Source organism: Nicotiana tabacum, chromosome 2 (genome assembly GCF_000715075.1).
Source record: "Nicotiana tabacum cultivar K326 chromosome 2, ASM71507v2, whole genome shotgun sequence".
Taxonomy (NCBI): Eukaryota; Viridiplantae; Streptophyta; class Magnoliopsida; order Solanales; family Solanaceae; genus Nicotiana; species Nicotiana tabacum.
This window is the reverse complement of record NC_134081.1, coordinates 110,730,429-110,802,517: the sequence shown is the minus strand read 5'-3', so window position 1 is coordinate 110,802,517 and position 72,089 is coordinate 110,730,429. Positions and strand designations below refer to the sequence as shown.

Genomic DNA, 72,089 nt, shown 5'->3' with positions numbered 1-72,089 from the left:
AATGATCATTAGCTTCTTCGTCAATACTTAATATTGACAGTTGACTGGGCATTTTACAAATTAAAAAAAAAAATTGACTTCTTATTTCTTTACCACACCACTCTCGAACAATTTGGAACTAACGCAAAAAAAAAAAAAAAAAAAAAAAAAAATCTTCTCCTAATGACCCCGTTCGGTGCTCTATTTGGTAATCTAGCTCAACCATTTCCTTTTAAAACTAATCCCCTTAATCATTGGGCCCTTTCATTAGTAATAATTTGACGAAATATATAAGATGGCTGATATAAGTTAAATTATTTTCAGTACAAAACATGGATAGCCGTGAAAAAGTTTACAAATTAAATGCCAAAAAGCTTATTTTGACAAAGAAAGCATCTGACCAGTGACCATAGTGAGCTCTTGTTTTCTTGTAGAGTCTTTCATTTTCTAGTATAATTTGTATACGGGTGAAATCGGACCCATGGTCCGGCCCGACTCCCGATAAAATAGGTCGAGTAAGGATCGCGATGAAAGGGAACCAGAATCGAGGTAAAGTACTCATCGAGTCAGGCACCGGGGGCACGACGCTCGCCCTCGAGTATATCGAGGCCTTGACCTCGGGATCGGTCCAAATCCCAAAAGACTTCGGAGAGTGTTATTGGGCAATCGAACATGATTAACGCTAGGTCGTAATATCCGTGACTAACCGGGTATCACGGTACGGATCTCGGCACGTACCGACGAGAATCCAGTAATTAGTTAAACAAGAGATTTTTACCTTTTATGGAATTGTACCTAGAGTGGATTCCCCTACTATATAAAGTGGATTTAGTGGAGTTTGATTATTCATTTAACACATTGTAACATGAATTCCAAAGAAATATACTGTTATTTTAACTATTATTCATAGTTCTTATTCTCGCTCATCAGTGTTGGCCATTGTGAGTCCGGATCGAGGGTGGATATTTCATCAAGGTTGGAATTATCCTCCTCACGTGGTTTGAATTTACTATATCTTTATTTGTTTAATCTAACGCAATTTGTCGTTCGTATCGAATTAATCCATGTATCCTTAAAACCACTTACAAATTTAATTGTTATCCGATTTTTAGGGTAAACATAATTAATAAAGGAGTAAGAAAAATCAAATAAGATCTATATCATTGGATTTAAACTCGTAAAATTGTCATTTAAATTGTTCATTTGTACTAAGTTCTTCCTAGTCCTCTACAGTGAAATTAAACCAAAAGATTTGTGAAGGGTAAAAAGGGTTGCCTAATGCACAAAGTATTTTGCATTTGTTTACCCTAAAATCGGATAACAATTGAATTTATATGCGGTTTTAAGGATACGTGATATAACTTGATACTGGTTGAGAAAATAGATCAATACTGAAATTATTAACAAGAAAATAAATGTAAATCGCAGAAATTTAACAGTCTTAGCCTTGAAGGTTGGTCACCCTCAAGTTTGGAAATGCCTCAATCGACAACATAACAAGTTAACAAGATAACAAGAACTAGAAATGATCAATATATTGCTTCTTTGATGCGTGTTACAATATCTTTTACAAATGATCAGACCTCTATTTATATATTAGGGGAGCCCTACTCTTGATACAATTCTCTAAAAGGTAAAAATCTCGTGATTTGCTAATCAATCGGTCTCTCTTTGATACGTGCTGAGATTTTCGTTGTGATCTCCAACTGATCGCGGATATTTCGGCTTTTTGTTATTTGGCTCAACAAAGTCCCCTCGATCTTGTTTGGTCCCGTATTCACGAGATCAACGATTTAACTTAGCGCCTGAGTTCGATATAATCCGGGGTCGAGCCCCGACCCGTCACGTCGGTCTTGGTTGGTCATACAATATACGAACCTGGTTTCGACCGTATACAGATAGTCTCCTCGTTTTTCAGAGAGAAGGCGACGGGAAACGGTGTGAACTTCTGAGCCCTGCTTCGATAAATCATGACGTAAATGACAAAAGGTCACTGAAACGTCTTGTCGGTCCAGTCTTCAAGGCATTAAATGTGTGTCAGTTGTTGGTCGGCCACTACAAGTTTTGAACCGCCGTTTTGCAAACTATAAATACTTCACCCTTCCATCCATTAGAACTTTTACATTCAAACGCTTGTTCTTTCGTGCTTAAGAAATATTTCATCACCTTCATCTTCTGATTTTCCAGCTTAAGTTCAAAACTTCTTCCTTTATAGTTTTCTGCAAATTTTTATAAACTATCATCCAAATACACCCTCTCTTTCATCAGTTCCATCTTTTCACCCTTACTCAGAAGCAATGGCAAAGACTTCTAAATTTGTTCCTCAAAAGGAAGCTCCCTCTTCCTTGAGACCGTATGAAAAAGAAAAGGCTATGTCTACTGTTGTCGAGGAAAAGACACTGTAACCCCCCCCCCCCCAACTATGTTTGTTCCTACAGGGTGCCCAACTGGGGCTGACTTCAAGATCGAGAAAACGTTTTTCGTACCAGGTCGATGAGAGCCGGTCTCGAGGTACAAATGCTCTATCACTGGCGATCTCCTCCCCAAAGTCAAGGAAGATTATAATTGGTCCGGTAAACATATGGTAGTGCCTACGCCCGAGGAATCAATCACTATCCACGTTGAGGGTTTTCTAAGTGTTTACACGTATCCCTTCACGTTGGGCCCTCTAGATCGAGTTATCATTGTCTTCTGCAAAAGGTATGAAGTGACGATCAAGCAGACTCATCCTTCATTTTTGGAGGATTTTTATCGTGCTTCATTTCTTCGTGAGCAAGCTCGACAAGTGCCTCTTCACTATCGACCATCTCTTGCATATGTACAGTCCCCGATTCTACTGAGGGGGGCTGATAAAGCTTGTTTGTCGAGCTACTAAGGCCTCATTCTCGAACATAGATGGGGATCGAGACTGAGGCTATTTGGGCTGGTTAGTCCGAGTGAAGACCTCGTATCTAATCCTGGCCGAGGAAATGCCATTTCCCAAGAAATGAAACATGAAACATAAGTATAACTTCACTTTTAAGATTTTGCTTACGGTTTTCCCATTTTCTCTCACCTAATCGGTGTTTCGTGGTGCAGTTGTTGCTTGGATGCCGGATGCAATTCCTCGACTCAAGGAATGGGTCGGGGGCATCATATCATAGAAGCCATATCCCGAGCGTGCATGGTGCAAACTTTCAAAGGGCCGGTGGGAGGCCCGTTCTCACGGTAAAATTCTTTCCTATAACTAACATCATTTGAGTTTCTTTCCAAGCTCACTCATCTCTTTTTTCTTTGTAGGCCTCGGGAAGGATATTGCGATGAGCCCCCCATCCGCAGATGAAATCTTCATCCCTCAATCTCGTACTCCGAAGTAGGAGAAAGAGAAGAAAAGAAAAGGGGTTCCGAGTTCCCCTAACTCGGAGAAGCAGAAACCGAAAAAGAGACAGGCGCGCAATCCCAAAGAAAACATAGGCGTCCTCCCATCGCACTTAGTCCGCCGATTGAGGGATGAATCGGAAGAAGAAGATTCCGAGCCGGTGGCTCGGGTGTGAGCCCACATCGTATTGCCCCAAGCCAGGGTGGCTGCTGAGAGGGCAATGACTGAGGTCCCTGAATTGGAGAAGGGCGAGGCCGCTATGCCCCGAGTTAGGGAGGTCGAAGAGGAAGCCGAGCCGATATTCCTCAAGCAGGAGAGAGTGCACCGAAAGATGCACTTGGGGCGATTGATCTCAGTGGGTCTCCTCTATTTTCCGACTCCATGATTAACTAGGTTGGTATACTAAAGGACCGTTCGCACGAGGGTCCTCAGGGGGCGGCAAATCTCAATAACTTCTTTGACGGCTTAAAGTCTACCGCTTCGGAGGATGTGACCGGTTTTGGTGATTTAGCAGTGCCAAACAAAGCATTGTCTTCGGGAGCTAGTGGGCCTTCTTCGAGCCCGAAGTTAGTGGATCGATTCCCGGCTCCGAGTGTTGATCCCAACCGAAAACGGTCAGTAGTTATCTCTATCCCGGAGGATGCCCGGGTTCTTTCCGCCCCCGTGGGGGTTGCTAGCTATCTTAGGTGCTTGGTGACCGAGGAGGACCATGCCAAGATAGATGAGGTGGAAGCGTCCTGCCTGTTCAATGAGGCCCAACAGGCGTTGAATCAGGTAACTTCGAGTGCCTCTTCACTTAGTACTTTAGATTTTAAGTTATAATTAATCGTAACGTTCTTCCTTTTGCTCGCATGCCTCGGTACTCCACCATGAAACTTTTCTCTGATATCGGGAGGAGTTATCCCAACACGAGGTCGAGGTTCGGGAGCTAACTGAGAAGAGGGACACCTATAAAATTCTCGGTGACAAACTTCAGGCCGAACTAGAAGCATCTCGGAAGGAATATGTCGATCCGGTCGAGCAGGTAAGACGAGTTTTCGAACTTAGTGATGACGATTCAAACACAATGGCTAACGACCCGAACCCATAGGTCCAGAAGAGACTTGATCAGATTGAGCAACACCAGGTGGAGGTGGACACGGTGAAGGCTCAGGCCGAGGAATGAAAGAAGAATATGGAACGCCTGGCCTCCGAAAAGGAGACCGCTCAAGAACAACTGGCTTCGGCTGAGGTTCGGCTCCGGGATGCAAAAGAGAAAACCTTGGTGCAAGCCAAGAAGATCGAGGAGCTCCAATCTCAGCTGAACACGGATGTTTCTGGTCAAGAGAATCTAGCCAAGGAGATCAAGACGCCAAGTCGGAGGTGGTTGTGGCCAAGACCGAGGCTGATGATAAAGTGGCCCAGTTCAAGGTTGATGTCGAGGTGATTCAGGCGCAGGCTAAAAACATGGTGAAGCATGCAAGGTAGAAAGCTCTAAGGGAAGCTCTCGAGGGAGTCCATGCTCAGAACTTCGACATACTGGCTGAAATCGATAATGCCAAGATATATGAAACCAGGGCCCGGAAGCAGGCTTATCCCGAAGAAGATTCTGATGGCTTAAGCGAGTCCGAAGGAGGGGAAGATCCCGAAGGTGAAGATGTTGCCTCCAATGGGGACCAGGCCACTTAGGCCCTTAAATGTTTTTGTTTTTTGCATTTTTGTTGAGGCAATTCGGCCTTTATAATATTTTTATCGGGCTATTTGGCCCTTGTAAAAAGAATTTTGTTATGAATATATATAAGGCTTTCTTTCCCTTTCTCGGCTTTCGATTTTTCCCTTTGTTTCTTATTTGCATTCACAAAGATCAAAATGCCTTAGCACGAAAATAATCGGGTTATGTTCGGGGGTTCAAACAAAACTTTGCCTTTACATTAGTCTGTCTTAAGGCATTCTTTGGGGGTTTGGTGTTACCGGAAACTTCCTCCCAAAGTAAGTAGTTGAGATTATAGTTCGTCAAGGGTAGCCTTTAGAACCGATTTTGAAAAATTTTCTTTTTTGAAGGCCTAGTTTTTGTTATGGGTCTCGGGCATCTCCGAGCCATGTTAATATAGTCGTAGCCTTTTAGTTCGGGAGCTGCCCATTGGACTTGCTTTCCCGAGTTATCCGAGCTTGCCCAAGATAACAGTCCCTGAGCGGGGGTGGCCGTGGCCTTTAAAATTTGGGGGTTGCCTATAGGTCATATGCCCCCGAGGCCTAGTGGCTTCGGTCGTCCGAGTTTATTTTCGGACGGCAGCCCCCGTGTGAGAGAGTGATTATTCGAACTCTGGTTATAAGTGTCCCTTGGGCTCGTTACCTTTAAAGGGTCGGAAGTAGGAAATTCTTTAAGGAGTGTAGAGAAGAAATTTTAAGACATATTAAAATATAAGATGGTTGCAGAGAAGAGACTTCTCTTTATTCTTGTGCGTAATAAGGATTTATGTGTACATATTTTTCGTCAGGGTTCGAGAAGTCTACGTGGGCACGGTTCATTCGACCTTTTGGCCCTTACATTGAATCCTATAAATCGAGACCCTTCAATCCTGAAATCGCTTTTCGTGCTAAAGTTGACATCGGAGGGTAATGCCCCCAGTGTTCGAGGTTAATTGAAGTGATGCATCGAATACTGTTTTGATTGTCGTTACCGATTCGTTTCCAGTCTTTGATTCTAAGTTAGCACGATTTACTTGTTGCCACGTTAAAAACCTTGCCGAAAAACCCATTTGGGATAAAACCGGTATAAGAGAAAAAAGAGTGCAACGCGTGCTTTCAGACCTAAAGACTTCGTACTGCTTCTTGCCGACCACATGCAAGTGTTAGTCCTAAATACAGATATAAGAGAATGAATGAGGTCGTACCTTAGCAGTAATATCATTTTAGATAAGCTACATTCCAATTTCTCGGTAGTTGTTCTCCGTTCATCGTTTCGAGCTTATAGGATCCTTTCCCGATGACCTCGAGAATTTGGTACAGTCCTTCCCAATTCTGACCCAACTTTCCTTCGTTCGGATTTTGGGTATTTAGTGTGACTTTCTTTAGTACTAAGTCCCCGATATTGAAGTATCGAAGGTTGGCCCTTCGATTGCAATATCTTTCGATTTTGTTGCTTTTGGGCAGCCATTCGAACAAGGGCAGTCTCACACCTTTCATCCAATAGCTTCAGGCTCGTATTCATGGCCTCGTCATTTGATTCTTCTGTTACATATCAGAATCTAATACTTGGTTCCCCGACTTCGACCGATATTAGAGCTTCAACACCATAAACTAATGAGAATAGAGTGGCCCCGGTGCTAGACTTCGAGGTCGTACGATATGCCCAAAGGGCTTTAGGCAGGATCTCCTTCCATTTTCCTTTGGCATCAGTTAGCCTTTTCTTAAGGTTTTGGAGTATAGTCTTGTTGGTCGATTCGGCTTGTTCGTTCCCACTAGGGTGATAAGGTGTCAATAAGATTCTTTTGATCTTGTGGTCTTCGAGAAACTTAGTCGCTTTGTTACCGATAAATTATTTCCTGTTGTTGCATACAATTTCAGATGGCATTCTGAACCGACATATGATGTTGTCCTAAATAAAGTGGATGACTTCCTTCTCCCCGGCATTCTCGTATGCTTGTGCTTTAACCCACTTAGAGAAATAGTCAGTCATAAACAAGATAAATTGAGCCTTACCCGGTACCCATGGAAGAGGGTCGACGATGTCCATTCCCCACTTCATGAATTGCTATGGCGATAAAACTGAATGTAGCAGTTCCCCGGGTTGGTGTATCATCGGAGCATGTCGTTGGCATTTGTCACATTTTCGTACGAACTCCTTCGCATCTTTTTCCACGTCGATCCAGTAATAGCCACCTCCGATTACCTTTCGAACCAATGATTCAGCGCCTGGATGATTTACGCAGGTTCCCTCGTGGACTTCCCTCAGAATGTACTCGGTATCTCCCGGTCCCAGATATTTTGCTAGCGGGCTATCGAACATTTTTCTGAACATAGTTTTGTCCTTGGATAAGCTAAATCCGGCTGCTTTCGTGCGCAGGGATCTCGATCCTTTTGGATCTGAGGGCATTTTTCTGGTCTTCAAATACTCTACATATTTATTTCTCCAATCGCAAGTTAGGCTTGTTGAGTTTATTTCAACGTGACTTTCTTCTGCTACCGATATCATGAATTGTATGACTGCCTCTGAGTTGAGCTCGTCGTCTTCGACTGATGACCCTAAGTTTGCAAGGGCATCGACCTCGCTATTTTTGATCTCGAGGTACGTGCTGCAAAAGTCCACTCTTTGAACCGATGTAATGTTACTTGCAGCTTATCTAGGTACCTTTGCATTCGTTCTTCTCTAACTTCGAACGTTCCATTGACTTGGTTCACCACTAGGAAAGAGTCACATTTAGCTTCGATCACCTCCACCCCCAAGATTTTGGCCAGTTCGAGACCTGCAAATTATGGCCACATATTCGGCCTCGTTGTTAGTCAATTCCACAGTTCTAATAGATTGTCAAACAATATTGCATGTGGGTGGCTTTAATATGACGCCCTTTGCGTTCGATGCACCGTCCGTAAAAAAGGTCCAGATTCTCGAAGACGTCCCCGAGTTTACCAACAACTCTCTTTCAACCTCAGGTATCAGGGCTAGCGTGAAGTTGGCCATGAAATCTGCCAAAATTTGAGACTTAATGGATGTCCGGGGTCGATACTCAATATCGTACCCGCTGATTTCTACGGTCCATTTGGCCAATCGTTCTGAGAGTTTGGGTTTATGCATTATATTTTGTAATGGGTAAGTTGTCACAACACATATAGGATGACACTGAAAATATGGTTTCAGTTTCCTAGAGGCGCTTAGCAGAGCGAGCGCCAATTTTTCTAGGTGAGGATATCTAGTTTCAGCCTAACCTAAGGTCCTGCTAACATAATAAATTAGAAATTGCGTACCTTGTTCCTCCCGAACCAGGACTCCACTTATCGCTATTTCTTATACTGCCAAAATACAAGTACTGTTGTTCGTCTGCCCTCAGTGTGTGAAGCAGTGGTAGGCTCGATAGGTATCACTTATGTTCTTCCAAGGCCCGTTGGCATTTCGGGGTCCATGTGAAGTTGTTTTTCTTCTTTAGTAGCGAGATAAATCGGTGGCTCTTATCGGAGGACCTGGAGATGAATCATCCCAGGGCGGCAATAAGCCTGGTTAGCCTTTGCACGGCCTTCACGTTGTCCACTATCGTGATATCTTTGATAGCTTTGATCTTGTCGGGGTTTCTCGATTCCTCGGTTGGATACCATGAACCCGAGTAATTTACCTGATCTGACTCCGAACGCACATTTTTCCTGATTCAGCTTCATGTTGTACTTCTTCAATATGCTAAAGGTTTCCTGCAAATGCTTTAAATGGTTCTTTGCTCGCAGGGACTTAACTAACATATCGTAAATGTAAACTTCCATGGATTTCCTTATTTGTTCTTCGAACATCCGGTTTACTAGGCGTTGGTAAGTCGCACCGGCATTTTTTAACCCAAACAGAATCACGTTATAGCAGTATGTGCCATACTTAGTGATGAAAGAGTATTTTCTTGATCATCCGGGTTTATTCGTATTTGGTTGTACCCGGAGTAGATATCAAGAAAATTGAGGATCTCGTAACCGGCTGTTGCATCGATCATGTGATCGATGTTAGGCAAAGCGAAAGAGTCTTTGAGGCATACTTTATTTAAATCTTTATAATCCACATACATTCTTAGTTTGTTCCCTTTTTTAGGTACTACTACTACTATGTTCGCTAACCATTCTGGGTATTTGACTTCCCGGATGGACCCTATTTTAAGGAATTTAGTTACCTCATCCTTGATGAAAGCATGTTTGACCTCGGACTGGGGTCTCCTTTTCTGCTTGATCGGATGGAATTTCGGGTCCAGGCTCAATTTGTGAGTGGTGATATCCGGTGGGATCCCTGTCATATCTAGATAGGACCAAGAAAAACAATCCATGTTAGCTATAAGAAATTGAATGAGTTTTTTTTTTAGCTCGGTAGTTAACCTCATGCCCAGGTATACCTTCCGATCGGGCAGATGTTCGATCAGTATGACGTGCTCCAGCTCTTCAACCATTGATTTGGAAGTGTCAGAATCATCGGGGACTATAAAGGATCGAGGAACCCCATAATTATCGTCTTCGTCAGTCTCTTTCTCATGCTTGTCTTGTTGGGTCGAGGCTGGCACCGGTGATTGCTATTTGGTCCCTTATTTTGCTTCCGACCTTGGCTCATTTAATGCTGCAAGTGTTGATATCGGAATTACTTCATCGACTGCAAACATCTCCTTTGCGGCCTGTTGTTCCCAGTATATCGTCTTAATCCCTTCTGGCGTCGGGAATTTTAACACCTGATGAAGGGTCGAAGGCACTGCCCTCATGTTGTCAATCCATGGCCTCCCGAACAGGGCGTTGTATCTCATGTCACCCTCGATCACATAAAACTTGGCTTCCTGGATGGTACCGGCGGCATTGACTAGTAATGTTATTTCCCCTTTTGTGGTTTTGCATACCATGTTGAATCCATTCAGGACTCGGACCGCAGGTACGACTTGGTCTTGTAGACCGAGCTGCTCCACGACTCTTGATCGAATGATGTTGGCCGAGCTACCTGGATCAATTAACACATGTTTAACCCAAATTTTATTCACGAGTACACATATTACTAGTGCATCATTATGGGGATGTACGATCCCTTCTACATCCTCGTCGTTGAAAGATAGAGTTACTTCTAGCACATAGTCCTGAGTTTATTTTTCCCTAGTGATGGATACCTTGGTGCGTGTCAACATCGGCCCATGTGGGGTATTAACCCCGTCGATGATCATGTTGATGACGTGCTAAGTTTCTTTTTGCTCTGCCTGTTTGTTTGAATCCCTGTTCCTGAAGTGATTCTTGGCTCGGTCGCTCAAGAATTCTCGGAGATACCCATTGTTGAATAAACGAACTACTTCCTCTCCCAGTTGTTGACAATCTTCGGTTTTGTGACAGTGGGTGCCATGATACTTGCATATCTGGTTAGGATCCCTTTGGGTTGGATAGGTTTGTAGAGGTCGAGGCCATTTGGTATCTTTGATTCACCTAATAGCTGATACAATGGCGGCAACATCAATATTAAAGTTGTATTCCGATAGCCTCGGTGCGTCTTTGGGCCCGATGGATCAGTCGAAGCCATTTTTGGTCATAAGTCCCTGATCATTTCTCCTTCGTTTCTTATGGAATTGCTCCCGGACCCGTTGCCTCTCCGATCCCCATTATATGGCTAATACCGATCTCTATTCGCCCTTGGTTCCCGGTCAATATCTCTCTTTATTCTATCGACGTGTCTGATGGGCTAAACGAATCCGGAATGAGCCCTAAGTTGATCATCTTCAACCCTGATTTTTGATTGGTTCCAATTATGCATGTCGGCCCAAGTAACAGTTGGGTACTCTATCAGATTCTGTTTCAACTACTGTAAAGCCATCAAGCTTCGAACGTTGAGCCCTTGGGTAAAGGCTTGAACGGCCCAATCATTAGCGACTGTGGTAGGTCCATCTGTTCCATATGGAATCGAGATACGAATTCTCTGAGCATTTCATTGTCCTTCTACCTTACCTTGAAAAGGTCAGACTTCCTGATTTCGACCTTGATGGCTCCGGCGTGTGCCTTTTACGAACAAATCTGCAAGCATAGCAAAAAAGTCAATAGAATTAGGTGGTAAATTGTGATACCATATCATGGTTCCCTTTGACAGGGTCTTTCCGGATTTCTTTTATAAGACGGATTCGATTTCATCATCCTCTAGATCATTCCCTTTGATGGCACACGTGTAAGAGGTGACATGTTCATTCTGATCGGTCGTTCCATTGTACTTAGGAATCTCGGGCATGTGAAACTTCTTGGGGATCGGTTTTGGAACCGCGCTCGGGGGAAGGGGTTTTTGTACGATCTTCTTGGAATACAAGCCTTTCAATATCGGTGGTGCTCCTGGTATTTGATCCACCCTGAAATTGTAAGTCTCCACCTTTTTATCGTTGGCCTCGATCTTCTTCTCCCCTGATTCTATCCGCTTCGTCAATTTCTCGAGCTTCTTTATAATCTCGAGGTTAGCCCCGGATTTATTTTTGTTCGACCTTTCTGTGACCGGTTGATCCCTACGGGTGACTTCCCCAGGAGGATCGGGCTCAACCCTGCTTGGCGCACAATTTTGGTTTTATAACTGGGTTATTGCCACATGTTGCGCCTGCAACATTTCGAAGATCACTCGTAGACTGATCATGTCCCCTTCAACATTTTGTGTGTTTCGAGTTGCCGATCGGGCTCCACCGCGAATGCTATTTTCGGGGTCAGTAGGCAAGTTGCATCGATAGCCACATGTAAATTAGCATCAATCGGATCTACGATCGGAATTCCAGAGGGATCAGCAACTGGTATCTCGTTACCGGTTGCTATGTTATTATTTTCATCTTGGTGACCGGACTCATTGTCAACATGTAGAGGCACTGATTGGGAATTTGACACTTTTGTATTTTAGCCTGGAATAAAAGACGCTTCAAAGAGCAAGTGTAAAGCAGTGTGTGTTACAGAGATTTGTATCAAATAATCACTATTATTCTCAGCTCCACGGTGGGCGCCAAACTGTTTACCCTAAAATCGGATAACAATTGAATTTATACGCGATTTTAAAGATACATGATATAACTTGATACTGGTTGAGAAAATAGATCAATACTGAAATTAATAACAAGAAAATAAATACAAACCGCAGAAATTGAACAGTCTTAGCCTTGAAAGTTGGTCACCCTCAAGTTTGGAAATGCCTCAATCAACAACAAAACAAGTTAACAAGAAATAGAAATGATCAATATATTGCTTCTTTGATGCGTGTTACAATGTCTTTTACAAACGATCAGACCTCTCATTATATAGTAGGAGAGCCCTACTCTTGATACAATTCTCTAAAAGGTAAAAATATCTTGATTTGCTAATCAATCGGCCTCTCCTTGATACGTGCCGAGATTTTCGCCGTGATCTCCAACTGATCGCAGATATTTCGACTTTTCATTATTTGGCTCGACGAAGTCCCCTCGATCTTGTTTGGTCGAGCCCCAACCCGTCACGTTTCAGTCTCGACTGGTCATACAATATACGAACCCGGTTTCGACCGTATACAACATTCACACAAAGTTTGGAAAGGGTTGCATCCCAAGGGGTATGATTTAGATAACCTATCATAATGTAAGTATTAGTGGTTGTTTCTACGACTCAAATTCGTAATCTATAAATCACACATGGATAATTTTACCGTTATTTCAATGTTCCCGTGAAGGGTAAATAGACAAAAAAAATTATTAATTAGAAAGGATATTAGTAGGGCCTTCTTCTTAATGTGTTAAAAGATCATTGCTAAATTGAGGTGGACGAAAATCATAAGGCACGTGACAATGATCTAGAAAGTGAGACACGTGGCCCGCAAACACTAGTGTTTCACTTTGCCAGAAGACCTAACCTTGTTAATTAATCAGGTAACAGCCTCCATTTTGTACCCACATGGAAGCTGGAAAAGTCTGCTAACTCGAGGGTCCCACTCACGAGCTTCCTGACACGTGTCATTAAGTCGTGATCTCTACCTCAGTGGCCTTTGCCTTTAAAAGATTGTGGGTACAACAACTGAAAGCCGACATCCCTTCCTGTGCTCTCAAGGCTAATATCGTCTTTTGACATCAGTTTAATGGCACCGTTACTATTTTGAGAAAATGAAAAGGTTCGTATTTAACGACTTCTAAAAATATTTTATAACTACTATAAAAACTTATGATTACGTTACCCCAAAATGTCCTATTTATGAGAGGCAGTGGAAAAAAGACTAAAGTTTTTTCTATATTTGAAAACTATGTGGTCTTAACCTCTCCATCTATTCATGCAGATATATGATTTTATTGCGATTACATTTTAATAAAAATACAGGGATTACTAGGACAGAGAAAGCTGGACGAGACAAGTAAAAACAGTATACAACATATCATTTTACTTTAACTCATGTTAACAGTAAGAACTGGTTTAATATTTTGCATATATTTAACTTATATATCAAAAGTATATATGTCTTTGTTCTTTAAATTCGCAAAGTTATATATATCCTCACTTAGAATGAAATGGATAAAATACATTTTATGATTTTTTAATATAAAAGTATTGTCATTAAACAAGCAAAACTATTAACTTCTGAATTCACACAAAATTAAATATGTTGATATTAATATTTCCAATTCTATTGCTCTACCCTTACTATCGATAACTACTTCTAAAACCACTGAAACAAGACAATTGTATTTTTTTCCGTTCGATGTTTGGTATCTACTTTAGAATTTGATTAATCCAAAATAATATTGGAAGATCCCGCTTTGAGATAAAGCTCTTCCTACTTGAGGCGATTCTATTTTTAAAATTTAAATTTAAGACCTCTTATTAAGTATAAAGGATACTTTATCATCGGTCACATACAATTTTTGGTGATAGAGAACCCTTAAACGTATCTTCTTGGGATAAAAAGACCTCGGGAACGTGCATCTAAGACTCATCACCTAAATATTACTCCATTCGATCTACAATAAGTGACTTTTTGACTTTTTATTTTGGTCCAAAATTAGTTTTATTTTACCTAATCAAGAAGGAATTAATTTTATTTTTCTAAAATTTGCCCTTATTTACATATATCCTAATGTGTCAAGATAATAATTAATTAAGGGTAATTTAGTGAAAGTATCTTTATACTTTTAGAAGTTCGTATTTTTCTTAAGGGGTGTGTCAAAGACTAAAAAATCACTTAGTATGGACCGGAGAAACAAAATACTCATTAATTTAGTTAATTCTCAGTCGTACACCAATGGAGCAGTGAGTTCCACTCTATAAATATTTGAACAATTATAAAAAACTTAATTGGATAAAATTGACCAGCAAAGAGCACGCAGTTGGTAGGGTTAGAACAAAACAGATTCCTCAGGTGTCGGCTAAAAGAATTCAATTATTACAATTATTCATGGCTTAAATTAATAATCCTGCTGTACTTGTAATGCATTTTTGGATTTTTCTCTAATTTCAAAAAATACTCTCATATTTTCAAATTTCCATTGGAGTATGTTATAGTTTATGCTTATTTATAAAAAATAAGCAACCTTATTTATTATTATTTCTACTCAGATCTCTAATCTCAAGGACAGTTTCACGTACATTTAGTTGGAAGGCAAATTTTAAAATGCTATTCTTTGGGAAAAAAACAAATACAATGCATGTGAATTGTATGAAGTAGTGTGAAGAATTATTTGAGAGGAGGAAGTTGCAAGTGAGCATTTGTACTTATTATTAATGATAATGGTGCATTGGAATATGATGTGACATCATAAGCAAAGAGTTTTATAGGGAAAAAAGCACATGAAATCTGAAGGTCTCATATGGACAAGAGGAGGGAACTAATAATCAATGATAAAAGTAGAGGAAGGGAAATAATCAGTACTCCTTTTAGATTTAACATTCCTATTGTACAATTTTGGAGCTTCTTGTTTATCGGGGGGGCAATTTTATCAATTTTTGAAGTTATATGAGACAAGCTTAATTAGAAGAAAATAACAATATATATACTGCATTTCCCTCATCTCAAAATAATGAAATAATCTTCTTTAAAATATTTGTCAAAGTACATTTAGCTTGATTCTCGAAAAATTAGGAAGTGGCGAATATTTTGGAACAAATGGACAGCACGGTGCACACCGGGGCGGCCTAATCAATTTCGTGGCCTAAAGCCAAATTTTATAAGGTGTCTTAACTTTTTTATTAATAAAAAATATTTTATTTTTATTTGAAATTTATTTTTCTAACCTTTTTAGATGCAAAGTTATTATTCATTTTTATAATCAATTTCTCCCAATAAGTCTTTTTCAATTAATAATATGGCTGATTCATTTAATATATTTGAGACATTATTGATCTTAGGTAAGGTTTTATCAATTTTAATTTTGAAATACTTTATTCTGTTGAAACAATAATAATAGGAGTTATTAAAATTATTCTATAAGTAATATAGGCATTTGAAAAATAGTCAAATCTTTTTGTTTGATTGAGTATATCAATTAAACTGTTATCTTCTAATTGTACTATTTTTTTAAATATTTTTAATGCAGAAAATAAATCTAAACTATCAATATCGGGCTGATTATTATGATTTAAGGAGCATTCAAGATGAAGGCAATATTTTTTCAAATTTCCATCATCTAGTAATCTCAGTTTTTACCGCTAAATAAAAAATCAAAAATATTTTCATATGTGTTATGAAATAAAGTGAATGTATATGGATGTTCATTTAATCCATCCATACATATTATTCAATGTACTACTTAGATAGATGTACCTATTAATTCTTAAGATGTATCTGTGAACTTTCGGTGTCGTTTGTAGAATTTGGAAATTTCAAAATCTATTAGGCTTGAATCCGTGTGTAGTTCGTATTTTTGAGGTTGTTTGATGTGATTTGAGGCCTCAAGTAGGTCTGTGGTGTGTTTTAGTACTTGTTGGTGTATTTGGTTGAGGTCCCGGAGGTCTCGAGTAAGTTTAGGATAGTTAACGGATCAAATTCGGACTTAAGAAAATGCTGGAACTGCTGCCTACTGGTGTGATCGTACCTGCGAAGCTTTTGATCGCAGGTGCGAAGCCGCACGTGCGCGAGATCAGTCGCAGAATAGACCAAGAGTGGAACTGGGCAGTGCTCGCAGGTGCGAGAATTTGCCCGCATCTACGAGGCCGCATCTGCGAAGGTTAATGCACATCTGCGCGCCCGCATATGCGAGAAGGGCACCACAGATGCAAGATTTTTGAAGGCAGGTTGTTTCCACAGGCGCATATTTTTTGTCCGCAAAAGCGGATGCGCAGGTGCGGAAATGCCTAGGCAGTGTTAAAAACGAGGGTTCCGAGATTTTTTTCTCATTTTGGACATTTTGGAGCTCGGTTTGGGCGACTTTGGAGAGGATTTTTTCCACACAACTTGGGGTAAGTGTTCTTGACTCCCTTGTGATAATATTCTATGAATCTATCTTCATTTTTAGCAATTGGTTGATGAATTTAAAGAGAAAATTGGGGGTGTTGGCCTAAAAGTTCATAATACGATATTTTGAGTTTTGAACATCGATTTGGAGTCGAAATTGAGTTAAATTAGTATAGTTGAATTTGTACTGGGATGAGTTATTGTATTTTGTGAGTTTCGTCGTATTTCGAGACGTGGGGCCCACGGGTGATTGGGGAGTAATTTCAGATTTTTATGAAAAATATTAGTATTTGATATGGAATTAATTCCTATAAATTGTGTGGACTGAATCAAATTAATTGTGACTAGATTCGAGCCGTTCGGAAGTTGATACGCGCATAATGGGATTTCTGAAGCATTGTTTAGCTTGCTCAACATTGGATTTGGCTTGTTCGAGGTAAGTAACTCTTCTAATCTTAGAGCTGAGGGTATGAACCCTGAATATACGTATTATGTGAATTGTTTGGAGGTGGCGCACATGCTAGGTGACGGGCGTGTGGGCGTGCACCATAGAAATTGTGACGTAATTATTTCGTGAAATTTTGTAGTCAAATAATCTTGGCATTTTCCATGCAGTTTTATGTGTTAAAGAAATTGAGCTGAGAATCATATTAAAAATCATGTTGAGGCTATGTGCCAGTATTTTTGGGACCCACAGAGGTCATATTGCTGTAAATTATTTGTTTTAAATTTAAAATTCATACTCAGTCATATTCATTTCATTACATATCATATCTCAATCTCTGTTGTTATTTATTGATACATCATATCATCATTTTTGGGCTATTTTCATGACATTGTGAGCCCATGAGAGAGAGAGACTGGAGAGATTGATGACTGAGGGAGGCCGAGGGCCTGATTGTGAGGATATTTTTGGGATCGGGCTGCACGTCGCAGCAGGCCATGTTGGCTTTATATATATTATACTATTGCAATATAGATCGGGGCTGCCCGCCTGCAGCAGGCCTTATTTGCTTATTACGGCACGTGAGTTGTCCGTGCGAATTCTGATATGATATTATAGCACGTGAGTTGTCCGTGCAGCACGTGAGTTGTCCGTGCAGATTATAGCGCTTGGGCTGTAGGAGCCCCTCCGGAGTTTGTACACACCCCGAGGGAGCGCAGGTACCTATCGAGTGCGAGTGCCGAGTGCTGAGTGACTGGGAGGCATGAGAGATGGTGAGTTATGCCCGAGGGGTTGTTTACGAGTGATTGTGAAGTATGCCCGAGGGGCTGTTTACGAGTGATTGTAAGGTATGCCCGAGGGGCTGTTTACGAGTAATTGTGAGGTAAGCCCGAGGGGCCGTATACGAGTGATTGTGAGGTCTGCCCGATGGGCTGTTTATGATTTTATCATTTAGTTTCATCGCATTGGCATGCACACATAGCATACAAGCATAGAGATATATTTTCCTCATGGTGTATTGCATCACATCATTCATGATTTTCACACATTTTTGACAGATGGGCATAGTGATGCATTTTTTTTTTACACGGGTTATCTAGAAGGAAAATGAAACATCTCATTTATTATTGAAAGGATTTTTGAAAAAAATTATTATTTTCAAACTTATTCATATTTTCGGCAATTTTGGTAAACGATTTGGGTTTTCACTGATGTACTTGAAAGGAAGAACTATTATTTTGAAATCATGATTTTGCTGAGCCTTTTATCTCTGTGTTACTTCTGGTATTATTTGCTTTATGTTGTTATGGACTGTTGTGGACTATTGGTTTTGGACTCGACCTTGGTGGAGGCTCGTCACTACTTTCAACTTCAGGCTAGGTTTGTTACTTACTTAGTACATGGGGTCGGTTGTACCGATACTACACTTCTGCACATTGCTTGCACATATTGGCTATTGTTGTTGATGTGCTCGATTGTTGCCGGATTTGAAGATGTACCTGCGTTCCTGTTGTAGCTGCCCCTTGTTCATGGTAGCCTTAGATTTTATAAAAGCTCTGTTTATGTACTATTCAAACAGACTATGTATTTATTTCATTTTCGTTTTGTAAACTCTATTCTTAGAAACTCATGATTTGTTCTACCAGTTCTTGGGGATTGTATAAGATTAAGACCTTTATTCACTTAAATTGCTTTAATAATTATTTTTGGAATTGGATAGTTGGTAATTGACTTACCTAACGGGTTGGGTTAGGTGCCATCACGACTAGTTGGATTTTGGGTCGTGACAGAAACACACTATAAGATAATTTCTACATTCTCCTCCTATATATCTTGTCTCCATTACTATATTATTCTATTTTGCTCTCATTTTTTAACACGTTATCAGCATGAGGTTCTAACCAACTAAGGTTATCTGCTTCATCCAAATTTTATCTTTTTCCTAAAAGAGGTAGTCAGTTTCTTTTCCGATTCAGGTATACATTCTTATGTTTATAACGTTTCTATTAGGATCTTCTTTAACCTGCAATTTAATTACCACATGCATAACTTGTTTTGAATATGATTATAATAATTGCATTGGTATGAAAATAATAAGTTTCGGTTAAATTATTATTTCAATATATAAACTACGAAGAAGTTTAATCCTACACATAAATAAATAAGTATTAAAATTAAATTATAATAATTAGACTAATTAAGCCCACATCCAAATATTCTAACAGAATATACATTTAAAAGGAATTCTTGCAAAATTTTCAAAAGGTTTAAATGTGTCTTCAATAAATTTATTACCTAAGTGTACAAACTAATTTATCATCGCACTGCACATAATTGTTTGTTTGATAATTTTACATATAGAATATTAATACACGATTATGTACTGTACTGAATTGATAATAATTCTTGTCATTCTAATTTACTTATTTCTATGATAGTTTTCACTATGTCGAATTTGTCAAAGTTTGAATTTATGGCACTTAACATCTCTGGGAATAACTATTTGCCATGGGTACTTGATGTTGAAATTCACCTTGATGCTAAAGGTCTTGGTGACACTATTAAAGAAGGAAATGAAGCATCAAGTCAGGATAAGGCGAAAGCCATGATTTTCCTTCGCCATCATTTCGATAAAGGGTTAAAAAATAAATATTTAACCTTGAAAGATCCATTTCAATTATGGACTAGTTTGAAGGAACGATATGACCACCTAAAGGCCACGGTACTGCCAAGAGCTCGTCGTGAGTGGATGCACTTACGACTACAAGATTATAAGATCATAAGTGAATATAATTCTGTTGTATATAGAATAATTTCCCAACTAAAATTATGCGGGGAAACTATGGATGATGAGGACATGCTAGAAAAGACTCTTTCCACTTTTCATACCCCAAATATGATGTTACAGTAGCAATACCGTAAAAAAGGCTTTAAGAAATATTCTGAGTTAATTTCATGCCTTTTGGTGGCTGAACAATATAATGCCCTTTAATGAAAAATCATGAAACCCGCCCCATTGGATCAGCTCCATTTCCAGAAGCGAATCTGGGAACGATAGATCCAAAGTCTAAAAAAAGATAAAATAATTATTGTGGCCGTAAAAATATACGTGGGCGTGGCAAGGGGAGAAATAATAATCGTCATGGTGGTGGTCGTTATAAACAAGAGAACAATAAGGGTTCTCAGAATAATCCTTCAAAAGGCAAAGGTAATGTTTGCCACCGATGTGGTATGAAAAATTATTGGGCACGCATTTGTCGTACACCTGAACATTTTGTCAAACTTTATCAAGCATCTATAAAAGGGAAACAAAATAAAGTTGAGACTCACTTGACTTTTTAAAATGATGTTGAGGTGGGCCCTATGAATAATCATGATAAAGTTGAAGCAAACCTTGCCTATAAAGATGATATTTTTGAAAGTCTTGCAGATATTACTCATTTAGAAGCTGGAGACTTCTTTGAGCATCAGAACTGAATACTTATTATTGGGAAAAATTATAAGAATAAATGTATTTCTTTTTATGAAGTTCATATTTTGAATAAAACTTTTTATGTTGTCAGTATTTAATTTCATAAATATAGTTTCTTTTGTTCTTAAATTTTTTAATATTACTTATGATGTATTTCTTTTTCTTCTTGAAGAATATGAAAACTTCCCAGTCTTCAGTTGTCTGTATGAATAATAAAGAAGAAATATATCTTCTGGATAGTGCTACGACGCACACCATATTAAAAGATAAGAGATATTTCTTTTATTTAATTATGAAAGCAGCCAATATCATAACAATATCTGGTAGTACAAAATTAATTGAGGGCTCTGGAAGAGCGACTGTATTACTACCAGGAGGAACTATATTGGCTGTTAATGATGCATTATATTGTAGTAGGTCTCAAAGAAACTTCTTGAATTTTAAAGATATTCGCCAAAATAGCTATCATATTGAGACCACCAATGAAGGAAAGGTTGAATACCTTTATATTATTAAAATAAAAGCGAAAAAGAAGTATGTGCTTGAAAAGCTTTCCGTATTTTTCTCCGGATTATACTACACTAATATTAGTACAGTTGAATCACACGCCATAGTAAACAAGGAGTTTACTAATGATTTTATTATTTGGCATGACCGGTTGGGCCATCCCGGTTATAATATGATGCGCAAAATAATTGAGAATTCATATGGTCATTCATTGAAAAACCAGAAGATCCTTCAAATTAAAGAATTCTCTTGTGCTGCATGTTCTCAAGGAAAATCGATTATTAGATCATCGGTAATTAAAGTTGTAGTTGAATCTCCTGCATTTTTGGAACGTATACAGGGTGATATATGTGGGCCCATACACCCTCCATGTGTACCATTCAGATATTATATGGTTTTGATAGATGCATCTACAAGATGGTCATATGTGTGCTTGTTATCAACCCGCAATTTGGCCTTTGCGAGGTTACTAGCTCAATTTATAAGATTAAGAGCACAGTTTCCAGATTATGCAATTAAGACACTTCGTCTTGATAATGCTGGTGAATTTACGTCACAGGCCTTTAATGATTATTGTATATCAACTAAGATAACAATTGAGCATCCAGTTGCTCATGTTCATACTCAAAATAGTCTAGCAGAATCATTGATCGAACTCCTCCAATTAATTGCTAGACCAATGCCTATGAAAATAAAACTTCCCATTTCGGGTTTTTGTGCGAGAAAGAAATGATAAAAATGAAGTCGTTAGATATAAAGCACCACTTGTGGCACAAGGATTTTTGCAAAGACCCGGCATTGATTATATGGAGATATATTCTCCTGTGGTGGATGCAATCACTTTCATGTATCTTATAAATTTGGCATTCCATGAAAAACTTGATATGCGTCTAATGGATGTTGTCACAGCCTATTTGTATGGCATATTAGATAACGAAATTTATATGAAAATCCCTGAAGGGCTCAAAGTTCCTCAAACTAATAAAAGTTTTCGGTAAACTTGTTCAATAAAGCTTCAAAAATCCTTATATGGATTGAAACAATCAGGGTGAATGTGGTATAATCGCCTGAGTGAGTATTTTTTGAAAGAAGGGTATAAGAATGATCCAATGTATCCTTGTATATTTATAAGAAGGTCTGGATCTGAATTTGTTATAGTCGATGTGTACGTTGATGATCTAAAAATCATTGGAACTCCTGGGGAACTTCCAAAAGCAGTAGACTGTTTGAAGAAAGAGTTTGAAATAAAAGATCTTGGAAAGACAAAATTTTGTCTTGGTCTACAAATTGAGCATATGAAATATGGAATTTTTGTCCATCAATCAACTTATACCGAAAAGATCCTAAAGCATTTTTATATGGATAAAGCACATCCATTGAGTACCCTGATGGTTGTGAGATCATTGATATAAATAAAAATCCATTTCGACCTCATGAAAATGATGGAGAGCTTCTTGGTGATGAAATTCTATATCTTAGTGCAGTTGGGGCACTAATGTATCTTGCAAATAATACTCGACCAGATATAACTTTTGCAGTAAATTTATTAGTAAGATTTATTTCCTTTCCAACAACAAGATACTGGAATGGTGTTAAAAATATTTTTAGATACCTCCGAGGGACTATTGATATGGGATTATTTGATTCTTATGAATCCGATTCATAGTTAATTGGTTATGCAGATGCAAGTTATTTGTCTCACCCACATAAAAGCCCGATCTCAAACAGGCTATCTATTTACTTGTGGGGGTACAACTATTTCATGGTGTTCAACAAAATAAACTTTAGCTGCTACATCTTCCAATCATGCAGAGATAATAGCTATTTATGAAGCTAGTCGAGAATGTGTATGGTTGAGATCAGTGACTCAACATATTCAACAATTATGTGGTCTTTCTTTAAAAATGAAGATTCCAACGATATTGTATGAAGACAATGCTGCTTGCATAGCTCAACTTAAAGGAGGATATATCAAAGGAGACAGAACAAAGCATATTTCACCAAAGTTTTTTTCACATACGATCTTCAGCAAAATGGTGAAATAGATATTCAACAATTCCGTTCAAGTGACAATCTAGCAGATTTATTCACTAAGGCATTGCCGACATCAACATTTGAGAAGCTGAGACATAAGATTGGAATGCGTCGTCTCCGAGATATCAAATAAAGCTTTCATCAGGGAGAATATAATACGCGTTGTACTCTTTTTCCCTTAACCAAGATTTTGTTCCAATTGGGTTTTTCTGGTAAGGTTTTTAATGAGGCATCACTCAATGCGTATTACAAGATATGTGTACTCTTTTTCCTTTACTAGGCTTTTTCAAATGAACATCCAAGGGGGAGTGTTATGAAATAAAGTAAATGTATATGGATGTTCATTTAATCCATCCATACATATTATTTAATGTACTACTTAGATAGATGTACCTATTAATTCTTAAGATGTATCTGGTGAACTTTAGGTGCTATCTTGTATACTATAAATAGGACATTCTTTGTCCATGGAATTGCACACAAGAAATACACTATAAGATAATTTCTATATTCTCCTCCTATATATCTTGTCTCCATTACTATATTATTCTATTTTGCTCTCATTTTTTAACAATATGCCTCTAATTGTTCAAATCTATTTTAAAGTAAAAAAATAACCTTGTCTACTACTCTTTCCAATCCATAATAAATGACTTTTTTGGCTTTTATTTTGGTTCAAAATAAGTGTCATTTTATATAATCGAGAAATAATTAACTTTATTTTTCCAAAATTTGCCCTTATTTACATATCTCTATGTGTCAAGTTAACAACATATAAATTTTAATTAAGGATAATTTAGTCAAAATACATTTTTGTTCTATTAGTCAATATTTTCTTATGGGGCACAACAAAGGTTAAGGTCATTTATTATAAAAAGTAATCAACTCTAAAGACTATTCGAGAGATTTTAAGATTTTACTATTAACATTCTCCTCAAGTTGTTTCTTCTTATATATTACACGTTTCTTATGAAATTCGGGTTCAATATTAATTGCAAATGCAATTTCCTTGGCAGAAATCAAAACAGTTGCAAATCCTTGTCTCTATGTTTGTTAAAAAAAGAAATCAAATTTTTTCACCACATAACTTTTTAATTTTTTTTTATATATAGCCTATTATGTGTAAAAAGAAAATAGGGCCTCCAAAAATGTGGGGCCTAAAACAGTTGTTTTACCTGCTTTATGGGCGGGTCGCCCCTGGGTGCGCAAAGCATCTCGCATTCACACAGGGTTCGGGGAAGGGCCTCACCTCAAAGGATGTGATGCGGATAGCCTACCCTAATGCAAATATTAGTGGCTGCTTTCACGGCTCGAACCCGTAACCTATATGTCACACAGAGACAACTTTACCATTGCTCTATCCCTTCCGAATATTTTGGAACCAATGGAGTAAATTCAATTAAGACAAACCTTAAATTCATCAATTCATGCTATAAAATATGGAACAATGACTCTCTTTTATGTAATATGAATATAGGATTTAACACTCACTGATAGTACTCCACTTGCTATAAGTAATGGTGCGAAAATTTTGTACCTTATTTGTATATAGAAATTAAACTCGATCATATGTTTAAGTATACCTTCCGCGACACAAGTAATTAATTTGAGTTACAGTGTTTTGAAAAGTATACCTTATATTTTATTTTTTCTTCAAATTTGTTTCACTTTGTAAGGCCATAGAGAAACATTAATTAAACAGTACGTATGGAGTATGGGCATTGCAGACAAAAAAGAAAAGCAAAAGAAAAAGGAAAACAATATAAGGAGTTAATTGTAAGATACGTTGCTTCTGCTGGTGATATGTGGCAAGTCACTTTATTGAAGTAGAAGCTCTCTCCACAATCTCATACATATATAATCTTTCAATTACTACTTACTATTTTGCTTTTGGGCCATGCTGTCAAGTTGCCATTTAAACCACCTAAATTCTTGGCATGGTGTCTGCTTTCTGCATGTGCTCCCATCTGCTATATTGAAAGCGCTATTTCAATATACATTCTACACCTAGCTACAATTAAATTGGAGTAATTCTCTGTATATATATTTTCATCAAAGTATGGTGAAAGAGTTGGTCTATTCCTATATACATTGTACACGTATCATATTTGACTTGGAGTTTCCCATATATCTCGTCAAGGTAAGGAGGATGAGTAAAATGAAAGAATATATATTTATGTAAATTAGTTTTTATATTAATAAACAAATGGTACCAATAACCAATCTATTGGTTGATAAAGTTATCAAGTGTCAACTTGATCGATGAGTCCAGAGCCGGATGTAGCCTTTGTGCCGGGTTCATCTGAACACAATATTCTTGGCGCGGTGCATAAATTTATGTGTAAAAACTCACTAAAACTGCAATAAATAATAGATACGGACCCATAATTTTAAAAATATATAGGTTCAATGATAAAAACCTTAAATATTGAATCCATAAAATTTAAATTCTAGATCCGCCTCTAGATCGATCCGATAACTCATATTTTGGAGTACTTGTATTTTGGAAAGGCAAGAAATGTGTATGAGGTTTTGCTCATCTTCTTATTTTGCTTGTGTAATTCTTGCGCAGATTAATGTGTATGAGGTTTTGCTCATCTTCTTCCAATAAATTATTGCTGAGATTAATGATACATATAGAAAGATTTAAATCTCAAGTAATTTATCATAGAATAAAAATTTGAATCAATTAATGTTCAGCTATAAGCAATTCACTACTTTGGATTATTAATGGAGTAGGTACGATAACAGATCGACTAATAATCATAGGTTTGGTGAATTGTTGCTAGGAAATGAATTAATCAATAAAAAGGAAAAAAAGAAAAAAAAAACTTCAGCTGGTCCAATTATATTAGTCAAGAATCATGTGATAGAAGGTGGTCTAGCTACGACTATGTTATTCGGATGGCTATATGTTTTTAGACTGTACAGCCAAGATTCATGTGATGCAACATGGGTATTTTCTCATCAGAGGAAGGAAAAGCGAGCAAAAAGAAACAATCAGATTAAAATAGAAAAAAATGTTAAGAGCAAAAACACATGAAGGTTTTAGGTGTGACAAATAGATTTATAGCATGTTAGGCCAAGAATCTAAAATAAGTTTATTTCGAGATGTGTTTTTTTTGTTAAGAGTGCTTTTCTCAAAAGTACTTTTGGTGAGAATCAATTTGTATTTGACTAATTAATTTGAAAAGCACTCATGAGCATCAATTAATATTTGACCAAGCTGTAAAAAAGTATTTCTAAGTGTATTTTTCTCAAAAGTACTTTTTAAAAAGTGCTTCTCGAGAGAATCTTTTTTTTTCTGCTTCTTCAAAAGTGCTTCTGCTTCTACTCAAAAATATTTTTTTCTTCTTCTAAAAGTTTGGCAGAACACTTCAACTTTGAAAAAGAAACATTTTAAAAATAAAAAAAAAATGTTTTTGGCCTCGGAGAAGCTTGGCCAAATAGACTATTAGTATGGGAAAATGACATTGTATGGCCGCTCTGTAAAAATAATAGTCGAAAAATATATAAAATTTATATTTTTTTGTATGTATATATATTCTATATGTTATATATAAAAATTATACAAATTTTATACATTTTTCGGCTACCAAATATAAATAGTTTTGGCGCGGGCTAAAAGTGATAATACCCGAAAGTGATTGTGCAGGAGTAAATAAAGAGGGGGAAAATACTCACTAGAAAATATCATAGACTAGAAAATACTCTCACATAAAAATATCAAGTTTAGCAGAAGATAAAGTACGTTTGCTTTTGCAATTATTCCTTGCAATTAGAGTAGTATCATCACATTAAGAATAGTGATAGTGATAGTGATCACCAAATAAAAATGGCCAAACTTAACTTACAATAATAACCAAATAAAATTGTTTACATTCTCAAAACCTTCATTTTGGTGAGTGATAAACTACATTAAGCCTAAACCAGTGATTAACGAAGTCAGAAATCCTATCAAGGTTCTGTGACATGTTCCAAATGATCAAACCTATATATTTCCGAACGAAAATTGACCCTTGACGGCGTCCAAGGTGAAAATAAAACTTCCTTAATATTATTCACAACTCCTTTGTCAAATGGATTTCTAGTGCTTCCGTACAACTGCCTAAAATTCTCATAAGCTGCCTGCCACAATAAACGGAAAAAATACAGTGTATATTAACATGTTGTAGTAGGTAATTTTTGCTTCGTAATCATTTAACTATTCTCCTCGGAACAATTCATTTGAATAGATTGATATATGAAGCTGAAACTAACCTGATTTGTAGCAATCAGATACGCATGGTAACCAGTCAATCCACCAACAAAAACTGCAGCAGCAAAACTGAAACATGCCAATGCCAATGTCTCAGGGCAATCTTTTACCAAACCAATCAATCCCATTCCCATGCCATTGCCTAATTTCTTACGTTGAATCTTTTGGCATGAGAAGGCAAATATGTAGACGAAGTAAGCAGTTGCTAGAACCAATAGCAATACGTAAAGTCGATAATTCCTCTGCACAAATCGAAATAAAAAAATTAGTTGTTACTAATTTATCTTCTTCCACAGATAAATAGAATATCACTTTGTTGATAATTGTACAAACCAGTCCAATGCATTGACCAATCCAAGGGCAATGGTGGTCAAATCTCTCAACGCAATTGTCACAAATAACGCAATGGCAACTCCTAGGCGGGCGATATATGTTACAAATTCGGCAGTATTTTAATTTCAGTGCCACCTCATTAATGATGACTCTTTTGCTTCTAATTCTGCCATTTCTCGTCGACTCAGTGGATAGTGATTCATTGTTTCTCGGAATAATGCCAGGATCAATGACACTAACCATTGTTAAATTGGCAAGAACCTGTTACATATTAATGATAAATATATCATATAATAGTTGAACAAAAAGAACAAAATAAACAACCTAACAGATTGAGTACAAAGTTTAGTTTAGTGACTCACAATTAAGGTCAATAGCACACAGAAACTGACTATGATGCTGGAGTGTTTTGATATATCCTTTGCAACATAAATAGCAAAAACCCAACTTGATAGACTAATAGAGACAATAGTCAAGAGCAAACCTCTTAGATCTGGGCCACATATCAGTAACCCTTTGAGAAAAAATACCTGCACTTGGTACAATCTAAGGCTTATTAATTAGAACATTTAGAATTAAAAACAAGTCCTCCGATCCATATTTGTCAAGTAATATAATCGAACACAAACCGTAGCATACATTGTTTCCTGGCCAAGCGTGATATAACCTGACTCGTTCGGCGCGATCTCCACGATGATTTTGTGTTACGTTCTCTTCATTACGTGTTTTAATTCCCACAACATTTTTCCAAAAGGTGAATAACATTTTCTTAATTTTTGCAAGAAAATCAATCTCAACTTCATATATCGACAACTTCTGTGATTCCGTTGTTTCAATAACTGCATCCACTTGTGCAACTACACAACTCGTGTCATTTTCTTCAACAGGTTGCTCCAAAGAAGCCATTAATGAAAGTTCATTGGCGGATGTCGAGAATTTGAACGCATAATCAGTAACCAACTTCTACAAAACTGAATTTTTATACTACTCTAATAGATTTGGGCTTGGCCATATTCATTGGGCCAAATTAGTCAGTACAAGGATAGACTGGGCCATTTGTACAGATAGCCACTTAATGCCAATCTTTAAAATATGGTCACAAATTAAAAATTAATGCAACTTTAGCAACAGACAAAATTCAAACTAGTCCACAAGTATGAAGTTCGTACTATTATAGCCAAACTTCAAACCAATGGTCAGAAGTTCGAATTGATGCATCTCAATTTCAGACCAATATTTGCACCAAACTTCAAACCAAAAAGAAGAAGACTAAAGAAGCAGACGTGTGCCAATAATCTTTTTTACTAAGTTTACAACATTTTCCAAATTATGGCTAAATTTGACAAAAGTGACTACCTGGTGTAAAGAGAAGGAGTTTTCAGAAATTACTATTGTTTAGTGGCTATTTAATTCCTATAGCTATCATATACATAATTACTTCATATAACTATTATTCAGTTATTAGTGTATTCATTGTATTCGCGCTGCTGTATTCATGAATACAGCAGCAAAAAACGCCTAAACATCAGGGCAATCCAGCTGTTCGCGTATGTATTCACATGTATTCGCGCCATGTATTCATGAATATAGCAGCAAAAAGCGTCTAAAATCATGGCAGCTAAGCTGTACACGCATGTATCCACATGTAATCGCGCCATGTATTCATGAATACAATAACAACAATCACCTTAAAAATAAGTATGTACAACTGTCTAATAACGGAAATAATATCAATTAGTGTGATACACTCCTAATATAACTCAACAAAATCAATTCTAACATGTATCATTATCAACCCAATTAATTAGAATGATTTTTCAGTTGTATATAACTTTTGTATTTAGTGTTTTTCAATATTTTTGTTTTAATGTTGCATTCATTATATTCAATGTTTATATTTATAATATTCGCTATTTTATATTCAGTGTATTCAAATATATTTATATTAACAATATTTTAGTTATTCCTAATACATGTTATTAATATTCATTATATTTCATTGGTTGTATTCACTGTATTTCTATTTGTATTCAGTATATTTTACTGTATTTCACAGTATTTTAAAATTAAATGTATTCATTGTTTATATTATATTCTATTGTAATGTTTGTATTCAGTGTATTCCAATATTTATATCCTTTATTCATGGATAGTGTATGTACAATATGCATGAATACAGGTGTATTCAACTGTATTAAAAAAATACAGACCTTCGAAATACATAAACACATGCAAAAAAATATTTATACAAAACTACAATGTGTTTGAGTGAATTTGTATCATTGTATGTGATTGAATAGCAAAGAAGAGAAGAAAGTTCGTTGAAGATGGCGTTTTCCGGCCAAGACTCCTTGTATCGCTTCACTACCTCTTCCATTATAATTTACAACGCTTCCAATTCGACTGCTTATTCCTCTTTTCTTTCTTACTTACCGCGCTAAGAATCCCCCTTTCTCTTCAATCTCTTTGTCGCACCGCTTCCTTTTTTTGATTATAGGTTTACTTTCATGTTTCTGATTTTGAGATTTTTAGGCTTTCTTTCATGATTTGTTTCTCTTTCGTGTATCTATGATTCGGTCTATTTTGCTCGAAGCGAGAGAGAAAGAAAGATAAATTCTGAGAGAGAATCGTGTGTTAATTAAAAGAAGAAAGAGGAAAAACATAAATAGCGTATTTCATGCCTCGATTGTAGTATATATACCATAAATACTTATTTTGTTATAAAATATAAAAGGTAGCTATAAAAAATAATATTTTAAAATAATTTTGATTTATAATAAATATGGTGTATAATAGTAAGTAAAATTTCCTGTAAAGATTCACTATAACTGGGCTTGGACCTAGCATTGGGCTAAATTGAGCCCACGCCAGAGCATTTTCTAAAACGAGGACAAGCCGCCACAACCAGTATAAGACTTGGATTTCAAATTGCACAGCAAAAAGCAATGTGCAAAAGGGAAAGAAGAAGCAGAGAATCATTAAATGGAGAACAAGGAAAGTTTGAAGCTTGCAGTTAAGCTCGCTATAGCTACTTGCATCACAGTAGCCATTTCCATCTTCATAGCAAAGAGCTTCCAGAAAGTTCGAAAACAGAACAGGAAAAAGCAACAAAAGAAACATTCCTGTTATTTAAATGCAGAATCCAAACCTCAATCTTCCTTCAAACGAGTTTTTGCTGATAACTCATATTCTCAATTCAAACACATCAAGCTTGTCAACAGAAATGGTACAAATACAATTTATTTAATTATCTATTTTTTTGAAACCCTAGCTAAAATGATCGGGAAATGTATGTGACAGAGGATTGTACAAATTTTCATCCGTATAAGACGGAGATTACGGAGTTGTTGAAGAGTTCAAATGCTGATTTTTTGGAGCATTTTGGAGGAAATTTTGAAGATTTGACTATGCGCGAATCGTATGTATGGGTAGAGAGTGAGTCACAATTGCGGGAGCTTGCGGAGGTTTTGAGTAAAGAGAGAGTATTTGCTGTTGATACAGAACAGCATAGCTTGAGATCATTTCTAGGCTTCACAGCTCTAATTCAGGTTTTCTAAAATGATTTTATACAGAACACATTTTATACTATTGTAATGTAAATGTAACTTTTTCATGTTATGAGCAGATATCAACTGGAAAGGAAGATTATCTTGTGGATACAATAGCTTTGCATGATGTAATGGGAATTCTTCGGCCCGTATTTGCCAATCCAGGAATTTGCAAGGTGACCTTGTCAATTTGCGTGCCTATTTACGGTTATCTTTCGTATTTATAATTTGATGTATAAAGTGCTAGCTGCTAACTCCACGCTGTGGTTAGAAATATTGTAATATGCTAATTTCATAATTTGCATTCCCAAATGACTCGTCAAAAGTTGTTTCCGCTGTTGTAGGTATTCCATGGTGCTGATAATGATGTTCTTTGGCTTCAAAGGGATTTCCACATATATGTTGTCAATTTATTTGACACTGCAAAGGTAAGGTGTTGTGTTAATGTATATTCTTTTATCTAATGAAGTGAAGATTTTTACTGAAGAAGGGCAAGAATATGCCAAGCATGTTTTTCTTGTTAGTTTTAAGCTACTGTTGTTCTTGTTATATTCCAGGCTTGTGATGTGTTGTCTAAACCACAAAGGTCTTTGGCATATTTGCTGGATGTGTACTGTGGCATTGTCGCAAATAAACTATTTCAGGTATAGAAAGAAGCTTGCTTGGGATACATTCATCTGCTTTCACATACTCTTTCTGTTCCTCCTTAGGTATCTGTTTGCTAACTTTTCTGTTGATAAGTTGTGATGGATGGAATTTACCTTATCAAAACAATGCTGTGATGGATGGAATTTACCTTATCAAATAAATTTTGTGATGGATGGATTTTCTTTTTTTAAGAAAATCTGTATTTTTTTTTTTATTATTGATGTCATTTTTTTGGTGGATTCAGTTTCTGAGGGGAACTTAGTGAAGGTGACAACACCCAATCTTCTATAAAATTGAAACTTATGGGTGCACTGAGAAAAAAATTAGGAATAAGAGGCTATTCCTCAGATGTACGTCGTCATTCTTTGTCCCATCAAAAGTTCTCCTATTTCTTTCCTTCCGCTGGACCTACATGAGTGCTAGTGGGGCAACATCCCAAGCTCTCCGACTTCTCTTCTTTCTTTTGGATTTCCTGCAGGAGAGTGCCTCATTCACCAAGCCCAACATCACCCATTGCATTCAGAACCATCTCAAAATTCCACACAACATGCCATGGCACAAGTAGGAGGAGGTGATCCCCATCTTCGCTTGAACATTTGCACATGAAACAGCAATTTATATAGAAAGTTCACCTTTTCCTCAAATTCTCGGTTGTCAATATAGCTCCCTTTGCTGCCGATCAAGTAAAAATAAAAAGAATAGGATAAAAGGTGATAGATTTTCCTAAAAAAAAGGTGACAGGTTCTCATAGAATTTTGAGAAGGAATATGATAAAAACTATGTGTGGATTCTACATTGTATGTATCTTTTCCATTTTCTTAAATTGGAACTGGATTGATAAAGACTACTATTAAGAGGGTCACTTGAAGTAAGGACTTCCTTAAATAGTGGAACTATTAGATAAAAGCTGCAATTAAGTAAAGCTGTTGAAGTATGATAGTGCTGTTGGTGCTGGCCTCGCTTGCTATCATCTCATACTTAAGACTGTTAGTGAAGCACGATTTGTATTTATAATGCCTATGATCAGATAAGACATTTTGACTAGGCATGTAAGACTCCGGCTATTTCTCTTTGAATACGTGGCACTGTCAGTGAACATGATTTTCAGTGGGTGCATTTGGTGATTTCAGCATGTTAAGCACAGCCAGCTACACCGTAGTGCTGATGCACCTCTCTTATAGTTCAGCTGAAAAGATCTTGATCTAAATTACAGTTCTATTCTTTATTAAAATTTTAGAGAGAAGACTGGAGGCAACGTCCACTACCAGCTGAAATGGTGCAATATGCTCGAACTGATGCACACTATTTGTTGTACATTGCACATCATCTTTCTTCCGAGCTCAAAGAACAAGATACTGGTATGATTCTCAGTCTGTTAAGTGATTTCTGACTTTGTGTATTGGCAGAAAATGTAGAGAACTTCTAGTATTTTATATTTGCAAAGTATTGAATATGTTGAAATGAAATGGCCCAAACAAAGCAAAATGGATAGTGATATTTCAGATATTGGATTGAGGTGTAGTTGTTCTTGTTGTTACTGCATTTTTTCCAAAGGTAATCCTTTAACTAATAGGCCCATCTGAAGTATCAATATCCTGAAAATATTTGTGTAACAGAAAATTCATCACATCTCAAAGACGACAAGTTTAGCTCTGTGCTTGAGGCCAACCGGCGTTCCAATGCAATCTGCTTACAACTTTTCTCAAAAGAGACTGATACTTACCCAGGAGAGTCTGTTGCATCATCTATAATCTCTCGTTATCAGAGTGATCAAGGAAGTTCTATGTCAAGTTCTGATGAGATGAAGGTACTATGCTCTGTATGCCCTTTTTCTTTATACAGCTTTGATTTCTGAGTGCTGATTACTTCTTTTTTGACGTTAGTTCCATGACCTCGTGAGGCGATTGTGCGCTTGGAGAGATATAATGGTAAGTGGAATTTGGATCAGAATGTCATTTCTTAATCATCATAATGTCATGTGACAGTATCTTTTTCGAATGAAGAAAAAATTCAAATTTTTGTGTATCTGTGGACATTTTCCGGTCCACCACTGGTGGATAGATCTTGAGCTAACTGGGAAAAAATGGACCAGATCAGAAAAATGGGATTCGAATCTGATAGTTTCTTTTTTGGGTGCACTTTTCCCCAAGAAGTGGTCTGGCACCAGAAGGAAAAGTCTGTGACTGCTTGGTGATAGTTGAGAGGGTTTTAGATTTTGAAGATTACTCCAGTTGGCTAGTAATGTGAGAAAAAGGAGAGTATGTTGGGTGGAATATTTTTTCGTTTTGATGACACTAAGGTCTCATGTTGGAGGAGAAATATAAGTAATGATATTACTCCAATTGGCTAGTAATGTGAGAAAAAGGGGAGTATGTTGGGTGAAATATTTTCGTTTTTGATGACACTAAGGTCTCATGTTGGAGGAGAAATATAAGTAATGATTTTCCAGCTGTTTATTGTGTTCTTTGTTCTTATACAGTGGCTTTCTAAAAAAAGATTCGGTCCCTCACCACATGGTGAAGAATGAGGGGCTCATACCATGTTAGCTACCCCCAACACCCATACAGTAGCTTCATTTTCTCAACATTCAAAGATAACAAGGAAGTACAATCTAAATAGCTCCTAACATTGAAGGATTACCATATCTGCATTTTGAATGCTTTCTCGGTTCAAATGATTAGAAGCTATTCTCAGAATTGAACACTATACTCCAATCTTTCTTACAATATCCCAATCAAAATTACCAACACCTTTTTATCTGTTTGATCTTATGAATTTCAATACTTCTACAAGCGGGTTACCTGGATTAACACTCCTTTGGACTTTGGTGGAAACCCCTCGATCCATGAAGCTAAAATCGCCGCTGGAGACAATTTATAGCATAAATCATATAAGCAACCTGAATGATATCCCAATTCAAGCAGTCCTTGTCTTTTTTATTATATAGAGATTAACATCTTGAGTTGTTCCAGATTCCCATCTACATTTGCTGCTCTTTAACATTTATAGGGTGCACTTGTTTCTTGAATTCCAGTTTCAGATTTTTAATTTCCTGATTACATTCTTTGAGCTCACTTAATTTAATTTATATCCTTCTAGGCTCGCGTACATGATGAAAGCTTGAGATATGTTTTATCTGAGCATGCCATTGTTGCGCTTGCAGCTAAAGTTCCTATATCAGAAATGGGCATATGCAACGCTATATCTGAAGCCGATCAGAATCCAGACTCGCCGAGTATTAGTAGTTTATTTCAATCTCCTTCACCTGTAGTTTGCAGTCACTTGGACGACCTCAAGTACTTGTTTTTAGATGAAACAGGAAAGGATGACGGCGATTATAAGTTAATTCTTCAAAAATGCCTGGGATCTGATGGGAGTTGCCCTCTTTCTGTATACAACTATGCTCTACTATCCAAAACTAGCTTGAAGATGCCAGTTAAATCAGCTTTCAAACAAAATGGACTGAAAAATTCCAAGCAATTTGCTAAGAAGGCTTCTCGGCAGTTGTTTGTCCAAAAATTTTCGTGCAAAGCCCCTGTTTACCATAATTGTAGGATTTACGCAAATGATGGACGATTATTATGTTATTGTGATCGTAGAAAACTTGAATGGTTAGTGAAATATCTTTTTCTAGTCTTCTTCTTCAGTGGTTACAACTTAAGGTAATATGGGACTCGGAAATTTGATTGCAGGTATGTCAACCGAAATTTGGCAAAACTTATTGAAGAGGACCCTCCTGCTATAATGCTTCTTTTTGAGCCTAAAGGTCGCCCTGAAGATGAGGGTAATGACTTTTACATTCAAAGTAAGAGAAATATTTGTGTTGGCTGTGGTGAAGGAAATCACTATTTACGTTATAGAATCATACCTTCATGTTATAGAATGCACTTCCCTGAGCATTTAAAGAGCCATCGGTCTCATGACATCGTCCTTCTTTGTGTGGACTGCCATGAAATTGCTCATGCTGCTGCTGAGAAGTATAAGAGGAAGATAGCTACAGAATTTGGAATACCACTTTTTGTTCGTCGAGTAGTTGATTCTAATCAAAATCAGAATACATCAGAGTCGTCTGTGCCAAAGTTAAATGCAGAGGAGGAAGGAGTATCTCCTTTGCAGTTGCGTACAGCAGCCATGGCGTTGCTACGTCATGGATCAAGAATGCCAGCTAATCGCCGAGAAGAGTTAATAATGGTACGGAAGTTCGCATGTTTAACACATACATGTACCTTTAGCTAATATAAATGAAGATATCTTCAAAAATGTATTGCTTAATTTGCTAAAAAATGGTGTCGTTTTGTACTGCTTCGAACCATAAATATTCTCCTTTTTTTCTGGCAGTGTTCTCATTAGTTATGACTTAGCATCTGGTGGATAACTGAATTTAGCACCTAAAATGGAACGTATCTGTGAGAAGACACTAGATGTATTTGATAACATAAAGCAGGTCACTTAGTTTCTTGTGCCAACTATACTGATTTTCAATTTTTTAGCAGAGAGTTTGACTTAACACCAAGAGGAAAAATTGCCGCTTTGTCTTAGTGTTCATATTTTTCTTTATTTACTGTTTCTGTTGGCACTTTTACGGTGGAAGCTTTAACTCTTTCGTTGGAATTTGCATCCTTGATTCTGCTATAACTGGGTTAGATTTGAATGAATTGCTTTAGATGCACTTGCTGAATTTTGCACCATGCTATCACTTCCATATTAATCTGATGTTTCAACAACAACAACAACATACCCAGTATATTCTCACATGTGAGGTCTGGGAAGGGTAGTGTGTACCCCTACCTAGTGAAGGTAGAGAGGCTGTTTGCAATAGACCCTCGGCTTAGAAAGGTAGGGGGGAAGAGAAGAGGAAGAAGTAGAAGAAATAAAGAGAGGGGAGAAGAGGGGGGGGGGATAAGTATTACCAAAATAGTAACCACGGGAGAATACGATAACTAAAACAAACTAAACAACATGATGTAATATAAATCTGAGAAATAGGAAAGTACATGCGTGCTACTAGTACTACCGGTAAGAAAGGGAGAAATTCTCAACTACCTAATACCCTTCTACCCTATTCCTCGACCTACACACCCTCTTATCAAGGGTCATGTCCTCAGTGAGCTGAAGTCGCGCCATGTCCTGCCTGATCACCTCTCCCCAGTACTTCTTAGGAGTGCCTCGACCTTTTCTCAAATCCGCCATGGTCAACCTCTCACACCTCCTAACAAGAGCGTCAATGCTTCTCCTCTTGACATGCCCGAACCATCTCAGCCTCGACTCCCACATCTTGTCCTCCACGGAGACCACTCCCACTTTATCCCGAATAACTTCATTCCTAATCTTATCCCTCCAGGTACACTCACACATCCATTTCAACATCCTCATTTCTGCTACTCTCATATTTAGCACATGGTCTTGACTGGCCAACACTCCGCCCCATACAACAGGGTAGGTTGAACCACCACTCTGAAAAATTTACCCTTAATCTTTGATGTTGCAAGTTGTCTTAATCATCAGCTTTCTGACATTTATGTACCCTCCATTAATTTAAGTAATCCTTTCAGTTTTTCACTGAGTTACATGGTTCAAATTGTTTATAATTGAATAACGTTTCACTGTCTTTGTTGTAGATTATCAGGAATTATTATGGTGGACGGGAAATTTCTGGCAAAGATCTGGAAAGAGCTTTGTTAATTGGTATGAGTCCTAATGAGAGAAGGCGATTTGAGAAAAAGAGAAAGCTAGCTTGCAAAGATTCTAGTAGAAGTACCACACCAGATGATAAGCTAGATAATAAGCAAGCAAATGGAACATCTCTGCCTGAGGAAATCTCAGAAAACTCAAGCAACGGTGAAGAAACTATGAACATTTTGACAGTAGAGGAAAATAATGTTAGTAATCACTCTTCATATCCGAATTTTGGGGTCAATGGTGAGTTCTCTGTTCAGAACAATGATGTCCCACACGGAAGAGAATCCCTAGTGAAACATGATGATATTCTTCCGGATTCCGATGTTGATGAAAGCTGCAATGTATCTAATGGAGCAGTTAATTCCGTTGATAATATGAATGCTAGTGTATCATCCAAACGAGACTCAAAGCTCTCACTATTAGGGCATGGACCACATGGGAAGCAAGTTGTTAATCATCTACTCAAGGAACATGGGGAGGAGGGAATTAGTCAATTTTGTCAGAGATGGAGACAAGTTTTTGTTGAAGCTGTTCATCCACGCTTCTTACCTGCTGGCTGGGATGTAATGCACAGGTGAGTAATTCATTTAAAAGCATTTCGATAATGCAATGTTGGGCCAGATGCTATTGTCATAATTCTGATCGTATAGGATCTTGTTTGACCTTTCATTCTACTCCCTCCGGTCCATAATAAGTGACCTTTTGGCCTTTGGCACACCCCTTAAGAAAATACTATATCCTAAAAAAAATAAGTATTTTGACTAAATTACCCTTAATTTTAATTTATATATTGTTAACTTGACATATTGGGATATGTAAGCAAGGGCAAATTGGAAAAACTAAAGTTAATTTATTTTATATTAAAAGGATACTTATTTTGAACCAAAATAAAAAGGTAAAAGGTCACTTACTATGGACCGGAGGGAGTAATACCTAAGCATTTTAGCTTTGAGATACCCCAACAAGATGAGAGGTTAAATTTTGACTAGTTAGTTTGGGAAGTTTTGCTTCAATTGAAGAGTTCAACCAAAAATTTCTTTGTTTTTAAAACTGTTTTTCAGCCAAACACTGAGAAATAAAAGTATTTTCATTTTTATTTTTGGGTGCAAAAATAAGAAACTTTGAAGAACTACTCAAGAGTAGTTTTTAGTTGTCTTGGTGTTTGGTTGAGAATTGTTTTTGCCAACCAAAAAAAAAAAAGAATTGAAAACATTTTTCTGAGTATGAATGTTATGCCAGTAGAGCGTTATTATGACACTTTGAGATACATTAAAAGAACACCTAACGGCAAAAAATTCAGTCCCCGCAATATGCGCCATCATTTATATGCATCAGCAGACAAAGCTGGTGAATATCGTCATTTTGGGGAAGATTAAATATCTGGCCTAAGAATGAAGTATTATCTCTCTTCTTCTTTTCGATGAGTAGCTCCATTCTCTTTATCTATTTTTTCTCCCGTTCCTTATAATGGAAGGCAAGGCACCAATGTTGTGTGATATGTCTTTGTCTGCTGCATCTTAAATCAGCATTCTTGGTTGGAGTTTATATCACAGATTATACAAATATACTACTTTAGTTTGTCGGAGTAATTTGGGTTTAGTCGTTGATTTTGGATAAACGAGAAGTGAAATCTCTTTAGTGACAGCTACTTTTTCTTTGTTAAAAGGCACTGATGTGGCACATATTTTTGCCAGTGGTAGAAGAGACTTTGGGGAGTTCAGCGTTTACAATCCTGGGAAAAGAACTCCAACATCTACTCCTGAGCAGTAGTGATTAAGATATAATGCAAGCAAACAGGCACTGCAACTTTCTCTGGCGATTTCTCCATTTCTTCTTTTGGTGGTGAAGGAGAGGGGTTATCATATCATGCTGTCTTATTGGAATTTAGAGCTTGAAGCTCATAATAGATTTATACTACATAGCCTTCTTTTCGTCGTTACCGATACTAATAAAAGTTCATTCGGTGTTTTAGTAATTTTGTTTTTGAGTTTTTCTATTCCCATGTTACCCATTTATTTTCACTATGATTTATTTGTTATATATAGTTCCTTAAAAGCCTAAGTTGCTTATATTTGGTATATTCTTGGGGAAAAAAAAAGAATAACGTACCAGTTAGGAAACATGAAATTGAAGAGGAAAAGAAATAAAATGCGTAATTTGAATGTTGGGAGTCACCTGATTTGTGTTAACGGGGCTTTGAGTGCTGCCGCTACTCAAAGGTAAGTTTTATAGAGCGGTGGTTAGACCGACCATGTTGTATGTTGTATGGGGCTGAACGTTGGCCAGTTAAGAACTCACATATCCAGAAGATGAAAGTAGCTAAAATGAGGATATTGAGGTGGATATGCGGGCACACTAAGATGGATAGGATTAGGAATGAGGATATTCGGGAGAAGGTGGGTGTGGCCCCATGGAGGACAAGATGCGGGAAGCGAGGCTCAGATGGTTCGGACACGTACAGAGGAGAAGCCCAGATGCTCTGATAAGGAGGTGTGAGCGGCTGGCTTTGGTAGATACGAGGAGAGGTAGAGGTCGGCCTAAGAAGTATTGGGGAGATGTGATCAGGCAGGACATGGCGTGGCTTCAGATTACCGAAGACATGGCCCTTGATAGGAAGTTGTCGAGGTCGAGCATTAAGGTTGTATTTAGGAGGTAGTTGAGCATATTTCTACTTCGCACTGGAGTGAGGCTAGTCTGATAGGTTCTTGTCTAGACTGCTAGTGGTTAATGTTATGTTCATACTACTCTCCCGTTTTTCATAGTGCCGGGCCTTATTTACTGGTTACTGGTTATTGTTTTGCTTTTCATCTATTTACTGGTACTTGTGATGCTGTTATTTTTTTCTATGGCTACTGTTGATGGTACTGATCTTCTTGAGCCGATGGTCTATCGGAAACAACCTCTCTACTCCCTCAGGATAGGGGTAAGATCTGCGTACACACTACCCTCTCCAGACCCCCCACTAGTGGGATTTCACTGGGTCATTGTTGTTGTTGTTGTTGTTGTTGTTGGGGCTTTGAGGGATTTCTTCTTTTTCACTCATAGGGCTAGTTACATCTACCGCAATTTGAATTCTGAAAATTTGTAATTCAATTGGGGTTTAATTGCCAATTTGTATTTGTACAATAAGCATATGCATGTGCATATGATAAGTGGGGTAATAGAATTTTAGAGCCATGAGATAACTTAGGTTTTTATCTTCTATTTTTTCTCCACTTTAGACAATTGATCTTAACACCAATTTGTCATAGGATTTTTCAACTAGCTCTTGACATGTATGCTAACAGTAACTCAAAACAGTAACAATAGCCTATAGTTCTGTACTTCACATTGTTTCATCAGTAATCCTAACTCTTCTCAATTTATCTCTCGTTGGTAAAGAGTCCTTAACTTAATTTGCTTTCTGTCCTCAAAGTCCTAGTTCCTCCAATACCTCCATCATAATCTTTTCTTCGTTCCTAAACTAATATTTCCCTCAACTGGTTTTGTATTTAGTGTAGATTGCTCAAAATTTAGTAGTAAAGTCTATTAGTCTACAGCTTAGGAAAATGATTAGTGTACCAGTAAAAGGAGTGTAAAGAGAGAACATAGCATGGAAAGTTGGAAACAGGGACTGTGGGCCAAACAATCCGATATTTCGTCAAGTTGCTTTTTTTGGACCAGCATGGAAGATTCTCTATTTCCGCCAACATATTGGTATTTTATGCTTAGTTTTGTTTTATGAATACATAATTACACATCCATACAGTAATTAAGTTAAAATATTTACATCGGATAAATATAATAATTGACCTGCTATAATAGGTTAATATGTACTAATTGTATAAAAATAACATAGTATTAGTATATATATAACTTAAATAAATTCTTTTGTGCCTCTTTATTGTTTACGCGTCGTTTATGCTTTCTATTTTTATTACGATTAGATATGAATGCAGTAATTTTTTGTCGAACCAGGGAAAGAAACAGTGTGTAATCGGACATATACATTTTGTGCGTGGTAAACTTTTACTAATATCAAATTGCATATTCTTTGTTGCTTTGACCGAGCACTGAAATTTTTTATCAGTTAAGGTGCATCTCTTTTGAGTTCGACTGAAGTTGGCGCGATTGTTTCACCATATTCGTTTAGTGTGAATATAGTCCTACTTATCTTTTGTCAATGTCAACTGGTAATGATGCTATTATAATCTTGATATAAAAGAAAAACACATAGAATTGACGTCAAATTCGCATGCGCTAATATTAGAATGGATTCTTAATTTAGAGTAGCAGAAGGGATGAGGAGACGGGAGACCGTCAAATGGAGAAAATGACAACCTTTCGAAATTGGGAAGGTGACTTTATCTCATGGCTTACGTTAAATAGCATGGACAGAGTACTGACCAAAAATAGCCTGGACCCTGTTTCTATGTATAGAAAGCATGGACCGCCTACTAACAATATTTTCCTACTTCACATAGAGCGTTCTCTACCGGTATTTTTTCATCCTGAGCTCGAACTGATTTTATGAATATAGGAATTTTATTTATCCCACCATAATCCTAGTAATTAAGAATAACTTAATTCTATCTCCTTTCCTCTCTTTTGTTTTGGAGGTGGATTGAGGAGGTGTTGTGAACCGGCATGACCCGGTATGAGATTATGGTCCACAAGTGTGCAACAAAGTTGATCCAGTTAGTAGTATAGTTGGTAGTATTGGGCCTGAAGCTAAATGGAGAAAAGGCCCAATGACTGAACACCCGAATATAACACATTATATTTGGGATCCAGGCAGTATACATGGCATGTGTATTGTGACCATACTTAGGCAAAGTTTGCTTTCTCACCTCCTCTTATGAATATGTCTAATTCCTCATCCCTTTCTCATTATCTATCATATTTGTTCAGTTGTTCTGCAATTACTGTTGTTGTTCACATTATAGACCTGTAATCTTCCAGTTGTTGAGAGCAATATAGTATAAAATACTTTAGTATCTGTGTTGAGTAATTCAGGTTGTTACATTGGTGCTTTCATCCATCGGACTCCAAAATTGACGATGTTTCTACCTAGATTCAGTGGCGACGGCAACCCGGAGAGTTGGATTTTTCGGGCCGAGTTGTACTTCACATATCTTGGCTTCGCCAAGTAGGACTAGCTGCCTCTTCCAACCTTCTATCTAGAAAGCGATGCCCTCGCATGGTTCAATTGGTTATTTCGCAACCACCAATTCAATGATTGGAACCATTTCAAGGAGAAATTTCTTATGCATTTTCAGAAACAAACCTTCATTAATTCGAGAATGACAGATACTTCACAAGCTGGGGTTGACTACGTCAATTGTGCTACATTGGTTCGATCGGCGACCTATGAGTCTGCATCTCCCGAAATTTATGAACTCAACGCTAGTCTAGTTGATGGAGAAAAGTATGCGACTGTCGTAGATGAGGTGTTTGATAAAAATCCCCAACGTAATGAACTTGTTGTGCATTCTCAATTTTCAAAGGATGAAGCTCAATTAGTTCTTCTTGTTGGACGATATTATTTTATGCCTCAAGAGATTGAACAATTTGAGATTTTGTCTATAGACTGTGAGGGACTTTTAGATGCAATGAAGATAAACTCTGATTCCGACGATGAAAAATCATAGGAGAACCAACGAGGCTACACTAAGGTGGAGGAAAATTCAAGCAACACTGCAGCTTAGGTGTTTGCTACAAATAGCGCCGCACAACTCAACCATATTGCAACTATGATTTTGGATCCCTTTTCTAGCTTGATCCCGGATGTTAAGTTTTTTATTGGTCGAACACTTGTTGTGCCTGTTAATGTCAATTTGGATGATTGTCATATACTTGATACTTGTTATTGCTGTCAAATGAGGGCTTGTGCATCTCTCCACTATGTGTCTGGATCAACTATAGGGACTATTCTATTTTATAGTTGTGTGGACAATTGGTTCGACACAGGGCAAGATTTCAAGGCTAATTCATATGTACTTTTATATGTTCAATCTGAAGGTCTAACTCACATTTTACATGAGGAATCATGGCTGATACTTTTTCTTGGTTATGAGTTTGTCCTGCAACATGATAAGAAGTTCACGATGGCTAATGAGGTTTTAGATACTAAGAATTTTGTCCTTGCTGATTTTTTTTTTATTGAGTCTGAAAATCCATCTTGGGTTGAAGAGTTTACGTCAATTATCAAGCAACTACCACTACATGATTTTCGGGTGATAGTTTTGAGTTGCCTAGTACTGCATTTGGGGTGGCTAGTATGGCAGATTGTCCAGGTTGTAGGAATTTCTAATATCAGCTATTCATGTGATGCAATTGGTTTACTAGTACGATGTGGCAACCTTGAATATCATAGTGGACCATCATCTTCTGAGGACATGTTTTCTATGCACCTTGTGCTGGAACTTTGGGCAGGAGGGGACCTGTTTGATGGAACCATTGCCCGCGGATATTCGTTAGACAAAGAAACTACTGATATTTTTGGACAGCTTCTAACTGTAGTCTGTAATTGCCATTTCATAGGTGATGATCGTTGGAATCAATCATTGGCTGGACACTCCAGAAAAGTCTACCCTCAGCAGGACTTGAGCTTGCTCAACGCTTGGAGGAGTTGCCTTGTACTCTTTCCGCTTGCATTTGTGACCAGTTTATAAAGAGAAGTACGTTCGACTCATATAGTGCACTCGATCATGCTACACCTCTTATAGCTTTACATCAATTTTTCCTTGATCAGTTCGGAATAGAGTTTTCATTTGATCCCGGTGAGTCTGTTCTTCCATCGATTATGTTCGAAAGCTTGGATATACATTTCAATATACCCCACTGCTTGCCTAGTGCGCTGTATTCTGTTGCAGTTGGCCTCAATGGTACTTTGGAAGGTGACAAGCTGTCTAATGAAATGTCCAGTTGCATAATGGATGTATAAACTGTTCCACCTCGGCCACTTCCAAAACCACATTTCTTGGCCTTCATATTGGATCTCTTGGCCCAAGTCTCGCATTCTGTTGCAATAACAACGAACCTCGACTCTAATGGGCTTGTCATAATTGGTGTGGATGATTCCAATACATATGCTCGTCTTCTAGCTACAAACTTCAGTAGTAAAACGCAACCTGCAACAACCGCGTTTGCTGCCATATTACAGGAGCGAAGAGTATTAAAATTAAGGAGTGGCTATAAGGTGAAGCTTCACGTGGTGCACCTTGTTGCTTACACATTTTACGGTGTCATTAAAATAATAGAGTTGGTTGCACATCATAGTTTTCATCATGGCTTAGGGCATGCATTAGTGTATGTTATCCTCTTGAACAAGTGTGTGATTGTAGGGCAGGTTATCATTGAACTCAATTTGATAATACTGATATATTTTACTGTAAACCAAATAGAACATGGTTGGTTGATAACCGTAGCAATGGAGAAATTTGGTGAAGAGAAAACTACTAAAATTATTCATTTGTACTTCAAGATGGATAATTCTAGCTTCGACGGGTCCAAGCATGTTAAGAAGTGTTGCATGTCTTATGTTTCACATGCTTTTGGAGATCCTTTTGATCATAGTAATACTCTTCTTGGCATCCAATTATCTGAGACTATTACTAACATTGTAGCATATCATGTGACTATTTCATTTGATAGAGAGGGAGATGGCTCTACTAATACCAAGAAGGTTTTCAATTGGCTAGCAATTTCGTTGGTGCAAGCTAGTCCACTTGTTCTTGTCCTTTCATCAAGAATTGATGTTGAAAGAGAATGGAGTGAAAGGGGCATTGCAGCTATTGTTAGCCATATCTGTGTGTTGCTGTTAGAAAGTATAACAAATTCCCCTCATGGGACAGCCAATATTGCTTCTAAGATCAGAACCATGCCATATGAAAGCTTGAATGACATCATTAGGTGCTTTCTGTTTTTGAACACATCTCCAATTACTACACATTATTGTCATGTTATCTTGAACAAAGTGGTTATTCTACAGAAGCTAGGCGATAATGATGAAACCAAGTCGACACTACCCCAAGCTGCCAACCAAACTATGATATTGTTCCTAGTGGTTTTTGCCTATCGCAGCCATGAATTTAGCTCTCAAAGTTGCCTTCCTGACTTGAACCTTGAGGATAAGGTTCTTTTTATCGGCGGAAGTATTGTTGTGAACCGGCGTGACCCGGTATGGGATTATGGTCCAGAAGTATGCAACAAGGCCGATCCAGTTGGTAGTATTGGGCCTGGAGCAAAATGGAGAAAAGGCCCAATGACTGAACACCCGAATAGAACACATTATATTTGAAATCCAGGCAGTATACAAGGCATGTGTATTGTTACCATGCTTAGGCAAAGTTTGCTTTCTCACCTCCTCTTCTGAATATGTCTAATTCCTCATCCCTTTCTGATTATCTATCATATTTCTTCAGTTGTTCTGCAATTACTGTTGTTGTTCACATTCTAGACCTGTAATCTTCTAGTTGTTGAGAGCAATGTAGTAAAAATACTTTAGTATCTGTGTTGAGTAATTCAGGTTGTTACATTGGTGGGGTTGGAGATCAAGGGTCAGCGTGGTGGAGAATTTTAGAATTGATGAAAAAAAATTGGAATTTGCATAATGCAAAAGATTATCATATATCTGATCGTGATTAGAATCATCACTTAGATCTAAACCCGATAGTATTAAACTCTTTAGTTTTGTGTCAATGTCTTTAAAGAATTTCTTATCATGCAGTGGAGTTTTTTCTATATTAACCTCTTTTCCTTGTAATAGTTCTTTTATCGGGAAAACATTGCTCTTTTTTTTCACAGATTATGTTTATTTACGTTTTTTCTTTTGGTAACTTCAATCAATCTTTAGAGAGAAAATTGACATGAAATTTTGACATTTACTTAATGTAATATTTATTTAGGGAAAAATATTTTTGGTCCTCAAAAATATTCACAGGCGATTTATCCAATTGCTATCTGGTGTTCAATTGACCAAAACGAAAGTAATGAAACCCAAAAGATTTCCAGTTAAAGTATTTGTTCGTAAGAGTTTCAATTGTCGAGTGCAATTGATTCACAAAAAGTGATGAAATCCAACATATACGGAGTAGTTCCTAAGATGACTATTCAATGAACAAAATGTTACACTTTGAATCATAGTATTATGATGTTGAATTAATAGCTTACTGGTTACTTATGTTCCTGTCTTCAATAAGAAAAAGTTGCAGAAATATGACACTTTTTGGAGCGATCTTAACTTTTGACCCTGTTTGGTCCATGGACAGAATTTGAATATCAAAAGTTAAAAGTATTGTCCATGAGACAAGTGAGGACAACACTTATTAAACTTAAAATTCCGCTTATGTGGCAAGTTGTGTACTTCACCCATTCAATTAGGCCTTCCTTACTTCCTTATACCACTTGATTCAAAAGTCTAACCGATGAGTACAATTTAATCGTTCATATTTGATAAAAGTAGATTCCATTAAATTTTAATCTTGAATCCACCGTCATATAAATTGTACTACTCCCTCCGATCTATTTTAAGTGATTTTTTGGTTTTTTTTTCTGATCCATAATATTTGATTTTTTCAAATTTTAAGAAGGAAATAACTTCTTCTTTCCAAAATTGCCCTTGAAGTGAAGTCTATGCGTAATTTGTTATATTTTCAATAAGCAAATTAATTTTATTATTAATTAATACTAAAAGATTAATTTCTTAATAACTTAAATTGTACCGAAGGGACTATCATGTTTTTGAAATAAAATATGGAAAACGCTTGTTCCAAGAGACCATCAAATGTATTGTCAAGACAGCATTCAATCCCGAGGCTTTTTCTTAGAAAAGAAAAGTCTTTTGGTGTCTAATTTGGACAGTGAGAACAAGAGAAAGGTCAGTCTAGACTGGAAGAAAAGTTTATTCGTCTAACTACACATTTCCCTTTCAAAATATTAATTTTAATAGTATTACTAAAAATATGCATTTATTTATCAAAAAGAAAAAAAATAAATTATATTGGAGCAAAGTGGCCCAAAGGTATTGTAAAAGCCTTCTTGATTTGAGGTGCTCATTCGTATATTTCTTTAGTAAGAGAAGAGAACCGTCACCGTTCCTTTCCCATACCTAATTCTCCACTTGTGTTCTAACCCGAACTTTTTTCTCTTATAGTAATATTTTATTTTATTAGTATCTATTAATGACATGTGATAATTTAAATATTTATTTATATGAAGCAACAATAAAATTTAATTGATGAGAGAAATTTTATGTTAATAATACAACAATAATCTAAATATCAAAAAATATTATTACATTAGCATAATAAATAAATTTAAAATAAAAGGATATCATCAAAACTTACACAAATGATCAATTTTGTCATGTTAGTTAGATAATTATGTAATAGTTTAAAAGTATTTAATGTGATGGTATCTTAACCAACACTTCTTTGTGGACAATACTTTTTTTGTATGTTTTCTCCTAATGCTTTGGTTGCTCTGCCTTAATTAGAACTCTTGTTGTCGAACTTGATATCGTTCTTGAAAGTGTAACATACAGTTGTTCGTGCAAGAAAATATATTGCAGTGGATATAGTCTAATATTTAGGATGTTTGTCATTGTGCTTTATTTATTATATTTGCAAAATATAAACATCTAAAAATTATTTTAACACAAATTTAAAAGGATATTCCTTAGTTTCGGAAGACGAAAGTTGAATTCAGGGATAAAAATATACTTAGAAGCACATTGACCAGTATCATAATTTTTGCATGTATGACGTTATTGTCAAAACTTCTATATACCGTCTGTGTGCTATCAGAGGCAGATCCAGGATTTCAAGAGGATGAGTGCACTATGTGAGGTGGATCTATAATTTACATTTGACGGGTTTAACTTTAGCCTCTTACCATAAAAACACTACACTTTTGAAATTCTAGGTTCAAAATTACTCTTTTTAAAATTTTAGTAATTTTCACACACACACATATATATACTTTGTGCCTAAAACAAGACTATTCAGAGTGGGATTTGAACTGCCAATTTCACATGTAGAGGTGCACCCAATAATATTTGCATCATAAGAGTTTTTGAGCATGGGTTCATGCACATATATTTAAATAATTTTGAAGAAATATAACATTGTTATACATGGTTTGGGAATAGGAGTATGGGTTCACGTGAACTCATGCCCCTATACTTGGATACGCCTCTGTGTGATATTACATAAGTTATTCGGCGTATCTAAATTTTTCAGTAGCATGACATACATTCTTTTCTTCAAAACCAACCTATATACAATGGAAGATCAATTTTAACTTAGTCTATTATATATACGGTGACACTAACATACGTACGAAATAATAAGCATGGCAACAAACGTGTATGGTAAAAGGCTATTTGATATTAAAATATTTAAATATTCTTCTTGGTAGTAATTATCATTTTCTGATGAGTCAAAAACAGAAAAATATTTTGTTTAACTATAAAATTTTGCAATTGGTCTTTTATTTAGTTGATCAACATATTCATTAAGATATCTTTTTAATTCTATCATGCGATTTACACAAATTGCATTTTAATCTAATGATATAAATATTTCTCTTATTAAATGCACTACTATTACCATTGGGATTGACAACCAAGTATTCAGAAAGACCCAAATCATCTTTATTGGATGGTCTTCTTCATTTTTCGACACGAAACAAGAATACACTGAATACTGGATCTATTCTTACTTTATATTTCTTGTTAGTTGAATCTTTTTCATTTGAGGCCAGAAGTATAACTTTGCCAAGCCAGCGCTTACAGTCTCTACTTTTGTCGATTTTGGAACTACTGATAGTACTTGACATAAATTACCTCCCAACCCATTAATTTTTCACCAAACGGTTCATTAATATCCAATATATCTCTAGAACTCCGGGCAAATATTTCGATCGTTTGACACTTAGCCATAAGTGTTTCATCCCATATTATCAAATTTGCTTTCCTTATAAATTTAGCATCATTGCTATGCTTTGATATCATTGTTGTTGGCACACTACTTGCTATTACTGCTAACAGTGTCATGTTTCTTGATATGATATTTGCAAGTGGTGCATGACATAGAAATATTATTTCGATCCCGCCGGAGGCATGTACAAAAAATAATCCCGTTATAGCAGGGTCGACTCTTTATAATATAGTCTTGAAGGCTTATTCTTTTTTAGGATTTAGTTTTGATTTTGCTTACTCATACACTTGATTGTGCATTTTGATTCTTAATAATATACTAATATTTTTATTTTGTGTTCTAAAGCTCTTTTTACGGAATAAATTTATGTACCCTAAGTATTTTTTAACTTGAATAAGATTTTTACTCATACGATGAATTTAAAAAAATAATTGAATTGTATTCTCTTGTTAAATAATTAATTAAAAGATTTAGCTTTAACATAAAAATAATTTATTATATGTTGATTTAGATCTTAATATTAGTTCATCTCTTGTTTTGAATATTTAATCTTAATTATAATTTTATCCACCATAAATTTTATTTTCAAAGAGTAAAGGATTGATATGGCATTTCACTTTTAGATTTTTATGTCTATAGAATTATTAGTGGTATTGACTCTTACCAACCATATTTTTTCTCTTTCTCCCACATTTATATTCTTAAATATTTTCTTGATTGCTGTTTAATAATTGGGTATGTTTTAATATTACATGATTTTTTATTTTATTTTATTTAAGTAGAAAAATAGTAGTCAAATATAATATAAAAATATATTATCACGGGGGTATTTTTTCCCTCAATTTAAACTCTTTATGTAGTTCATTTAATATTACTTTTATTTTTCTTGGTATTGGACATCATGGAGTGGTAATGTATTGACAATAACGAGGATTCTTATGAAGTTGATTTTATTAAACCTTTCTATATATTTTTAATAAGAATTCAATACAAATTTTATTAATTTTAAAATCTTGAATATTAAAAATTAGCATAGAAGGTATTGTAGTCCAAAAAATAGGTTATTGCAGTTATGTTATTTTCCTATGAGTTCTTCCGTTTAATATTTTAGGGTCACTTTGGTATATTAATATTATATTTATACTTTTATAATAATATATGATCTATTTTTTCTAAATAGATTTGGACAATACAATACATTCTCAAATTAAATTAGTAATAGGACATTATAATAAGTTTTTTAAATTAAATTAGTAATAGGAATTTTAAAGAAATATATCATAAAAGTAATAGGATTACATGACTAAAGATATTTACTTGTTCAATCTTATATGAATTAGACATCCCGAGAGTAATTATACTAATAGGGTTCCTAAAGGTAATCATGTAGGATTTCTAACGTGCAGTATTATGTCCTAAAATTTATAGGATTGTAAGGCTAATATTTAGAATTTCAGTTATATTTTTTTATTATGAGTTATTATACTTAATATTATAAGATTATTTTTGTAAACCGACATTGTATTCATACTTTTATAATAATATAGATATAGATAGATATAGATATAGATGTATAATTTTTTTAAATCATTTTATTGTAAAAATATTAGTTGTACTTACTCTTGTTTTGTACAATAGTTAAATATTTTACAATTTACTTCTTCTATAATTCTAACATGTATTAACTTAATTATACATTTGCACGATTTGATTCTTATCAAATATGTTCTTTTTCTCTCAATGGGACAAAATTTACATACGTCCAATGTTTACGATCAAAATACGCTCTCCGATTCACAATAAGTGATTTTTTGCCTTTTTTTTGTGGTTCAAAATAAATAATTTTTTCAGATTTCAAGAATGAATTAATTAGTTTTTTCTTACATTGCCTTTGGTGTAAAAAGTGTTGGAGTATGTGTTAGAAGTGTTTATGTGAAGAGGTAGTAAATGTTAGTATTGTCAATTTCATTGCTAATTAATGTTAAAAAGTGAATTTCTTAATATGTGTAAAAATAACAAAAAAAATCACTTATTTTGGATCAGAGGGAGTATCACTTAAATGATAACTAATGATATAAAGATGCATATTAAAAGGCACACGCCCTATGTTTATTGATTTGAACAAAATATTATTGTAAGTAATTCTTTTTCATGTCTCTCAAGTCTTAAGCTCTAAAATAAATAAATAAATCTAAAAAAACAAAATGGTGTGTGATTTAGCGGTTAAAGTTTGGAAGATGTTTTTCTTTTTATCCTCAGAACCTCATCTCCTTCAAAGAATCAAAAATCTCCCCAAAAACTTCTCATAAAAGATAAGGATTCGATCTCCTTTTTTGGCCAGGCTAGTGAACACATGACTTCATTCGTTTAATCGTAGCTTTTAGTTGAATTTAATTATTTTCACATTAAAATAATGCACATAATGTACTAACTAATTGTTGTGGGGTCAAATGTGTGAATAATTGTGCAATAAAATAATAGAAATGGGGAGAAAAAGAAAAAGTGAGAAGAAATAGAAGGCCTTAATGCAATTTTACACCGACGACTCGTGGCCTGTGGAAGCGTGCCACAAGCCACATTAAACTATCACTTGGATTTTTTTTCCTGCTTTATCTACATTAGAAAATTGATAAAAATAAAATAAGCACTCATTTTTAGAGCCCGTTTGGACATAAAGAATTTTTTTTTTTTATTTTCAATTTTTTTTTACTAAAGCGTTTGTCCATAAAATTTCCAATTTTCACTTGAAGATGCATTTTAAATTTTTTTAAAATTTTTAAAAACTCAGAAAAGATGTTTTTCAAAATTTTTACTCAAATCACTCACAAAACTTCAAAAACAACCCAAAATTATATTCATGCCCAAACACAATTCTAAATTTCAAATATCATTTTCACTTGAAAAAATAATTTCGCCATATTTTAGAATTTTACCATTCTTATGTCCAAACGCCCATTTATTTTCTGGACGTAAAAGAAAATTGTGATTTGGATAGTGAATACTCTCTTTCTCTTGTGAATGCCCAATTCTCCTATTTTCTTTGGATCTTTAATAGAAGTCAAAACTATATCTTCTCTTCCTCATAAATTAAATCCGAAAGTCAACTGAATGTGACAAAAAAGTGAAGCTTCCCTTTGTTTTATGAACTCTTATTGATTGTGAATTTCGTGTCCGAAAGATTATATACTCACATTATTAAGTTAAAGGTAAGATAATATTTTCCTTTTGTTATCCCTAATAGAAAGTAATCCAGCTAAAAAGAGTAAAGAATAATAGCATAAAGAGAAATATAAAAAAAAAAGAAGAGGCGTAGACAAATTGACATTTTCAAAGGGCAAAGGAATCTTCCAATAAAATTTTAACATAAAAACAAAGTAGCGAATAAATAGATAATTTTGACCTAATCAATATTCATTTTATTGCCATTCTCTTCTCCTTATAAAAACGAAAAAAATAAAATACCATAACGCGAACCAGCCCAGCTTTTTTAGCTCCATGTGTTGTGCCGCAGCTTAGGCATTGCTTAGCATTTGAATAATCTCCTCTTCTCTCTCTCAATCATTCCCCAATTCTCAATTCATAAATCCATCCCCCATATCTTCTTCTCTTTCTCTGTTGTTTTCTTCGTCACTATCATCTTCATCTTCATCTTCATCTTCATCTCTGTTTTGTTTTTTTCTTCTAGAAATTCGGCACACAACCCTAGGAAATACACATCATAATTGTTTGAATGTTGTGATCTGAAAATTTAGTTATATATATAAAGACATAAAGAGAGAGTCATGTATAGTAATACCGCTCGCAAATACTCTTCTTCTGCCGCTTCTTCACTCTTGAGAAGAGCCTCTTCATCTTCTTCCGTTTCTAGACCAGTAGCTTCCTCTTCTGCTGCTACTCACGCGCCTTCGTCTTCTTCTCTCTGTAATCAGCAGCAGCGTTTCTCCTCCACGCTCCGGTCGGTGAGGTGTTCGGTGCCGCGGTGGAGCCACGGTGTTGATTGGAAGTCTCCGATCAGTCTTACTGCTCAGATCAGGACCGCCGCCCCTGCTTTCAACAGCTTCCACAAAAAGCTCTCTACCATGGGTACTTTTGTCTTTTAATCCTTGATTTGTTTTCTGGGTAATTTTGTCAATCTGAAAAAGTAAATCGAAAGAATATGCTTTTAAGTTATATATATTGACATGTAAAATTATAATTTAACATATTATAACAAGTTATTAAATAGAATTAATATATTTTACATCGTTAGTGCACAACACTTTAATCCTATTTTTAGTAGTAATAAATAATACTACACATTGTGACAAAGGTTAGTGGAACGTGGGTGGTAGGGCCGATGAGTGGGAAGACTTAAGAAGTTGACTTAAGATATTTCATTTTTATCATTTGTGTTTGTGGTTAGGTATTTTCATTAAAAAAACATAAAATACTATTTATTTTTGCATAGTAGTGCTACTAAGAGCTGCTGTAAGTGAATGCGAATCAATTCTCAGTAGAAAAGCAAGAAGAATCTGATTCTTTTTTGTGTTGATGATGGATTCAGCTGAAAAGAACCCATTTAAGGAAATCCTCACTGCTCTTCCAAAGCCTGGAGGTGGTGAATTCGGAAAGTTCTATAGCCTACCTGCTCTCAACGATCCCAGGATTGGTAAACTTTAAGACCTTCTTATACTTTCTATTTTTATTTTTTAGCAGACCTGATTATTTTCTTATATTGAAATTTGATCTGTATCTTTCTTATCAGTTTGATTATTGACTTTTTCTTGCTCTGTTGATTTGTATATAACAGAGAAGCTGCCATACTCTATTAGGATTCTTCTCGAATCAGCAATTCGTAATTGTGACAACTTTCAAGTGAAAAAGGAAGATGTTGAAAAGATTATCGACTGGGAAAATTCTGCACCTAAGCTTGTGGAGATACCCTTCAAGCCTGCCCGTGTGCTGCTTCAGGTACTAGTCTTTTGCATGTCTTGAACATTAAAAAAAAGAATGCAGTGTGAGATGACAGGCGGTTTTCACCCGAACAATTTTCTTGTTTGACAGGATTTTACTGGTGTACCCGCTGTGGTGGACCTTGCTTGCATGCGTGATGCCATGAACAACCTCGGCAGTGATTCTGACAAGATCAATCCATTGGTATGTGCTGTTTCTAGTTAGTGCATTATGGCAAAGTTTCTTTAACTATGTGAAATTGTGAATAGAATGCAGTATAGTCACTTGATGAATAAAGCACACAAATTTTCTGTATGGCAGTCGTTGTCAATACTACTGCAGTTTGACAAAAGGTAGAGGAAAACTGTCAGTTTGCGTTTATAATACTTTTGATAAGTCAAATGACTTTCATCTAGTGAGTTGCTTATATTAATCTCGTTCATGAACATTGAATTGCATTATGCTATTAGTGTAGTGTCACAATATATTGGCTTATTCATCACTGACAATTTTATGCTTCAATTCCTTGGTTATAGTTCTTTTCATATTCCTCTCATGAATGAATCTTTCTCCACTTCGGTAATTCTCTCTCGAATATTATTTCAGGTTCCTGTTGACCTAGTTATTGATCACTCCGTTCAAGTTGACGTGGCAAGGTCAGAAAATGCAGTCCAGGCTAATATGGAGCTTGAATTCCAAAGGAACAAGGAGAGATTTGCCTTTCTTAAGTGGGGATCTAATGCTTTCCACAACATGCTTGTTGTTCCACCTGGGTCTGGTATTGTGCATCAGGTATTGGTCATGAAAATTGAATGTCAAAGCTGGTTGTGCTGCTGGATTTGTTGAATGTGTCATAGTTGTGCTGGGATCTAGCTATTTCTTGAATCCTGAATTTTTAACGTTTTATTTTCTTACTTATCTTCTGTCTTTAGCATAAATGCAGTGAGATTCCTGGCTTTGCTTTCCTTATTTATCCTCTGAAACAACACACTTGCAAAGCTGATAATAGTTTTTGGCTCCATAATTTTAGGTCAATCTTGAATATCTTGGAAGGGTTGTCTTTAATAGGGATGGGTTTCTCTACCCAGACAGCGTGGTCGGAACAGATTCCCACACAACCATGATTGATGGGCTAGGAGTTGCTGGCTGGGGCGTCGGAGGTATTGAAGCTGAAGCTGCAATGCTTGGCCAGGTATGCAACTATGAATGGTGTAATAATCCTTCTATCTCTTGCTGAATCCTGGTTTATTCGTGTGTTGTTGCAAAGATTAGACAGCTATGGCTTTATGCTAAGGTGTCCCACATTGCCCTTGTGACTGTGTTAATGTCTGCACTTTGCCAAATCTTTTCTAGTGGAGAATATCCATTAACTTGGTGACTGGCACATGTGGAAGTTCATAACATCAATCAGCATATAAAGTTGCAAGAGTTTTAAGATTTGATGTGTCTAAGTTATTCTCGCTTTGTTTCAAAGTATATGTTAACATTGCGCTTTTCATTCTCAAAACAAAAATGTCAACATTGTGTTTTTAGTTTATTCAAATAGTCTATACCAAGGAAAACATGGGACTTACAATTACTAACTGGCAATGCTGTTCTGACTATCCTATCAATTATAAAACAAGAAGTAATATGTCAGGACATCTTTTCTCCTTATTAGACGCTAAACATTACATATTTTGAACTCTCCCCTACATAAACGTGCTGATGCAAATCAAGGGAGTAGAGTTTTGTTTTTACACTTATGCTCTAGATTAGAGAGGAGCATGATAGTTGATTACTTAGGACTTTCCCTTGCCTCATTTATCTGACCTTGTAGTACTTCTTTCCTTACAGATGGGTTTTCATTGCTTCAACTGACCATATCTAATTCCATTTCGTTGGGCTCTTCCCGAAATTCTATGTATTCCTGAAAGCATGTTTTGGTGATTCATGAATTCATCCAATTGAAAAGGCTATTCATGAATCTTCATGTAGTTAATGCAATCAACTAGTTTCGTGGCTCCATACCCTATTTGACAATAATGAAAGACTGCATTTCATCATTTATTCTTGAAAAAGTTGGAAGGTGAGATGCGATTCTAACTTTGCCAGAAAAGAAGTGAGTTTTGGTTATATTTTTTCCATTCAGCATTTAGTACATATAGCTATCTTCCAAAAAACCAGATCAAGCCAGAATAGGATGTTACTTTACCTCCTCTTAGAATAGTATGCACTGTGTTCACTTAATCTGAGCGGAAAATGACATTGCGTTTCCTGTGTGTGTGCTGCTTGCCTGTTCTTCTGTTTGTTTTATATATATGTAGAAAAATAATAGCTTTAGTATGCACTGTGTTCACTTAATCTGAGCGGAAAATGACATTGCGTTTCCTGTGTGTGTGCTGCTTGCCTGTTCTTCTGTTTGTTTTATATATATGTAGAAAAATAATAGCTTTCTAGGTAATTTTCACTTTAAGTTGTGAGTTGTGACAAATACTTTGATATTGATTCTGATATTTGCACTTTGGATAGCAATTTTGTTAAACTTCTTCTGTATACTGACAGCCAATGAGCATGGTGTTGCCTGGAGTTGTCGGGTTCAAGTTATCAGGGAAATTGCGGAATGGTGTAACTGCCACTGACTTGGTCCTGACTGTCACTCAAATGCTCAGGAAGCATGGTGTTGTCGGAAAGTTTGTTGAATTCTATGGTAAATCTAAGTTTCCTATGCAAATAGTTCAACCAGTGTTTAATAGTTCCACCAGACAAGGACTTGACTGTTTGTTTTGTTTTCATGTAGGTGATGGAATGGAAGGGTTATCTTTGGCTGACAGGGCCACCATTGCAAACATGTCTCCTGAATATGGTGCAACAATGGGTTTCTTCCCTGTAGATCATGTTACCCTGCAATATCTTAAGTTGACTGGGAGAAGTGATGAAACAGTAAGTGTTTAGACTTTTGCTAGTGTTAATTGAAGATTTGAGTGTGAAATTTCATTTTTATACGTGGCTAACCCCTCGACCTAAAAATTTAGATTGCAATGATAGAGGCGTATCTCCGTGCAAATAAGATGTTTGTTGACTATAATGAGGTTAGTTTTGTTTGCTGCCTCAATTGCGTTTACTTTAGTTTCGGTATGAGAATCTTGGTTGGCATATGAATGAAGGTTATGATCTAATCTATTGCATACTTGTTATTTTTCCTTGCAATTTCTTAAAAACTATTGCCCTCCTTATTTCAGCCTCAACAAGAAAAAGTGTATTCTTCTTATTTGGACCTAGACCTTGTGAACGTTGAACCATGTGTGTCAGGGCCAAAGAGGTATGTGCTCCAGCTTGCATAAATTCTATATTAAGATGCAAAATGTACTATAAGGTCTATATAACATGTTTGTTTTCCTTTGTAGACCTCATGACCGTGTGCCTTTGAAAGAGATGAAGTCTGACTGGCATGCTTGCCTAGATAACAAAGTTGGATTCAAGGTGAGCGAGCTATTCATTTTGATTTCTCCATCTGTCCCATTTTATGTGGCATTATTTGATGGGGACGTAGTTGAAGAAAGAAAGACTTTTGAAACTTGTGATCTAAAACAAGCCATATACATTTGTGTGGCTAAAATCGTCTCATTAAGGATAAAATGAGAATTTTAAAGTTATTATTTCTAAATACAGAAATGTGTCATTCTTTTTGGAACATACTAACAAGGAAAGTATGCCACTTAAATTGGGACAGGGGGAGTACCATTTAGTCTCCTCTTGGTTGATCAGGTTGTAACATAAATTTATGACTATAAAGTATCCAAGGCCAGCTTCTCATTTCTGGAAACGCTAATGCAACTGGTTCTACTTTGATGCAGGGATTTGCTGTGCCAAAAGAAGTGCAAGATAAAGTAGCTAAGTTTGACTTCCACGGGCAACCTGCAGAGCTCAAACATGGCAGTGTTGTGATTGCTGCTATCACAAGTTGCACAAATACATCCAATCCCAGTGTTATGCTAGGAGCAGCTCTTGTTGCCAAAAAGGCTTCTGAGCTGGGTCTACATGTCAGTGCTACTCTATATACTTGCATTTTTCTTTCTTCAAAGGTTTAGTCATGCCTTCTTAATCCTTGTTCCTGATGTATTTTCCAGGTTAAACCATGGGTTAAAACAAGCCTTGCTCCAGGCTCTGGTGTTGTTACAAAATATTTACTCAAGAGGTATTGATTGAAGTTTTCTAAAAGAAAAAGTTTCTACTTTCTACTAACCCTGCCAATTGTTATATGAAAGCATTCTAATATGTTATTTTCTGCATGAAACAGTGGGCTACAGAAGTATCTAAATCAGCAAGGTTTCAACATTGTTGGCTATGGATGCACCACTTGTATCGGTAATTCTGGGGACTTGGACGAATCTGTTGCTTCTGCCATATCAGAGAATGGTAAGTCCATACAATTGATTTTATTTTGTGATTGCACTGGCTGGAGTCTGGCTAGGACATGATCAGTTCGCTATATTGTTTGACTAATTCAAAATGTTATAATGCAGACATTGTTGCTGCTGCTGTACTCTCCGGAAATCGAAACTTTGAGGGGCGTGTTCATGCCCTGACAAGAGCAAACTATCTTGCTTCACCTCCTTTGGTGGTTGCCTATGCCCTTGCTGGCACTGTAAGTAAATGCACTTAGAGTTGTATAATTAATTAATCCGGAGAATTACCTTTTAACACAATGTTATTCTTTATAGTAGGTGAAAGGATGAAAGAACATACTTCAAGTTTATAAAAAAGGATTATGCTTTATAGTAAGTGAAAGGCTGTAGAAACATACTAGGTTTCTTGCGGTCATAGATGATTTGGCAGTGGAGTGCTGAACTGGTTGGTGGGAATGTTGAGCAAGTTTTAAGGAATATCAAAGCAATTTTAAAAAATTTATCTTTTTATAGCTATGTCAATTGGATCTTTCATTTATCTTGTCTTACGAGTGTGACATCGGATTGGGTACTTTGGTGCGGATTCATCAAAATAAACTTTAACTTAGCAAAAAATTATAAAGCTGTTTGGGATACTCATAAGCACCGTGTCAGTGACGCAGTCATTGTCTGGTTCATGTAACATAGGGTTAGAGACAATTGCTTCCGCTGAATCATCAAATCATACTCTAAAATGAGGATAGGGACTTTAAAGCCTAAAAGACAAAAAAAATGTAGCTTTAAAGTGATTAGTGTTTGATTTCTGACATTAAAGCTCCCTTTTTGAGTGAGAGCGCTTTCAGTGGTAGGTCATGGTTAGCATTCCTGTCTTGTGCATCTTGCTTCAGGCAGGCTTATCGGTGGCTTAACTAGAATGTGTTCAGACATGACTCAGCCTGGTGCAAGCTGCATTGCTCCCAGGAGCACAAATACAACATAAAACAGGATTCCATAACTAGACACTCAATTGAATTTTCTTGCACATTCTGACCTTGGTCTTGGTCTCCGATATTCTGAAAAATATTCATGGTTGTTTACTAGGTCAAAATTGATTGTTGATTATCCTGTGTACTTATGTCGGTGATGGATTTGCTTTGCAGGTTGATATCGACTTTGAGAAAGATCCAATTGGGGTGGGAAAGGATGGTAAGGATGTGTACTTCAGGGATATATGGCCATCAACTGAAGAAATTGCTGAGGTATGTATTCAGTTATGTGCTTATGCACCCATGAACAATTATAAACAGAGTAAATTTACCATGGAACTTTCATGTTAGGTTGTTCAATCAAGTGTATTGCCAGACATGTTCAAGAGTACTTATGAAGCAATTACAAAGGGCAATACCATGTGGAATGAATTATCTGTACCAACAGCAAAGCTGTACTCATGGGATCCTAATTCTACATACATTCATGAGCCACCATATTTCAAGGGTATGACCATGGATCCTCCTGGGCCCCATGGAGTGAAGGATGCCTACTGCTTGCTGAACTTTGGTGATAGTATTACCACGGATCACATTTCACCTGCTGGAAGCATTCATAAAGATAGCCCAGCCGCTAGGTACCTTATAGAGCGTGGTGTCGATCGCAGGGACTTCAACTCATACGGTAGCCGTCGTGGTAACGATGAAATTATGGCTAGGGGTACTTTTGCCAATATCCGCCTTGTGAACAAGCTGTTGAATGGGGAAGTTGGTCCAAAGACAGTCCACATTCCCACAGGAGAAAAACTCTCTGTGTTTGATGCTGCAATGGTACTATCCTTTTTTCTGTTTTTTAATGTTCGAAATCCTGTTTTTGTCAAAGATACAGTTTGCATTGTGCATGCCTATTAGCTACAGCAGACAATTACTTGAGATCTTTGCTGTTTTATATTAACGCTTCCTAAACACATGATGTCCTTAGAAATACAAATCTGCTGGGCAAGACACTGTTATCTTGGCTGGAGCTGAATATGGAAGTGGAAGCTCCCGAGATTGGGCTGCCAAGGGCCCAATGTTATTGGTGGGTTTCTTGAGCATTGCTTCTTGACTTGGTTGATTCTGTCTTTTTCTTTTTTGCCATATAATTTCCTAACTAAAGAATAATTTAACAGGGAGTTAAAGCTGTAATTGCTAAGAGCTTCGAGAGGATTCACCGCAGCAACTTGGTAGGAATGGGTATCGTGCCTCTATGTTTTAAGGCTGGGGAGGATGCAGATACACTTGGATTGACAGGTCACGAGCGATATACCATTGATCTTCCAGAAAATATTAGTGAGATCCGCCCAGGTCAAGATGTTACTGTACGAACAGAAACTGGAAAATCCTTCACTTGCACAGTGCGGTTCGACACCGAGGTGCGTCTCACATTATCGGTCTCTTTTGTTTTCAGTTCTTATATCCTGGCGTTTCTTTGTGTGAAAGATGTCGCTGTGGCTATTGGGTTGCATGATAAAGATGCTGCCTTTTTTACGGTGTTTGAGTTTCTTCTACCTTTATACAAGTCTTTGCCTAGAGTGCTGAAGGAAAGGCGAAGAACAAAAGGAAAATAAAAGAAATATGAGCAAACATCTTATCAAAATCTAGAAATCTGAGCAAGCATAATAAGGAATTAAATTTACTCTTAAAGCCATCTTTGCGAAATTGGGACACTTAAATTTGGGTCTTCTTACTGAACTTGGACGAAGGATGTCAATATCTTTTCTTTTTTGGGTTAAAACAACTTGTTACAGTCGTGGAAGGCAACAGGCCCAAATTGGATATAGAAGGTTCATAGCCAACCCTAAATAGTTTGGGATTGAAGCGTCGTCGTAAGATAGGATGTCAAGATCTAGAATACCTAACTAAAAGGAGTATTGAAAATTAAGAATCCATGTGGACAGTAAATCATGATCTACTGGATTGTGACTTGTCACATGGAGCTACCTGGATAATGAGGATTCATATAGCTAATCCAACTAGTTTGGAATTGGGGGTGTAGTAGTAGGGAATAGTGATTATCGTTATATGAACAGTAAATCATGGTGCATCTTTTTGTAGTAATCAATGTATACATTTGAAATTAGTGAACGATGAAATAGGTGAAGTACAAAATAAGAATGTCTTTCATCACCCCCAAAAAGGTACTTTCGCCGATAGTAGCTTGAATGCTCAAATAAGAAATGGAAGATCTGATTCTGTTACCCTCTATCATAAAACTTTTAAATCACATAAGGCAATATGATATGATATGATCTCCATATAGTTCTGCATGCATTGTTTGATGTAGAATAAACTGGCACAACAGTGCGAGATCTCCTATATAAGTTGTTCTTCACCATTCATTAGTTTTTGGTAAGAATTGATATTTTAAGAGCTTCTTCTATCTTGTGCAGGTGGAGTTGGCTTATTTCAACCATGGAGGTATTCTGCCATATGTCATTCGTCAGTTGACTAAGCAATAAGGGACCGTTTTGATAATTTGGCCACCTTCACGAGCTGCTGCTTAATTGCGGGAAGATGACAGCAGAAAGAGAGAGCTTCTCAATAGAGAATCTTGAGAAGGGAATAAAGGATTTTAAAACTTTTTATGTCCCTGTTGTCGGGCAAAGTGTTGTTTATTTACTTCGGGAAGCACTGAAAATGGCAATCTTTTGCCAACTGATAGCAACATACCATTTTTTGGTAATAAAATTTTTATATTATGATTGTGTTTTAGCAAGGATTAATTGAGGCTTCTTGGTGAGAGTCAAAGGTACTTTTCGTTGGTTTAATTTTCTGTTTATTTTTTGGGGTCTGTTCTTTAGTTTTTTGAAATTTTTGGGTTTTCACATTTCCTTTACTTAATTTTAATGGTAGCTGTTGCTTTAATGCTTATCTGAATGGGTCTGTGAATAAGATCGTTAATCCCAAGTTGTACATTAGAGCAAGTGATTATTTACAAGGTAAACGATCATGCCACTCCGCCTCCAAGTAATCTGTGGGATGTTATTTGGTACCACTTAACAATTTCATCTTTTTTTATACGTATTATATATAATATTCCCTTAAAAAGTTTATATGCATTCCTTAAAAATAATACAAAGTAAATAGTGATTTCTAAAAGAAGTTGTGTCTCGAACGCTTTTGCGGAATCTAGGATACAACGGCGCTCTCGGTCTCACAATATTCAAAATTCTTTACAGAGATGAAAAACACATTGTAATTCAGAGTTCAATTAATAAGGACCTACTTTGAGTTGATAGATATAATCAAATTATATTATTAATTAATGAGGCTGGAGCTTCTTTTTTCCTTCCTTTTTAATGTTTTCCGGGGAAGCAGTGGGGGTTGAAGATGGTGATAGAGAAATCTGTTTCAATTTCTTTTATTTTTTCCCCTGATTGTGATCAAGGAGGGCATATACTACGATAATGTAAAATTTGGTGAGATCAGTTTAATACCAACCGGAGTTAACAGGGAAATAAGTTCCTCTTTGCACAAACCTGTAATATACTTTATTACAATTTGCAAATTTATCTTTTCCGCTGAAATGTCGCCGAAGGGACAGCTCTATACAATTCGCTAGAAAATTAAGAGTCTTAAGTTGAATAAGGGTGAATTAGTTAATCCTCGTTGATTTGGGAGGATTTCCGAATATCTGTTCTGCTTTTAGGATTTCAAACATCTGTACACACGGTTTTTTTTTTTTGTTGGTCATAAGGTTTTTTTTTCTTCTCAAAGTTAAAGATGTTTGGCAAGTTTTTAGAATGAAAAAAAATAATTTTAAGCAGAAGTAAAAGCATTTTTGAGAAATAGAAAAAAATAATTTCAATCCAAAAGTACTTTTTGAAAAGTATTTTTGACAAAGATACACTTAGAATCACTTTTTAAAAGCTTGACCAAATAGTAATCGTTGCTCATAAGTGGCAAATAAATAAGTCTAACACCTACATTTTTGAAATGTACTTCAAAAAAAAATACTTTTCAAATTTAGCTTCATTTTAGAAGCTTGACCCACATATTTTCAACAAGAGGTACTTGGCAAGATTTTTCGATCTGTACAGAAAAAACATGTAAACATTCCAAAAATTGCTATAAATTCGTAAACTGCCTTTCTGAAAAGTAGTATGGTCTCTTTTCTTGTGTTATTTCTTATCTGTCAGCTTCAATCATTCCCTCTATGGTAGATTTTCCAAGAACCATAGTAAGCCCCCAAGTAAGCACAAGGAAAACTCTCGGCTACAGATACTCGACTTCACAAAATTGTCTTCAAAATTTATAACAAAGGGTTCATTTTATGATCGAATATATAATTGTATACGGTCGAAATCGGGCATACCCAATTTCGTTGGCAGGGGAGTTGCCTCGAGGGTAACCTCATAATAGATCGGGCTCGACCTCGAAGATAGAACATCAAGCCTGGAGATCGAAGTGTTCATTGAGATTGAGGCCATCAACAATCGAGATCAAGCATGACTGACTTCGAGTAAGGCGTAATAACGGAATGGCGAGATATCAGTAACCGGTCGAAGATCACGGCGAAAATTTCGGAATAGATCAAATTAAAGCGGTTATTAGTGCAAATCATGGGATCTACTTCCGTTATTAGAGTTGTACCTTATTTAGGATTGCTCTATTATATAAAGAGGGATTCCATTCACTTGTAGGGAGGACAATCATTATTCACTCATAAGAATATACACATACGCTGCTTTCTTTGTTTTACTTACCGTTCATCGCTGTTTGTTCCATCCTCTACTGTTCTTATTAACTAACTTCGAGACTATCTCGAATCGAGGTCGAAGCATTGTTTGCAGACCGGTTTGATTTATTTTATTGTCTAATTTATCTATTTAATTCGTTGTTTATCAATTGGTACTTGTTTAAATCACATATCCTTAAAACCACAATATAAGTTTAATTGTTACTCAATTTTTAGGGTAAACAGTTTGGCGCCCACCGTGGGGCTAAGGATAATAGTGATTGTTCAGTACTGATTCTGGTAAACACATTATTTTATGCTTGTTCTTGTCAAGTATCTTTGCTTTCAGGTTAAAACATGTCAAACTCACAAAACGCATCCACACACGGTGACAATGGCCTCAGATTCCACTGTCTTAAGTTGAGCGTCAACTCCAAAGTATGAAGGAGGAGAACTTGGCCCGAGCCACATCTTTCTCCGAGGCGAGACGGTCCATGTTCTGCTTCCACCTCAAAGTCTCTGCCTCTTTCATCTTGGCCTCCTCACGAAGCTGCTCAACCAATTCGGCCTTCTGCTGAACCTGCAGGATCAAAGTGTTAGTCGCCAATATCAAGTTAACGCATAACAAGCTCCCAAAATTTACATTACCCGATTCAATGAGCTCGGTCTAATCTTGATGAGCTCTTGTCAGCTCGGCTCGAATACTCATGATCTCCTCTTCTTTTTGCATAACGAGGAGTTTGAGGGCGTCTCTCTCCTTCGTAAGCTTTTTGAGATCAGCCTCACATCGGGCCAGCTTAGCTCGGTATTTAGAGGACGCTTCTCGATGGAGCGTCGTAGCCTGTACAGAAAAGGAAGAAAATCACACATAGAGAAATAAGAACAAACGCAAGCATGGTAACATGGGCTAAAACTCACTTGGTTCAGAAGCCGCTGAGCCTCATAAAAAATGAGTGATGCGTCTAGGTCGGGAACATCATCGACCCCCGCGAAGCAGCGACGAAATATATCATCCCCTTCGGGGGCCGTCCCCACATCGGGGGTCCCCATGGACCGGGCATCCCGAAACTGTCCCTTAGAGAACGTGGGTCCGGGCGGAGAATCATCAATGTTAATTGCCCCGAGCGAGTCACTTGGGGCATTCTCTTCTCTTTGAAGGGCCTCAGAACTAGACCCTTCAGGCACATCCGCCGGTTGCTCATCATGGCAGGAGGCATCATCAACACCCGATGACTCGGGGACTCGGCTCGGACCTTCCTCCGAGATCACCTCGGTCTGCGACTGAACCTCCTCGACCGTCACCGGCTCAGCAGTTCTCGAAGATTCGATGCCTTCCCTCTTCCGAGCCACCAGCAGGCATCGGCATCTTCTCCCTCCTCGTCTTCCTCTCGTAGCATTTGGACTACATCGACAAATAGAATGGCGAGATCAGTCTTCGACTTTTGAGCCCTGCTTTTCCTGGGATTTGGGGTATCTGGAGGCGAGGCCCTTCTCCTTTTCTTGTCTTTGGTCGGCTTCGAGACCTCCTCTTCCTCGGGGGGAGGCGACCTCATGACGACATTATCTTCAGGACCTGTATGAGAAGAAATCAAGTTAAAAAGAAGTATTTCACAGGAAAGCATCAAACATGGACAAGGGAACTTACCATGATTTTTGGCCTCCCATCGACCCTTGGCCAAATCGCCCACGAGCGCTCAACATACGAAGAGGTTGAAATCAGTTGTCGAATTCAACCTGCAAGGTCCAGGACTGCACCAGGAAACCAGGGGGAAACTGCACCATAAAGAAGAATATAGATGAGAAGAGGTAAAGAAAACATAACAAGTAATCAAACGTTATTGGTGAGGTTCTACTTACGCTTCATATTCCATTCTTCGGGGAATGGCAACTTCTCGGTGGGGATTAAGTCGGAGGTCTTGACTTGGACAAACTGGCCCATCCATCTTCGGTCCTTGTCCTCATCTATGCTGGAGAACTGCACCTTCGTGGCCCCGGCGCTGAAGCCTTATCAGTCCGCCTCGATAAAGACGGGAGCTGTATAGCCTAATGAGATGATCGAGGGTGAAAGACATCCCCTCGACCTTGCTCGAGAAGAATCTGATCAAAATGACAATGCACCAAAAAGAGGGGTAGATTTGGCCTAGGGTTACCCGATATTGGCGGCAGAAGTCGATTATAACAGGATCGACGGAACCCAGTATGAAAGGGTAAGTATACATACTTAAGAACCCTTTCACATGAGTGGTGATGTCCTCCTCGGGGGTAGGAATCACCACCTATTTATTCTCCCAGTGACAGTCTTTCTTCACGTGCTCGAGATCGCCTTCGGATATCGAACAGATGTATCTAGACATGGGCTCGCATCGGCCAGGAACCGAAGAGGGTTTTTCGACTTTAAAGTCGGAAGTAAGTTCACATGACCCGGGGATGCACTCTTTGATACGTGGCTCCATCGGTGTTTTGCCACCAGCCGGCCGCGATGAGGAGGCCTTTTCTTCTTGAGGAACGGTCTTTGATGTTTGTGCCATTGCTATATGAGGTTTAAGGAAGAAGAAGGCGGAATTTGTGTTTTAATAAGAGATTGGCAAATGGAAACCGGCAAAGTTGATGAACTTGAAGAGAATAGAAGAGCTTTTGAAGATTAGAAGAACTTTGAAAGTAAAGTTTGAGAAGATTATGAAGGTGGTCTATTTATAATAGCCGCTTTGATGGTTTGAAAGCAGCGGTGACCGACCATCAACTGGCGTTAATTAATGACCTTGGGAACTGTGCAGACGCGACGCTTCAATCGCTTCTGTCGCTTACGTCACGATGTTGACGTCATAATTGATCGAGGTATTAAATCGAAGTCTCGAATTCGTTTCTTCTCGTTACACTCCAAAAAACGAGGGGACTGTCTGTATACGGTCGAAATCGGGCATACCCGATTTCGTTGACAGGGGAGTTGCCTCGAGGGTAACCTCATAATAGATCGGGCTCGAGCTCGAAAATAGAACATCAAGCCTGGAGATCGAAGTGTTCATTGAGATCGAGGCCAACAACAATCGAGATCAAGCATGACTGACTTCGAGTAAGGCATAATAATGGAATGGCGAGATATCAGTAACCAGCCGAAGATCACGGTAGAAATCCCGGAATAGATCAAATCAAAGCGGTTATTAGTGCCAATCATGGGATCTACTTCCGTTATTAGAGTTGTACCTTATTTAGGATTCCTCTATTATATAAAGAGGGATCCCATTCACTTGTAGGGAGAACAATCATTATTCACTCATAAGAATATACACATACGTTGTTTTCTTTGTTTTACTTACTGTTAATTGTTGTTTGTTACATCCTCTACTGTTCTTATTAACTAATCTCGAGACTATCTCGAATCGAGGTCGAGACATTGTTTGCAGACCAGTTTGATTTATTTTATTGTCCAATTTATCTATTTATTTCGTTGTTTATCAAATTGGTACTAGTTTAAATCACATATCCTTAAAACCACAATATAAGTTTAATTGTTACTCAATTTTTAGGGTAAACAGTTTGGCGTCCACCGTTGAGCTAAGGATAATAGTGATTGTTCAGTACTTATATATATATATATATATATATATATATATATATATATATATATATATATATATATATATATATATATATATATATATATATATATATATATATATATATATATATATATATATATATATATATATATATATATATATATATAACATACATATTTCGAGTTGAAAATAATGAGTTTTAAGTGAATCCGCTGAACTAACTTTGAGTAATACGATCTTGATGTACATAATCCATATACATGTATCAGTTTCGCATAATATCTGATATTAACATCAACAAAATTCTGATTATATCAAGGAATCGCCCCCACCCCAACCCCCACAAAAAATAATAATAAAGAATTAAAGAAAAAATTAACCTTTAGACTGCTGATCCCGAAGGATATAACCAATTATTAACAACCTCTAAATCTGTTACCACAACAAGATAAAGAAGAAGAAAAATAGGAGGAGATATTCAGAACAATATTAGTGGTCCTCTGGAATACACTCAAGGGTTGGCCTCCAACTTGTGCTACTTCTCATTTTTTCAGAAAATCCATCTTGAAATAATCTTCTTCTGCTGCTTCTTATTCTTCTACCTCTACTTTCTGACTTCATTTTCCGTAAGAATTCATCTGCTGAGGAATAATTAAACTGCCCATTCAATATTTGCTTCAACTCTTCTTGTGTCACCACTAGTCTAATTCTGACCACGTCTTTTTTCATCATTTCTTGACCCTCTTCTTTGTCTTCATCTACTCTAAATCTAACTGTCTTTCTTCTCTTATTAATGCTTTGTTCCTTTGCCTTTTCTGCTTCCTCAATTGGTGTCTCAACTTTCTGTTCAGCATGAACTAGAATATCAGCTTTACTATTTTTCATGCAATTTCCCATTTGGTTTTTTGGAGATATTTAGAAAGAAAAAAAAAAGATTGACTATAAGAGTTTATTTGAAGAGAAGAAGGGGTAGTGGAGGTTAGAATCTTGAAATATAAAGAGATGGAGAAGGGAAGGAGCACATGGAGTTGCCGGTTATTTCGCCTTGTTTTTGGAAGAACAAACACAATGCTTTATACATTTTTTTTTTGATACGGAGCCAAGATTTGAAGTTTATGAATTCAGAATTTTAGTCATTTTAGTTATTAAGTTTTAAATTAATAGTAATTCATATATATATTTAATTAATTTTTTAAAATAAATATAAAATTTGAACTAAAATTATTAAATTCGAACAACACACTAGTTCCGCCCTTAGAACTACCAAATAAGACTCCTTAATAAATTAATAGAAAGAGAAAGAGAGATTTGTTTAGTATATAAAAGTGAGCGAATATTCACTTAAAATCAAGTAAGAAATGCGGTTTTGTTAGCATCATATAACAAACACATGTTAAAAGGTTGGTCGAAGAAGAACAATAAATAAAATATAGGTATCAGCCTGTGGCGGTTGCAGTTGATCAAAATCACCACCTGTGTAGAGATCTCTTTATTATAAATGTAGGATATTTAATTCAACAAATTAGAATTGTTTGTGTCAGTCCAAAAAACTTTATATACTTTAGGTTATGTATTAAGACGCAGAGTACTATATATTTTCATCTTCCGGGATTAGTGTATTAACAGACAAATTAATTAGACTGCATTAATTTAACGATATTAATTTAAATTTATGTATGGACAATAGCTAGGTTTAGGTAGAAATCTGCAACTATTGGCTACTAAAGGAGTTGTTCCAAAACTTTCTAATTGAGTTGGCCACATTTTCCATTGACGTACAAGTTCTGAGTGACAACACGATAATTTGTTTTCTCATGCTTTGAATTATTTAGATACCCAAATAGCCGGCTAAAAAAAGTAAATATTGAATCTGGCGGGTTATTTGTGTAACAATCCCAATTATTTATCTCCAATGAAATGTAAAAAGTTATAAAAGAGCTGCTCCATATTGTTTTAGATCGATGTACCCTCTATATAAGTTGGTAATTATACCCATATATCTAGATCAAGGCAGAAATACGAGGACTTTTAGATGTATGGCGTATTTTCACGTAGAAATGACATCAGGTAGCTACTCTAAAGGGCTTCTATTTAGGATTTAATCAATGTATTCTCAATTTCAGTTTGCCAGTTTAATTTTTCGGGACAAAAATATCTTGTATATGAGATTTTAATTTAAATTTTTAGGACAAAATAGATATTGACTAATTCTTAAACAGCATCCCTAAGAATGGTTCTTTGTGCACTTCGTCCTATTTTCATGTCTCCTTGTGGATCATGGAATGTTAACGAAGGCTCGTCAAAATGGCAAGATGGAAGTGACAAAAAACTATAAGGATCTTACAATTTTCATATTTGATTTTTTTTCTTTTATGTTAATCATAAATATAATTTATTGCTTGATTATTACTATGATGATATTTCTTCAAATCTTTATAATAATTAAGTCCTCTAATCTAGTGGTCCTAAATTCAATTTAATCAATTTAAGCATATACCAATTGCCTCCTCCTCCTCCCCCTCCCCCCTCCCCCCCCCCCCCAAATTTTCTTCTTGTGGTCAATAGTTTGCATTCCTTTTGCCACGTACCACACAGGAAAAGGACAAAATGGCATCTAACCACCTCTTCATAAATTAAGAGCACCTAAGATTCTTCCAATTACCACAGAAATCTTAATCAATTTGTGCTTATGACATTTAAAATCTAAAGATTTAACCTACAAGTCATATATTTCAAAATCTTCAGAGATAAGATATGCAATCTTAATTAATAGCCAAAGATCAAGATTCAATTTTGATGCTGCCCAACTAATTTTAGCATAAAATGAAAATACATGGTTTGAGGTTGCTTAGTACGGCCATGACATTATATTCAAAGATTTGAAATTAGGGGCATGTGAAGCAAATACAAATGTATAAATTGCAATAATGCAACGTAAAACTGAAAGAATTCCCGTGACTGAAGGGCGCAGTTGAAATATTAGGGGCATCAACCGCGTGAGAAGAAGTTTTTGTTTAAAGGCAACTTCACATGGGGATTAGGTACATACATCTCACTCTTTCTCTTTTCTAATTATTACTCCATCCGTCTCATATTATCAGTCGTAGTTACTAAAAATAATTATCTCAATTATTTGTCATTTTAGAAATTCAAAATAAAATTGATTATCTTTTTCCTTTTTACCCTTAGTAATAGTTATCCTTAGAGACTAGAAATACCTAACTTTGTTCAATTTCAATGAAGAAAAATTAAATATTAAGACATGAATAAGGGTAAAGTAGTCAAAATCTCATCCTAATTAATTATTCTTAAGGGACAGGTACAAGAAAATCATGACAGATAATATGAGACGTAGGAAGTATCGATTTAAGCTCAGCATAATACTACTACTTTCTTGCGAGATTTTGGAAGCTTCTTTCTTGCATGTGAAGCTGGTCACAATAATACAATTAATTGTTGCATCACCAAGGAAATAACGTGAACTTTTCGCCGGTTATCCTCTTTTGTATAAGCTGTTTTATAAATGTTTTTTTTTAATTGATGAACCTTTTAAACCATAGTTTAAAGATCCTTTTTTTATCAGACTGAAAATATTATGAAAAACGTTATGATTACGGCGTAAATTTTATAAATTATTGCAAACGGAAGATCACAGTCTAATATTTCGTGAGCAAATTGAAAATTAAATGAACAAATTAGACACGAATCTAACATTGTTCGAAGGGATAGTTTATTTACACTAACTTTTTAAAATACGTACAAATTCTGAACAATGACCTATAAAAGGGGGACATTTCGAAGCCGGAAATAAGCCAGTGGCCGAAGGACGGCAATTTGAATTGCGGTGCACCGAACCAAATGGGTCTTCAATAATAATTATTTGACTCGAGACGGAGACACTAAAGAGTCCTTTGGTATGATATATAAGGTAATTAATCATCGTATAAAAATTTACAAGAAGCTCTAATACATTGTTTGCTTGTGATGTTAAATCTAGGATAACTAATCCATGTATTATTTTATACACCAATTGATGTATTATCTTAATTCACTACCAATATGGAATAACTAATTCATGTATAAGTTGTATATGGATAAAATATCAAAAGGACAAAACTACCATTTGTCTTTTTTTTAAAAGCCTATGAAGATCAAATATCCAAGGACATAATTGTAAATTCACTATTTTTATTTAAAAGTGAAGAAAATTTAGTTGATACTTTGTATACTCAATTTTAGTGTAATGAGCCAAATATCCACCAAGAAATATTTATGTACTATTAATCCCCGTATTATT

The 72,089-nt window shown here is 36.5% G+C and overlaps 4 protein-coding genes across 8 annotated transcripts; 3 read left to right on the top strand and 1 right to left on the bottom strand.

The window, feature by feature from the left end:
* Window positions 1–26,733: 26,733 nt before the first annotated feature.
* On the bottom strand, window positions 26,734–28,365 carry LOC107759573 (putative protein S-acyltransferase 6). Its single transcript, XM_016577546.2, has 5 exons — window positions 28,074–28,365; window positions 27,797–27,964; window positions 27,435–27,695; window positions 27,104–27,343; window positions 26,734–26,971 (listed from the first exon to the last, which is right to left on the bottom strand). The coding sequence occupies exons 1-5, from the start codon at window positions 28,338–28,340 to the stop codon at window positions 26,801–26,803; spliced, it is 1,107 nt and encodes a 368-aa protein (XP_016433032.1). The 5' UTR covers window positions 28,341–28,365; the 3' UTR covers window positions 26,734–26,800.
* A 1,983-nt stretch (window positions 28,366–30,348) lies between these two features.
* LOC107759560 (protein RRP6-like 3) lies at window positions 30,349–39,284 on the top strand. 2 transcript variants are annotated; one of them, XM_016577524.2, is made up of 12 exons: window positions 30,349–30,660; window positions 30,735–30,982; window positions 31,060–31,158; window positions 31,327–31,410; window positions 31,540–31,626; window positions 32,868–32,988; window positions 33,247–33,437; window positions 33,514–33,558; window positions 34,730–35,241; window positions 35,323–35,821; window positions 37,249–37,883; window positions 39,004–39,284. In XM_016577524.2, the coding sequence occupies exons 1-12, from the start codon at window positions 30,417–30,419 to the stop codon at window positions 39,077–39,079; spliced, it is 2,841 nt and encodes a 946-aa protein (XP_016433010.1). In that variant the 5' UTR covers window positions 30,349–30,416; the 3' UTR covers window positions 39,080–39,284. The 2 variants fall into 2 exon arrangements, with proteins under 2 accessions (XP_016433010.1, XP_016433011.1); XM_016577525.2 differs by having other exon boundaries at window positions 38,976–39,284.
* Window positions 39,285–41,874: 2,590 nt separating this feature from the next.
* LOC107759561 (uncharacterized) lies at window positions 41,875–45,797 on the top strand. 4 transcript variants are annotated; one of them, XM_075237624.1, is made up of 2 exons: window positions 41,875–45,202; window positions 45,282–45,797. In XM_075237624.1, exons 1-2 carry the CDS (start codon window positions 44,721–44,723, stop codon window positions 45,286–45,288), a joined length of 489 nt encoding a protein of 162 aa, XP_075093725.1. In that variant the 5' UTR covers window positions 41,875–44,720; the 3' UTR covers window positions 45,289–45,797. The 4 variants fall into 4 exon arrangements, 1 of the variants encoding a protein (XP_075093725.1); XR_012702564.1 differs by having other exon boundaries at window positions 41,879–44,070; window positions 44,164–45,797; XR_012702558.1 differs by having other exon boundaries at window positions 41,879–44,489; window positions 44,945–45,797.
* Window positions 45,798–52,699: 6,902 nt separating this feature from the next.
* Window positions 52,700–62,280, top strand: LOC107759563 (aconitate hydratase, cytoplasmic). Its single transcript, XM_016577530.2, has 20 exons — window positions 52,700–53,313; window positions 53,774–53,878; window positions 54,020–54,180; window positions 54,274–54,366; window positions 54,769–54,954; window positions 55,193–55,354; window positions 56,707–56,851; window positions 56,942–57,084; window positions 57,177–57,233; window positions 57,384–57,463; window positions 57,549–57,624; window positions 57,999–58,184; window positions 58,272–58,339; window positions 58,442–58,560; window positions 58,668–58,789; window positions 59,690–59,788; window positions 59,867–60,346; window positions 60,498–60,596; window positions 60,688–60,930; window positions 61,948–62,280. Exons 1-20 carry the CDS (start codon window positions 53,013–53,015, stop codon window positions 62,014–62,016), a joined length of 2,994 nt encoding a protein of 997 aa, XP_016433016.1. The 5' UTR covers window positions 52,700–53,012; the 3' UTR covers window positions 62,017–62,280.
* Window positions 62,281–72,089: the final 9,809 nt, after the last annotated feature.

Coding starts and splice junctions, on each gene's coding strand:
- LOC107759563 (XM_016577530.2), top strand. CDS start 53,013: ATGTATAGTAATACCGCTCGCAAATACTCTTCTTCTGCCGCTTCTTCA. Junction 53,314..53,773: donor CAAAAAGCTCTCTACCATGG/GTACTTTTGTCT, acceptor TGATGGATTCAG/CTGAAAAGAACCCATTTAAG. Junction 54,181..54,273: donor CTGCCCGTGTGCTGCTTCAG/GTACTAGTCTTT, acceptor CTTGTTTGACAG/GATTTTACTGGTGTACCCGC.
- LOC107759573 (XM_016577546.2), bottom strand. CDS start 28,340: ATGGCTTCTTTGGAGCAACCTGTTGAAGAAAATGACACGAGTTGTGTA. Junction 27,696..27,796: donor GTGTGCTATTGACCTTAATT/GTGAGTCACTAA, acceptor AATATGTAACAG/GTTCTTGCCAATTTAACAAT. Junction 26,972..27,103: donor ATCTGATTGCTACAAATCAG/GTTAGTTTCAGC, acceptor TTATTGTGGCAG/GCAGCTTATGAGAATTTTAG.
- LOC107759561 (XM_075237624.1), top strand. CDS start 44,721: ATGGAGAAATTTGGTGAAGAGAAAACTACTAAAATTATTCATTTGTAC.
- LOC107759560 (XM_016577524.2), top strand. CDS start 30,417: ATGGAGAACAAGGAAAGTTTGAAGCTTGCAGTTAAGCTCGCTATAGCT. Junction 31,627..32,867: donor TCGCAAATAAACTATTTCAG/GTATAGAAAGAA, acceptor TTAAAATTTTAG/AGAGAAGACTGGAGGCAACG. Junction 35,242..35,322: donor GATCGTAGAAAACTTGAATG/GTTAGTGAAATA, acceptor ATTTGATTGCAG/GTATGTCAACCGAAATTTGG.